This window comes from Zophobas morio, unplaced genomic scaffold (genome assembly GCF_036711695.1).
Source record: "Zophobas morio isolate AGI-343-1 ecotype UQ-CSIRO unplaced genomic scaffold, CSIRO_AGI_Zmor_V1 ptg000030l, whole genome shotgun sequence".
NCBI lineage: Eukaryota > Metazoa > Arthropoda > Insecta > Coleoptera > Tenebrionidae > Zophobas > Zophobas morio.
The window spans coordinates 4,828,147-4,899,746 of record NW_026972135.1 but is presented as its reverse complement, the minus strand read 5'-3'; the positions used below and the strand labels follow the sequence as shown (position 1 = coordinate 4,899,746).

The 71,600-nt window shown below is 32.2% G+C and overlaps 6 protein-coding genes and 1 long non-coding RNA gene across 7 annotated transcripts; 4 read left to right on the top strand and 3 right to left on the bottom strand.

Moving 5' to 3' along the window:
• Positions 1 to 3,192: 3,192 nt before the first annotated feature.
• Positions 3,193 to 3,775, top strand: LOC135138906 (uncharacterized). The gene is made up of 3 exons (XR_010282082.1): positions 3,193 to 3,418; positions 3,468 to 3,580; positions 3,638 to 3,775. It is a non-coding gene; the product is annotated as an uncharacterized LOC135138906 (long non-coding RNA).
• A 17,531-nt stretch (positions 3,776 to 21,306) lies between these two features.
• LOC135138413 (uncharacterized) lies at positions 21,307 to 23,913 on the bottom strand. Its single transcript, XM_064068384.1, has 3 exons — positions 22,060 to 23,913; positions 21,399 to 21,992; positions 21,307 to 21,327 (listed from the first exon to the last, which is right to left on the bottom strand). Exons 1-3 carry the CDS (start codon positions 23,911 to 23,913, stop codon positions 21,307 to 21,309), a joined length of 2,469 nt encoding a protein of 822 aa, XP_063924454.1.
• A 3,291-nt stretch (positions 23,914 to 27,204) lies between these two features.
• LOC135139001 (uncharacterized) lies at positions 27,205 to 28,159 on the top strand. Its single transcript, XM_064069063.1, has 4 exons — positions 27,205 to 27,292; positions 27,344 to 27,587; positions 27,645 to 27,778; positions 27,825 to 28,159. Exons 1-4 carry the CDS (start codon positions 27,226 to 27,228, stop codon positions 28,127 to 28,129), a joined length of 750 nt encoding a protein of 249 aa, XP_063925133.1. The 5' UTR covers positions 27,205 to 27,225; the 3' UTR covers positions 28,130 to 28,159.
• Positions 28,160 to 34,161: 6,002 nt separating this feature from the next.
• LOC135138727 (lipase member K-like) lies at positions 34,162 to 35,770 on the bottom strand. The gene is made up of 7 exons (XM_064068712.1): positions 35,622 to 35,770; positions 35,376 to 35,568; positions 35,219 to 35,330; positions 34,924 to 35,170; positions 34,722 to 34,868; positions 34,432 to 34,659; positions 34,162 to 34,385 (listed from the first exon to the last, which is right to left on the bottom strand). The coding sequence occupies exons 1-7, from the start codon at positions 35,730 to 35,732 to the stop codon at positions 34,203 to 34,205; spliced, it is 1,221 nt and encodes a 406-aa protein (XP_063924782.1). The 5' UTR covers positions 35,733 to 35,770; the 3' UTR covers positions 34,162 to 34,202.
• An 8,926-nt stretch (positions 35,771 to 44,696) lies between these two features.
• On the top strand, positions 44,697 to 45,787 carry LOC135138316 (uncharacterized). The gene is made up of 4 exons (XM_064068268.1): positions 44,697 to 44,821; positions 44,886 to 45,129; positions 45,188 to 45,324; positions 45,383 to 45,787. The coding sequence occupies exons 1-4, from the start codon at positions 44,755 to 44,757 to the stop codon at positions 45,685 to 45,687; spliced, it is 753 nt and encodes a 250-aa protein (XP_063924338.1). The 5' UTR covers positions 44,697 to 44,754; the 3' UTR covers positions 45,688 to 45,787.
• Positions 45,788 to 59,337: 13,550 nt separating this feature from the next.
• On the bottom strand, positions 59,338 to 60,114 carry LOC135138412 (NAD(P)(+)--arginine ADP-ribosyltransferase 2-like). The gene has a single exon (XM_064068383.1). It carries the CDS (start codon positions 60,112 to 60,114, stop codon positions 59,338 to 59,340), a length of 777 nt encoding a protein of 258 aa, XP_063924453.1.
• A 5,056-nt stretch (positions 60,115 to 65,170) lies between these two features.
• LOC135138314 (uncharacterized) lies at positions 65,171 to 67,029 on the top strand. Its single transcript, XM_064068265.1, has 4 exons — positions 65,171 to 65,270; positions 65,333 to 66,182; positions 66,227 to 66,428; positions 66,477 to 67,029. Exons 2-4 carry the CDS (start codon positions 65,351 to 65,353, stop codon positions 66,865 to 66,867), a joined length of 1,425 nt encoding a protein of 474 aa, XP_063924335.1. The 5' UTR covers positions 65,171 to 65,270; positions 65,333 to 65,350; the 3' UTR covers positions 66,868 to 67,029.
• Positions 67,030 to 71,600: the final 4,571 nt, after the last annotated feature.

The window sequence follows — 71,600 nt, the reverse complement described above, 5'->3', positions numbered from 1 at the left end:
GTCTGAGCTTGTATGATACTTCGGTCACGTGTGTCAAAAGATACATAAATTCAACTAAGGTACGAGACAAAAAATTATCACGGTGCAGAATTTTTGCCTAAATGTATTAAAAGAAAGTGAAGATACCTGGTTGATTGAGCAATTCCATTTTTAATTAATTTAATAAAACACTTTCACAGAAAACACTAAACTGAACGAAATTTATTGAAAATATGTAATTTTGTTAACAGACTTATTGTGACAAATTATTATCACGCTTAAAAGGGAAATAACTAACTAACTGAATGAAAACTAATTTAATACCCAATGTATTTTCCACCTACCTCTATGAGATTGTAGACGCGTTGCTTCATAGAATTGACCAAATGGATGAAGTAATTAACCTCCAAATTCTCCCAAGCCGTCAAGATACCATCTTTCGATTCATTAACTGTTGCGTACTGCTTCCCATCTTTATAAACGTCTCGTCCAAGAGAACTCCATACATTCTCAATAGGGTTGAGATGTAGGCTTTTCGCAGGCTATTATAGCAAAGCTATATTTTGTCGTTGAAACCACGTTTTCGATGAATTAGACACATGAATCGACGCATTATTTTGCTGAAAAATCACTTTGCTGTCTTGAAATAGGTTCAAAGGTGGTTTGAGGTGCACTTCCAACACATCTTGGTAATTCAGAGAGTCCATTCGATTTGATTAATGCTAAGTTATTATTTCCTAAGCTACTAAAGGCACCCCAGACCACCTCCTTGAACTCGTTTTGACAAATACTTTGCTTCTTTCCGTAAATCGTGCCAATAATATCTAAAACCATTAGAACCATCAAGATTAACTTTCTTTTCATCTGAAAAAACTATCTGGAACCATTCTTCATTTTTCGTCTGCATTTCTCGGGCCCATTCACGACGTTTTTGAATATGTTCTTTTGTTAACATTTGTTGTTTCTTATATTTGGCATATTTAACATTTTTGTCATTAGCCAGTACTCGCAAAACTGTTCTTTTGTGAACAGGAAGTCCTAGGGTCGTCTTCATCATTTGAGATGACATGTTATCCTTTATACCCGGAGTCACAATGGATCTTTTCGCACGTGCAGTGAGTTTTTCATTTTTTCCACAATTTTGTCGTCCATTTTCACTGTATTTCTTTCTTACAAACTTGGAGATTGTGGTCCGATCTCTTCCAATCTTTCATCCTATTTCCGCAAAATTCAAACCTTGGTCATAGTATGCCTCAATCTGTCCTTTTTCACGTTCTGTTAGATCGTTTTCTTTGTCCATGGCGAAAGACAATTATTGTAGCTCAGCCAATTATATTTCGACACTTTATCAGTTCTAACAAACAATTGCATATCGTGCATATCATACAAATAAACAACAATTACGCATACTACGTTTTTCTAATTGATTTTTATACAAAAAGTGATGCGTGATAATTTTTTGTCTCAAAATTTCTTGACACAATTGAGTTTTCACAGATCAGAAATTATTTGATGCAAAAATATAACTGAAAAAAGCATTTTTGTATACTAAATTAACTTCTACTGGGTGTTTTATTTAGTCAAAGGTCTAGATAATAAAAAATTCTTAAAAAATTGCACCGTGATAATTTTTTGTCTCGTACCTTATACCGTGGAGTTAATTTCTTATAAGTGGCTTCCTGTAGTTAAATATAGTAATTGATGGCAAATTATAAATTATCCAAAAATCCAGAATAAACTTGGATTTGTTTTGAATGTTTTGATTCACTAATTGCACTCCTAACCTCACAAATTGTGATCACCGTTGAGCACGTACCATTTGGTCTCGGTCCGTCTCCGTCTGCTTCTTAATTTTATATTATAATTTATCTATACCAGATTTTATGTTTAAGAAGCTCAATTCCAACAAAATTTGAATTTATGATAGTAAAATTAGTAAAGTCAAGGCATCTTTAACCTAAAATAGGCCACGAAACACACTGGGTAGTTCGTTTAAACCAAATTAACGAAGTCTTCCGAAAATTTAAAGGGATCCGATAAAAATATGTCAATTTTAACATGGTGTTAATTTATCGGGATCCGGAATACCAATCAATATACACATCCGACAAAAATCTTGATTTTTAACAACCTTTAAATTTTAACAGGTTTCATTCAGAATTGCCCCTGTAACGAGTGATTACTTCAAGAAGGTGATTACACAGACTACACAGACAAGCCACATACCCACTTTGAGCGAACGTGACCCTTACTGACGACTTACCTCAACCGTCACTTCATACGCGCGATTTTTAAACGCGAGGACTGCCACTTTACAACACAATCTCGGATAAAAGCCAACATAATGTTAAAAAAATACATCAGCAGAAGTCATATTATGTTTAACTTACTAAAACAATAAAGGCGTTCGTACGTACGTTCATAGTCAAAAAAAAAACATGAACAAGCTAAAAAATTTATGAGTGCTATTAATTAAATTTATACATTTTTTAAAAGTGAGTGAATGATTATATTGTATTGTATTGTGTATTCTGTCGCCGCAGGACTCACAGGAGTGCGTTGCACTTCACACGTCTTGGTCGGACCCATTTTGAGGTTATATGTGATTATGTTGTCAACCCAAAGCAAGGAGGTTTAAATGTATATATGTACTTATATTCAATATCTCTGACCCGAAGTGTCAAAATTCTAGTTTTTCTAGTTACATTCTCCTAAAAGTTTCCACTAAACAGGATAGCCACTACAGTATTTTGCAAATTTTTAAGCGGAATCAAGGTCATCCTTACCTAAACCGTCATTTTCCTGTCTTCAAGGGCAAAATAATTGAAATCGACTGTTTGGACTCTTGAATTAAAGACTATATTCGTTTGTCAGTGGTGGGGCAGTGGCTTGTCTGTGTAGTCTGTGGTGATTATACAATTTCAATCGAACTTCACAGGTAAGCTGTTAGTTTGATTGTACAATCTTTGTATACCTACATACCTATATCCTTCATCTGTTTTCAGATATTCTAAAGATTTGTATTGCTTATTAATTTATTAATTAATTTATTTATTTATCTATTCTTATATTTAAACTTATTTTTGAGATTTACAAAATTTTCACATCTATGAAAAACATAGCCGCAAACTAAATAATTCGCTTTCTTTTATGGCTACATTTTTCAGTTGAATAAACTAATTTGACATAACGACTTCTTTTATAATTATTTTGTTTATAGTTTTTGTCTGAAGTACCATTTTCGGATTTTTTAACATGCATGAAATTTATTTTATTCTATTCACACAAAATTTGAACTTTCGATAAATTATTTTGATAGTGTTCCAAATTTTAATTAGTTGACGACCACATAATTGCAAACTCGATCAGTCAATATTTTACGAAAATTTTTCAAGTATATTTTCGGGCAAACTGAGCTAAGCTTCAACTTTTACTTTAGGTGAGTCATCAACGAAATATATTTGGCGTTATATAACTATGAATTTCAGTACAAATTTTTTTCGTGAGGCCTTCACAACAATACGAAGAGAACTGCAGCAAAAACTGGCGTACGTCCTACTATCAAACTTTAAAAAAATACAAACAAAACACATAAACTAAGGTAAGTAAAAATATTTTAAAATTAACTTTATAAATTTGGTTTAACATTTCTGTACAGGTGTTTCCATAGTTTAAAAAAAAAATGGAACCAAAACTGCTGTTATTCATCACGAACTAATATTGGAACAATGTTTGAAAAATACTTCCGCTTCAAAAAGAGGTAAATTTCTCTACCAAAGTACTTATTTTTGTTTATCACATTTTGCACTATAGACTTTCCTGCCTGCCAAAACAACGAATTTAAAAACAGCAACTGGTGTTGTAATTTCGTATCACAACAAAATATATCTTAGACGGAATCAGGTTTCTAACCTCAAAATTTAACAAATGAGTTTAATACTGCTAACTGACCTGGACAATATCAACAGAAATGCGTTTTAAGGTAAATTTTATAACTTTAAAATTTCACAATATCACAAAATATTTAAAATTGCATTAAAACATACGCTAAATGAATTCTAAACTAGAGAATTTAGGCGAAATTCCTGCACTATCAGCAGAAACTCCATCTTTTATTAATTAATTAATGGTTTATTAACGGAAAACTCCAATTACATAAGAAAAGAAATATAAATAATTTTTAAATAACTTAACTTATAACTTAAACAAATACAAAATAGATAAAAAAAATAATAATAAATAGATAAACTGGTGAATATATTCCAGATATTAGCATGCATAAAAAAAAACAAACTTAATGTCGGTAATAAAAAGTAATTTTATTCTTGAATACCACTTTGGAAGAACTAAATAAACAAACTTCTTTGCGTTTGATATAACCATTAGCAGCCTCCATAATTCTTCTTAAAGGATGATTAGCAGAGAAATTAGTTGTCGCAGGAGGAATCCTAAAAATAGATAGGTTACGTGTAGATCGACTGTCAACTGCCGGGACGACGAAGGACAACTTAGCTAACAAATCTGGATTGTCAATATAGCCATTAATAATCCCATGAAGAACGCAAGCATCAGCAATCTGTCTTCGAACACTCAATGTTTGGATGTTAAATTTATTCATAATCCATTGGTAATCACCTTTATTGTGCCTACGGCCTAGCTAGAAAGATCCTTACAATTACGCCAAATGAGTCCCCATATTTGCAAAGATTTTTTGAAAATATACGAATAATGAGATTTGAAGGAAAGAGCAGAGTCAAATATTACCCCCAAATCTTTAATTTCTGAAATACGAGACACAGAATGATTATTTAATTGATAGTCGAACTCAATAAAAGATTTCGTATTATAAAATGAAATTATGTAACACTTTTTTAAATTTAAAGGTAGCCAATTTTTATCACACCAATCAATTAAAGACTCTAAATCAAGTTGAAGTTTTTCAGCATCCACAGAAAAACGTATGTTTTTAAAAAGTTTCAAATCATCAGCATAAAAAAGATAATTACAATGACGAAAACAACTAGTCAAATCATTGATGAATAATAGGAAAAGTATAGGACCACAGTGTGTACCTTGCGGTACACCAGAAGAAACATCAAAATGATCAGAAATGTATTTACCAATGCGGACCTGTTGTTTTCTATCCGTAAGAAAAGAGGTTAGCCAACTAATTGTCAAATCCGTAAACCCTAATTTTCGCAATTTCAAAATTAATAATCTATGGTTAACACGATCGAACGCTTTGGCGAAGTCTGTATAAATAGAATCAACTTGAGATCGACAGCTGATAGATTCATTAAGAAAAGAATAATATTCTAATAAATTAGACATTGTCGATCTGTTGCTGCGAAAACCATGTTGTTTAGAAGAGATTATTAATGAAGATGTCCACTGCAGTTGAGAAGATACAATACTGTCTAGAAGTTTGGGAATTACTGATTGATTGCAGACTCCTCTATAGTCATCAATACGCTGTCGCTGTCCAAATTTAAAGACCGGAATAATGTAACTGTTCTTCCATGCATGAGGGAAAATACCCAAATTCAAAGAAGTTTTAAACAAAATAAACAGTGGCAGCGAAAGAGTATAGTTGCAATTCTTTAAAACGACGCTAGGAATTCCATCAGGTCCACTATTGCAAGACAGATACAAAGCCGAAATATGTTCAAAAACAATTGAAAGAGTAACGCTTAAACCATTATCATTCACCTGCAAAGGCACTTCAAAATCGCATAAAAAATTTCTTGAATCATCTTTCACATAAACTGAAGAAAAATACTTCGCAAAAAGGTCAGCTATTTGTTTTCCTCCTTTAGCAACTTCTTGATTCAGACACATCTCATTAGGTATCATATCATTGTTTCTCTTGTCTCGAATGAACTTCCAAAAAAATTTTGGGTTGTTAGAAATACTCAAGTTAACTTTAGAAACGTAGGCCGAATACAGTTGTCTACTCAATTCTTTGCAACGAGATCTTAAATTTTTAAAGTGCAGGTAATCCTCCAACTTTCCAGATTTCTTATAATGGTAATGCGCAGACTTTTTCATAACACATAAATCTTTGAGTTCCTTGGTAAACCATTTTGGAAATGTTTGAGCACTATTTATTACTACCTTTAACGGAATATACAATTTGAAACCAGCAAATATAATGTCATAAAATACAGATACCATTTCGTCAATCGTAAGACCAGACCATATAGAATCCCAACGTACAGAAGCAAAAAAATTATTTAAAAGATTGTAATTATCTTTAGCAAAGTCAAAACATCGAGTCTCAGAATACACTGGAAAAGGAGAAGTAGATGGCACGCACCATTCATATGGAAAATGATGAACTGACGCAGGAAATATAGGATCAATGGCAATACTAATATCCAAACTAACAATATTGGAAAAAACCAGATCTAAAAAGACATTTCTACTATTAGGGATCTTGTTTAGTTGTTCTAAGTTCATAAAAGCAGTAGTGTAAGAAATTACATTATAATAATCACGAGAACCAGAAAGTGCATTGTTTTGAATGTTGCCTAAATTCCACCTAAGTTGGGGTAAATTAAAATCACCCACAATAATATAAGAAGACTCCGTAAATTTTTTCGAAAATTGATTCCAAATCACAACAATAATCCTCAAACACATTTAATGGACAAGCCGGAGGTATATATATCTTGTCATCGTAGTGGCTACAAATTGTCCATACATTCCGAAATCACTGCATAGAAAACAGTATGGTGCTACAGAAAATCATCTTAATCAGATTCATATTATTTAAATGACCAAACCGTTCACAGGTAACATCATTTAACAATATTAATGACACATTCACTTTGATTGAGATAGTTTTCCATCGCACAATTAATTCTAGTTCTAATATGAGTTTGATAATAACTTTATTATTTGCAAGCAGTGTAGTAAATGGTTGCTCTAATGTGTAATTTATTTCGTCTGTGTGTGTCTTTTTTTGTCAAGATCGCTCAACGGATGCAGCATTCATGTCTAACAAATGTCAGTGCTAGATTCGTTGTTCACGCATTCAAGACGCGTTTTTGTACTATTTGCATCTGTTCGGCGCCTCGAGCACAAAATATTTAAAAATTTTGAAATGTAAAGTGCCATGATACCTTTTAACAAAGTACTTGTGCTCAGAATTAGCAAAAAACGACATCAAGGCTGTTTTCCATTGTCGAATATTTGTATTACAATATGTATAGATCCACTGGGTTTACATTACAAAAATGAACATTTTGTACCAAGTCGTGGTTGTGGTTTAAATTTGGTCATAGTGTTTTAAGCATTTCACAACGATTTCCCAAAAACATACTCTTTTGACAAACTGACAAAGTTTGATTCAGAGAGGAAGCGGGAAATTTACTGTGACCAAATACTGAAGATGCTCAAGCATGGCAACTACGAAACTATCTTTCTTCTTGACAATTGGTACACAGGTGAAAAAACACTTAACAAAACCAAAGCACGTAATTGAAGCAGCTTTTCTTTTGGGAATAGTTGTTGATAGAAAGTGTAAAAATCTGAAATGGAGCAAAAATACCGAAGACGGACTGCAACCTTGTCGTATTTTCTTACTGTTTTGCGCGAAATAATAAAAATAGGTAAACTACCCCTAAAACGGGTGGGAGTAGGGTGGACAAATTGGCTACGTCCAAACCCCTGTTCAGGTAAACTGAACATAGTCTCCCCGTTGAAGTACTAACTTCAAGGATGACCTACTTATTGAGATAAATAATACATAATAATAAAGAAACAAAAATCTTAATTAAATGAATACATGTCAACTAAGATCATGCAACAGTAATTAAATTGAAATTAACAAGAGTCCAATAATAAAATGAAATATATACGCATGTATATCCCAATTGCGCATTTACATTGGTAATTGTTTAACTGGCGCACTACACTGGTAACGGGCTCAATTTCCGCACTGATCTTTGCACTATCCCGTTTCTGGTTCGCACTGACACAGTCCTTATTGTAAGAATAATTCTGATACCACTTAACCTTGGCATCTCGATAAGGGTCGAGAGTACGCAGAGGGCGCAGAGACGCGCATGACGGAAGATGATGACGCACTTATGTAGATTTCTTGACGTACCTACGTCGTACTTGTAACGCAATCACCCTTTATTTAAATAAAATATTGTAACGAAAGTTTTATTCTTTTACATTATTTAACCATCACGACCTGGATGTATGATTTCAACCCGACCGAGACACCAACACAACGGGGGCACGTTATCCTCGTGCACGATGACGATGTCGCCCACAGTGGCCGATCGGACGGAAGTTGCCCACTTCGATCGTTGTTGAAGCTCGACCAGATACTCCCTGGACCACCTTTTCCAGAAATGTTGTCGTAACTGCTGGATCTTTTCCCATTGACCCAGTCGATGAATGTTGATGCCGCTCACATCAGGTTCGGCAGGTGACGTAAGTACAGTACCGATCAGAAAGTGGCCAGGGGTAAGTGCGGATAGATTGTCGGGATTTGAGGATAATGGAGTTATAGGTCGTGAGTTAAGACACGCCTCGATCAATGTCAAATAGGTATACATTTCTTCATATGTGAACAATGACTGCCCTAACTCGTTTTAGATGGTATTTCATGGACTTAATGCCTGCTTCCCAAATTCCACCAACGTGTGGTGAGCGAGATGGGATAAAATGCCAACTAACATTATTACCCGCGCAATCATTAATAAATTTACGAAAGGCATCAGATTTAATAACATCGAAATGTATGACTCGTAATTCGCGATTGGCTCCCTTAAAATTTGTTGCGTTATCGGAATAAATATTTGAAGGCTTTCCTCTTCGAGACATAAATCTTTTGAAGGCTCCAATAAAGGCTAACGAAGTACAGTCGGTGACTAATTCTAGGTGAACTGCCTTGGTGGCAAAACAAGCAAACAAATATAAGCCTTTATAGACTTTTTGCCACGACCCCTCCCTTCTCGGATTAGAATTGGGTCGATGTAGTCGACCCCACAATTAAGGAATGGTCGTACTAGATTTACTCTATCTTCGCGTAAATTTCCCATTATTTCTTCGTAGGGAATTGGTTTCGAACGTCTGCAAAGTACACATTCGTGGAGAATCTTTCTAATTATTTCACATCCGCCGATAGGCCAATGTGTTTGTCTAATAACTGCTAAAGTCGCTTGCGGTCCAGCATGTAACGGACGCAAGTGTGTCTGTTGTACAATTAATTTTATAATATGGTACATTTTTGGGATAACCAAAGGAAATTTTTTATCAAACAAAACATTTGCATTGACGAGTCTACCACCCACTCGTATTAATAAATTATCGTCTAGAAAGGGGTTCAATTTGATTAAAGGACTAGATTTTGGTAAGGCATTACCTTTTATGAGACACTTAAATTCCTCAGGAAATGATTCCTGTTGGACTATTTTAATAATAACCTTGCGATTATTTTCAATTTCCTTTACAGTTAGTGCGCCATTTACCCTTTGTCCGTGTCTGACTCTGTTATAAAATCGTAAACAAAAGGCTACTACGTTAATTAATTTTGGAAATGATGAGTACCTTAATAATAAATCTGATGGTGATTGACCTTTATTGTATAGTACTGCCTGTGAACAGACGGTCTGACGTTGTTCTTCAACTTCAAAAATATTTGTTAGTACCTTAAGATCATTAGAATGTGTGACATTTTCACGTAATAACATTGGATATAAAGACGAGTGGATTTTTGGACCAACTAATAACTCGTCATTTAAGCTTTTATAATTACATAATCTAAATGATGTGTCAAACACAATACGTAATTGTGTCGTGGTATACTATCCTCAAAGATATTTGGCGTTTATGACTTCACACCAATTTGACTCCCATTATAATTCAATAGGCCGTCACAACCGGATGTCTTAAACCCGCTCACCGATACCTACCTGAAAAGACCTTTTCGACGTGCCAGGGACGGTCGAGACGCGAAGGACCGGACTCAGAGTAATTTTGTTTGTTAAAATTTTCAAATTTCAAAATTTCCTTACGGAACATGATTTATACTTTGAAGAAAATTACACAAAGACACAATTATTAGAAGTGTTACATACTCGAAAATTTGAGAAACAATATAAAATAGATGCTATGGCGCGAGATCGTGGATTTAGGGTGATTAGTAGACAGCGGATTTCTGTCGGGCTACGTCACGATTATAGGTGGGGACGCGCTGGATCGCCGGGACTCAGTAGCGGGTGATAGATAATCACTGAATTTGAATATCACTTATTCCATAAGTACAATTAACGATTTATTAATCAAACGGCTAAGTAAATGAGAACTGGAATTAACAGCAGAGTGCAACGAAGCAGCGGTATTCTAATCTCAAATAAACGAAGTGCAGCCCGTAACTGCAATGAATTCCCATCCCGTACGAGCCGTACCGAGTTTGGCCTTGTCTAGCCCGACCGAAATCCGCTCTCTACATCACACTTCCGCCGTACCATTGTATATTTAACCCCATCGAACTAATCTGGTCGCAAATGAAAAATAATATAAGAAGGAATAATACGGCACCAAAATTTAGTAGTGCAACAATTGACATAACTAGGGAAGAAGCTTCCAAAATAACTGCCGAAATGTGGGCCAATTGTGTACGACATTCCACAAAAGAAGAAGACCAGTACAGGGCACGGTTGATAACACCGTTAATTATTAATTTAGAAGAGTCGAGTGATGATGACAGTGACTATTTCGATCAATAAATAAGCAGTAGTAGTTAATAAGTAAATAGTTGTGCTGTAATAAAAAATGATTGAGTACAAAGTTACTTTGTTTTTACTTAAAATAAAAAACTCGAAAGGCGCAGTTGTCGGTAAATGCAAAACTCAGTCCTGCCCTGTGCTTTTACCAGAAAAGGTCTTTTCAGGTAGGTATCGGTGAGCGGGTTTAAGACATCCGGTTGTGACGGCCTATTGAATTATAATGGGAGTCAAATTGGTGTGAAGTCATAAACGCCAAATATCTTTGAGGATAGTATACTTTCTTTAAGAACACTGTGGTGTGGTAAATAATAACTACGTGGATTATTAATTTCGTCTTCAGGAACTTGTTCCGCATAACCTTGTTGTAAATAGTCTGTAATTACTGCTGAATAGGATAATTTAAAATTCTCGTCCTTTCGGAATTTACATTCTAAAGATTTAAAACGTTTTATGGCCCCTTCCCGAGAAGTGCCTAAGTTTGGGTTTTCCGCCTTGAACGGAAGTGGTACCGAATACCTTCCCATTTCTAAGCGTTTATGACCCTCCATAAATTTCTTTTCGCATAGGATTTCGTCGGTCGATTGAGGTTTTACGGAAGTATTAAATTCGTCTAATTCCCAGAACTTTCCAACCATCTGTTCAAGGACGGGTTGGGCATAATAACAAGAACCCTGTTTTACAACCCCCGGATTATCTCCATGAGCATTAACCACTACCCAACCGAATTTAGTTTCCTGTAGAATAAAGTCCTTATTCAAACATCTCCGATTAGGCTCTAAAATTTCGAAGAAGGCTTGAGCACCTAACAATAAATCTATCGTCCCTTTGACATGAAATGCGGGATCTGCTAATTTTATGTGGTGCGGAAACTCTAAATTAGCGATTGAAAATGACGTGGATGGTAAAAATTCCGAGATTTGTGGCAAAATAACACATGAAAGGTTCAAACCATAATGTCGGTAATTAGAATGAATTTTGATACTTGCTAATTGTGAGGCACTAGTATTACAACGGTTGACACCAGCGATTGACAAAACGATCAGTTGTGATTTAAGATTTAATAATTTTGACATTCGCTCTGAAATAAAATTTAATTCGGAGCCGCTATCTAACAGTGCCCGCACTTGATGTTTATTTCCCGATTTATCATAAATTTGTACCTGGGCTGTTGGAAGTACTTTACTAAAATAAACTTGTTGAGAATTTGCCTTAAGAACAACGGATTGATCTGATTCGACTTGATTATTGTTGCTGCTAGTATTTCGTATTTCGTTTGGCTCGGGATTGTCTACATGCAACAACGTATTGTGATGTCCTTTACAAATTTTACAGACATGCGATGATTTTCACTCCGCAACTTTATGACTATTCTGAAAACAATTAGAACATAGTTTTTTGGACCTCACGATCGTTAACCTATCTGTAACCATTAGGTTAATGAATTTTGCACAACAAAATAAATTATGAGGATCAGAACAATATGGGCACATTACTGATCTGTTTGAATTGGTATTTAAATTTGTTTTTTTTGTTTTTATTTGTTGATTTTGCTGCTACTCTGAACGTTAATTCTGGCGGTTTTACATTAACAGCGCTATTTTGAACGATAGGAATATCATATTTTTTTGCAGATTTGGCCGAATGTTTGGCTTCCAATGCTTTTAATTCGCAGACAACGATATGAAATTCTTTGTCAAAAATGATACATTGACCTGCGGTAGATGTCTGTTTTAAAATAATTTCCAATTCCTCAATTTGACTTTGAATGTCGAAAAATTCCTCATAAATTGACCTGGTTCTAGTCAAACATTTTTGTATTTTTGACAAACAAGCTGTACTTTCTTTAGATGACTTTAAATCGTTTATTAAGTTTTGAGCCATGGTTAATTTGCGTTTTAGCGCTCCCCGCTTAATATTTAAACCAGAAAGTCTTTCAGTAGTCATTGTTCATTAATGATTCAACGATAATCTACTTGACACTGATACGAAATAAAGGACTAATGAAAAAAGGAATGAACTGCACTTACTGGTTGTCGTCAGATGTCACGATGCTCAAAATTGCCTTGGACGTGAAGTTGCTGAAGAAGTCCTCTACAGTCTGGCGATGCTGTCGTCGTCAGATGTCACGATGCTCAAGATTGCCTTGGACGTGAAACTGCTGAAGAAGTCGTCTACGCTTTGTGGATGTCGTCGTCGGATGTCACGATGCTCAAGATTGCCTTGGACGTGAAGCTGTTGCAGAAGTTCTGGGGATGCTGTCGTCGTCGAATGTCACGATGCTCAAGATTGTCTTGGACGTGAAGCTTTTATCGACGATACAGTAGAGAACAATACCACTAATTCCGCGAGAAATCCGGCTCGAAGGACCAAAATGTTTTGAGCGAAATAAAAATCACCTTTTAGTTACACGGTTTATTTAATAACGCACAAAATTTTAAAAATTTGCCGGTCTCTCGGGTCGGCACGTCTTTACCCTCTCGATACTTCTCGACGACTCCCCGAGAGAGTGAAATAATAAAAATAGTTAAACTACCCTAAAACGGGTGGGACTAGGGTGGACGAATTGGCTACGCCCAAACCCCTGTTCAGGTAAACTGAACACTAGTCAACGCCTGAAGAAAGAAAAAACAACGACAGTTTATAGTTTATGTGTCTTTTTTTAAGTGTAAATTATATTGTATTATTTTCGAACTAGGAAATCATATATATATTTATTTATTTATATTATGAATTTATATTAATTTTTGTATTTTATTACTTATTACATATTATATTTTTTCAAACATTGAATAAAATAATAATTTACTCTAAGCTCTAAATTTTACTCTCCATATCCATATCCCTAAATGGTAACTAGACTTTTTTGAAATGCCTATTCATATCGCATAGATCATGTTAATAAAATATACTGAGAGTCATATGTTTACGATGTTGCGATATATACGTAACGTCTATGTCCATTTAATACGTTATATTGGCGTTTAAAATAAAACGTAACAGATACATCAAAATATAGAGAATCTAGCGACATACTAACACAACGTTATGATGATGTACCAGCGAGCACGTCTCTAGTCTGAAACAATGTGGATGTCACCAGTATGTTACAAGCATGGGTCACTGTTGATTACATTACATAGCACAGGGAAAGCAAATGTACGCAGTTTGGGATGTAACAGCTAACAAGATCGTAGACAGAGTTAAGTGGCATTAACATCGCTACGACGTAACTGTGTTTACTGGGATGTCGATGTTATTCTGCGCAATAAGCAACAAATCTGTTCAACGCAATAAGCAATTCATTACTTATTGTGTAAAGTTAGTAGTTAGCCCATCTAAGTATACCAAATTATCTACCTACATGTTACAACATTTATAGTTAGAGTGATATGGAAGAAATACACAAACTGTACTTACCAGAGTACCGCAATAAAAATACAACCGCGTCTGTGGTGTATGCGTGTACGTTGGTCAGTGGCTACATGAACAAGTTACGTGCGCGGCACAGGTGCGCGACCGATTAAAAATGTGACAGCACAGCTGTTCAGCTCTTCGAGTTTGCTTCGAGTTGTTCAGTCGAAAATGTCCATTTTGCTTATTTGAGACTATTAATTAATAAAACCATTTCCATCTGTCCACTTCCCAGTGCAAATTTTCGGAAATTGCTGGGTGTAAAATGTTTTTTCGGGGAAAAAAATTGGAGAAAATTTTAATGGGGCTTAAACGTTATCAAATCTTTTTAAATGTAAAAAAAACTTTAACGCAATGATACGTAAAGGTAATAGATACCTAATTACCTACATATCATAAATCACCGCTAATTTGTAGTTTTTATAATTATATCATGCTATTGACCCGTACCGTATAATAATATACGTGTAGAAGACATTATTTAATTAAAGTGCTCACAAACAAATCTGAACAAAAATGTACGTGCTAAAACTTGCAAAGGGGACATAGGACGTATTTTATAATTTAATTTCATGTAAGTAATATTACCTATAGATACCATGGAAAAACTTGATGAAATAAAATATGTTTATAAAATAACAAATATAAATGTATATAAAGAACATTAATAACACATTATATAGAGGTACTTTCAGCGACAAAAAAATTAAAGGAAATGACTATGAAACGACTTACTTTTGTGCTTTATATAAAACAGATAAGTTTTTAGAACTGAATGTACAAAAAAATACATAATATATATAAAACCTATAAATAATACATTTAAAAATCATTTAAAATATGTATAATTTAAAAATGATTTATGAAGTACGTATAGTATTTATACGAACACACAATTTAGACCATACTAATGTATATAATACGGTTAATATAGTATTGAGTGCTACTTGGGAATGCTATACGATTATTTATTGATTAACGGCGAATTAAAAAAAATCATCACAATTGAGATAGGGCGGGTGGGCGGGCAGACATTTTTCCTGTTTGTTTTAATATGTGTAGACTCCTTTTCACAACATCATTGCAAAATCCAGCTTTCCTTGCAAAAATTACCATTTTAACCATGTTTTAAGTTTCTTATTGTGAAAAGATGGCTACGTATGTTAAGAAAAAAAAGGCAAAATATAAGCCCCGCTCACCAGCCTTTTCTCGATTGTGATGATTTTTTTTTATTTGTTGTAGGCCGAGAAATTACCATGTGAAATATGTTCTTAAGTACCTAATCGTGTTATACAAAGAAAACTAATTGCATTAATTAAAAAAGAAAACCAAAAGAGATTTTCGATTTCTCAATTTTCCGGTATTTTAGTTTTACGACTTGACAATTTTGATTCTTCAGTTTTTCAATTTTATTTTTGGCGTTTCGATTGTTCGATTTTTCGATGCTGCAGTTTTGAGATTTTCGAATTTTTGATTTTTCAATTTTTCCATTTTCGACTTATCAGTTTTCAATATTTCTGTTTTGGCATTTTTGAATTTCTAGGTTCGATTTTAAATTTTCAATTTTTCGAATTTTTGATGTTTCAGTTTTTGGGTTCTTCGATTTTTCTGTTGAATTTATCAAATTTTTAAATTCTAGATTCTTGATTTTGTTTTTCCGTTTTTCGATTTTTCTATTTTCCAATTTCTCGATCTTCCGATTTTTTGACTTCTACGTTTTACATTTTACGGTTTTTCACTTTTTCAATTTTTGCAATTTTTTAATTTTAGATATTTCGATTTTTCTATTTCCCGATTTTTCAAATTTTCGATTTTTCGTTTTTTTTTAGAACTAAAATTTAAATTCTTTCGTTTTTGGGATTTTCGATTCCTTGATTTTCCGGTATTTCAGTTTTACGACTTGACAATTTTGATTCTTCAATTTTTTATTCTTGGCGTTTCTAAATTTTCGATTTTTTGATATTCCTATTTCTGGATTTCTCGACTTTTTGACGTTTTGGTTTCTCGGCGTCTTCATTTCCCGATTTTTTGAATTTTTAGTTTTTCGATTCTTCCTTTTTTCGACTTTTCAGCTTTCGATTGTTCGATTTTTCGATCCTTCAACTTTGGGATTTTCGATTTATCAGTTTATTACTTATTCAATATTTCTGTTTTGGGATTTATAAATTTCTTGTTTTTTTATTTTTCGATGTCTCAATTTTCCAGCATTTCAGTTTTACGAATATAAAATATTGTTTTTTCAATTTATTGTTTTTGCCGTTCTTACATTTTCTATTTCTCAGCTTCCGGTTTTAGATTTTTCGGTTTTTCAATTTTTCAATTTTTGAATTTCAGATTTTTCAATTTTTCTATTTCTCGAATTATTGACATTTTGATTATTCGATTGTTAAATTTCCGAATTTTTCAAATTTTCGATCTTAATCAATCTCTACATAAGAATAAAACAATCACCACAATTGAATTGGGGTGGGTGGGCGGGGTTTATATTTTGCTTTTTTTTCTTAATATACTTTATGTTCTTCATTTCTTGTAAAGAAATGAGTATTTTGCAGTTAAGCTCCGCCCCTTTGATTCACGTCGAATTAAAAAATCATCACAATCGAGATAGGGCGGGTGGGTGGGCTGACATTTTGCCTGTTTTTTTCAATATGTGTGGACTCCTTTTCACAACATGAAACTCAAAACATGTTTAAAATGGAAAATTGTATAAAAAAATATCGATTTTGGAATTAGACTCGGCTCCATAATTCCGAAACTCATATTTCCTTGCAACGATGTTTCAAGTTTCTTGTTGTGAAAAGATGGCTATGTATATTAAGAAAAAAAGGCAAAATATAAAGTTTAAATTTTTGCTAAAAGTCTTTTATAAGCAAGCAATATTTCCGCCCATCCACTCCTTCTCCATTCTAGTGACTACTCTTAACATTGTTCAGTCTTATTTTAGCAAGTACTAGCGCACACCCGCGCTGTTCTCATTTGAACGATTTTATTTATATTCACTTATTCAGTATAAGATCCACCTTTGATTCTGACCTTTTGAAAGAATTTGAAAAAATCTTTGTTTTCTTGGTGTTCTATTTTTCAAAATTTTGAAGAATCATAGGGACCCCCAAGATCCTTTCTTTAATATGTTAAAAAAATTTTAGCGTTGCTTGTCTTTTATTTTTTAAAGAATTTGGAAAAAATCTGGGACTCCCAGGATTGTTTTTAAAAAAGTTTGGAGGAATCTTGAGCCTCTCTGTATTTTTTTAATAGATGGAAATAATCTTCGGATCAATTGTTTCATTTTTTAAATAATTTTTTAAAATCTCGGAAAGCCTTGGTGTTTTGTTTTTAAAATGTGAAATAATCCTCGGAGCCTATTGTGTTTTGTTTTTGAAATAATTTGGAAAATTGTCGGGGTTTCCCAGAGTTTTGAGACTTTTTTAAAAAGTTTGGAAGAACCTCAGGAATTCCGGTATGGTTTTCTTTAACCATGTGAAAGAATTTTCGGTTCCCTTTGTGTTTTATTCTTCAAAGAATTTGTTTCTAGGTTTTTTGTCTTTTTTGAGTTTGAAAACCATCTTGGAAGCTCCTAGTGTTTTTTTTTGTCTGGATTCCTTCTGTTTTGTGTCTGAAATATTTGAAGAAATCCTGAAGTGTTTATTTTTAAAGATTTTGAAAGAATCTTACGGACCAAAATGTCCCTTTTTTCATATGTCAAAAAATTTTCGGCATCGGTTGCCTTTTATTTTTTAAAAAAATTGAAAAAAAATCGGAGACTTCTAGTGTCATTTTTGAACTAGTAGGAAAGAATTTTCAATACATAAAACACACACACAAATTGTAGGGGTCCATTGTGTTATTTTTGGACGAATTTAAAAAAATCTCGAAAATTCTTGCCGTTGTACTTCTAAAATGTGAAAAAATCTTCTTGGTCTTTTGTGTTTTGTTTTTGAAAGAACTTTAAAAATTCTTGAGGTTTTCCTGGTGTTCTTTTTTCAAAATTTTGAAGAATCTTGGGAATCCCAAATGTCCTTTCTCTTTAATATGTTAAAAAATCTTCAGCGTTGCTTGGCTTTTATTTTTTAAAGAATTTGAAAAATGATTGGGGACTAGTACCTTCTAAGATAAGACTGATTTTGGCAAATGGAATACCCTCTAAGAAAAGAGAGGGTGGGTGGGTGGGGTTAGTAGCTGCTTAGATAAGACTGGTTTTGGGAAATGACATCCCTGCTAAGAAAATACACGGGGCGGGTGGGTGGTATTGTTTTTAAAAAAGTTTGGAGGAGTCTTGGGTTCTCCCCTGTATTTTTTTTTAATACATAGAAATATTTTTGGAAACTGTGTTTCATTTTTTAAATAATTTTAAAAATCTCGGAAGAATCAACAAACTGACAACTGTCGTATCAAAGAAAAACTTCACTGTAATCTCTGTCGGAAAAAAGGGTACGCAAATAAAGTATGTATTTCCACATTACTTCAAAAAAATCGACAAACTGTCAAAAACGTCGACATCGGTTCAAATTCCTCTGTTGATGAAGAATTTCAAATAAATAATATTATCGACATCTTCAATAGTTCTTCGTCAGCTTATGAACCAAAAATGTTCATTACAGTTAAATTTGAGTGTGATACCGGCAGTCCAGTCAGCATCATTTCAAAGAAAATCTTCGATGCATTGAATCTTAAAGTGACTCTTCGAAGTACAAACATTCAATTTCGCTCCTATACAAAACAAATATTTAAACCTCTGGGTTACATACAAATACCTGTTACATATGAAAAGAGAGATTTATTTGTCGTTTTTGATTATGGTACAGCCATTATGGGAAGACGATGGATTCGAAACCTACAGATAAGTCTTCATGATTTTTATTCTATTTGTACTTGTCAACCATGAATGTCAGAAATTTTCAATCACTTCAGCGACGTTTTTCTACCAAAAGTTGGTGAAAATCCAAACTATCAATGCTCTTTATCTCTTCGAGATAATGCACAACCAATTTTTATAAATCCTTGCCGAGTTCCTTACGCTCTCCAAGAGAAAGTTGAACACGAATTAGATGACTTAGAAAATCAAGATATTATTAAGAAAACTGATCACTCCGAGTGGGGAACACCTTTGGTAATTGTGCCGAAGAAGAGTGGTGACATTAGACTGTGTGCTGATTACAAAGTAACTATCAACAATCAACTTCAAGATAATCGTTATCCTATTTCCAGAATAGAAGATATTTTCAATAAAATGAAAAATGGCAAATATTTCTGTACATTAGACGTCTTCAAAGCGTATTTGGGGTATTCCATACCAAATCGACCACTTTTTAACCCGACCCCTTTTGATATGCCTGAAAGTTTTTCTTCCTTTTCTATCCTATAAAAGACGTTTCTCAGAATTTTTTCAATTTTTTTTACCCGACTCAAAAAAAGTTATGAATTTTTGAAAAAAACCGCTCATTTTTTTTTGAACTGCTAGAACTTTTTCAAAAATTGACCGTTTGGGACCGTTTTTTTTTCAAAATTTTTGTTTTTAAATGTACTTTTCGGAAAAAAATACACCAAAATTTTTAAAGTTCATCTTATAAGAAATTTTTCAGTTTTTTGAGAAAAACCATCAAATTTTCGAAGTTCGCCATTTTTTATTTTTTATTTTTTTTTCTCATAAAAAACTTCAATCAATTCTCCAATTATCCCCACTAATCCCGGAGTGGGCCGATTCTTTTTTCTATTTTTTTTATTTAATTGAAAAAAAAATCTTTTCATTTTCAATAGTAAACAATTTTTTTTGCTTATTTGATGCCATAATGTTTCGATGAAATTATTTTGATAAATGTAGATAAGTATAATCAAAATAATTATCGCTTCTAAAACAATGAATCAGAAGAATGTTCATAAACTAGAGAAAATTGTTCTTTTTATTAATCAAATATAATGACAATAATCTTTAATTCAATACTAAAACGCACTGAAGATTTATAGGTTATGTTCTAACTCTCAATTTAAGACAACCGAATAGATTTATGGATTAGAACATACTTGCGTGTATCGAATAAACTGGCTATAGGTAAGTCTGTAATTGTCATACCCTAGTTTATCGATCCGATTGACGTATTAAGATTTGAATCTCAGTCATATTAATCGTAGATTAAGATTATAAATAAAAAATATATTACCTAAAAATCTTTTAATTTTATTTCTTTTCTAATATAAATAATATAAATGAAAAAAAAAATGTTTTTTTCTTTTGAAAATAAACAATTTTTTTTTCAATTAAATAAAAAAAATAGAAAAAAGAATCGGCCCACTCCGGGATTAGTGGGGATAATTGGAGAATTGATTGAAGTTTTTTATGAGAAAAAAAAATAAAAAATAAAAAATGGCGAACTTCGAAAATTTGATGGTTTTTCTCAAAAAACTGAAAAATTTCTTATAAGATGAACTTTAAAAATTTTGGTGTATTTTTTTCCGAAAAGTACATTTAAAAACAAAAATTTTGAAAAAAAAACGGTCCCAAACGGTCAATTTTTGAAAAAGTTCTAGCAGTTCAAAAAAAAATGAGCGGTTTTTTTCAAAAATTCATAACTTTTTTTGAGTCGGGTAAAAAAAATTGAAAAAATTCTGAGAAACGTCTTTTATAGGATAGAAAAGGAAGAAAAACTTTCAGGCATATCAAAAGGGGTCGGGTTAAAAAGTGGTCGATTTGGTATGGAATACCCCATATTTACATGTTCCTGTTGATGATGAAAGTGCACGAATACAAACAATTTCAACTCATCGAGGTACCTATTTAGCTAAACGACTCTTTTTGGTATCAAAACGGCTCCAAATCAAATTGTTCACGATTTAGAAGGTACCACAGCGTATTTTGATGATATAATGGTTCAAGGTTCTTCTATTGAAGAATGTAAATTTCGTTTAATTAAAGTTCTTGAACGATTACGTAAATATAATAATAATAATACATATATTTACGGAATTATATCCTTGTACAAGTCAAAAGAGATGAACAATACATACATACATACAGACATTATATATACATTGTACACTTTAGTCAATACATTACTTCGTCAAAAACAAAAAACAAAAAACAAATAAATTACAAATAATTTACCAGCTCAGGATGGACTTCACATTTGCTTTAAAACATTTAGGTGGTACATTAAAAAGGTCTAGACAGGGATACTCATTTAATAGTTTGCATAATCTGCTAATAGAAAAATGAACCCCATAATTTGTTCGATGATTTGAGACATAGAATAAGTCATTATGTCTTACCGAATAGCTTGGCACGTGTAGATAAAATTGTTCCAGTATACTGGGGCAGTCAATATGATTGTTTAATAGATTAAAGGCAAAGCATATATCAAGATATTTGTGTCGTCTTTCTATCGCAGGTATACCAAAATATTCTAAAAGTTTTACGTAATCGCTGTTGTTGTAATCTATGTTAGATTTGAATGCTAGGGTCTTTATTATTTTCATTTGTAAGCGTTCTAATCGCTTTTTAGCAGTCTTATAATTAGGTGTCCATATGACTGACCCATAATCAAGCAACGATCGTATGAAACTAACATATAATATAATGATTGGTCGCGTATTAGAGAACTCTTTAGTAATTCTGGTTATGAAACCTAGACGCTTATTACATTTATTGACAACATCATCCACATGCTGTGAATAACTTAGAGACCTGTCAAAATATACACCTAAATCACAGAAAACATCGACATGCTCCAATTTATTACCTTCAATGATATAGTCAAACAGCATGCGCATTTTTTTGCATGAAAACCTTAAGATTTTACATTTGCTTATGTTAATTTCTAAACCGTTTATTTTACACCAGGCAACAAATCCATCCAGCTCTTTCTGTAGTAAGGCGCAGTCAGTATCTGTCCTGATAACGCGAAACAGTTTTAGATCGTCCGCGTATAACAGAAATCCATCCCGTCTTATCTATAAACTCTTTAAGATCATTTATATATATATTGAAAAGTAAAGGTCCCAAATGAGACCCTTGTGGGACGCCTGAGGTTACTTTAATATTTTGTGAAAAAAATCCCTTTACCTTGACAATTTGTTCTCGTTCTAATAAGTATGAGGCTATCCATGATAAGAGAGGATCCCTGATACCAGCTGCGTGCAGTTTAGATACTAGTATATTGATATTGACTCTGTCAAACGCTTTGGTTAGGTCTGTGTAGATAGTGTCTACTTCGTTACCATCTTCTAACGCAGTACTTACGAAGTTAACAAATTTGTATAAGTTGGAGCTGGTAGATTTACCCTTACAGAAGCCATGCTGTTCCTCCATTATAAAATTTTTTGTAATTTTCTGCAATTTATCACAAATAATAGCTTCAAATAATTTTGGTATAGCTGAAATAATAGAAACACCCCTGTAATTCTTGACATCTGATTTAGAGTTACCCTTGTGTATTGGAACTACATAAGACTGTTTCCAGACTTTGGGAAATTGTGATAATTGTATAGTTTTATTAAATATCACATAAAGGGGATACGCTAACGATTCTGCACACGCTTTCAAAAAAACTACGGGGATTTTATCAGGCCCGGCACTGGTCTTATCATTTAAAGTGCGGATTTTATTTACAATATCTTCAACCGTAATAACAAAATTGCTAACATCTAATAAATAACCCTGGGGTTCTCGTACATAGTCAGAAGTAGCAGAGAGATTAGAATAATTTGACTGAAAGAACGTTGCAAATAAGTTAGCAATGTCCTGACCTTCTGCCGCTTGAACGTCCTCGAGATGAAGTAAAGAAGGCATAGTATGTCTATCATTCTTGGTTTCGTTTACAAAGTGCCAGAAACTTTTACTATCATTTACCACATCATTTTCAACTTTTTTAATGTAAAGCTCTCTGTCGTTTAGAACCGATTTTTTACATGCTTTGCGTAAATTTACAAAAATATTATAATCGGACTGTAGGTTGGAAATTTTAAATTTCTTGTAGGCAAATTTCTTTTGTTTGATTAAACATTTTGATTGATCACTAATCCATTTGGGCCAACTAATTTTATGTGGAAGTTTACTTGCAACGTAACAGTCAATAAGTCTATAAAGAAAATCATAGAACAACTCAACAGTTTGATTGATACAACTCTGTTCATTCAAAATGGACCAATTATAGCTAAACAAATTGTCGATAATTCTATCGTACTGGGCATTTCTAAAATCTAAACAAATATTCAATGGATCATTAAGAGTGTCATCACCTAGAATATCAAAGTGAATGGATAAGGCCGGATGGAACACATCCGGATTGATCAAGGGCTCACATTGTTGAACGAGTGTGGTGGACCAGTTTGAAAAAACCAAGTCCAAAACTGTACCTTTATCATTCTTAATGTTATTAAGTTGTGAAAGACTGCAATATGAAAATCCGTCGCAGACACTCTGCTCCACGTCTTTACTAACTCCAAGCGGCACAAAGCCATCACCATCAGGAGCGACACACCATTCTAGACCTGGTAGATTGTAATCACCCACAATACAAACTATGTCCTCGTTGTAATCGGACGTCAAATGTTCGACAAATGAAGCGTGTTCTTCATACACTGCTGTGTTCGAGTCCGGTGGTATGTAGACAGCTCCTAACAGCATTTTATTTGACCCATTTATGTAAATTACTACCCATATTTCTTCACGAGTTGAGTACAAGTCGTAGTCAATAACTTCTGACTGAAAGGTGTTCAAAACTGCAATCAGAACTCCTCCTCCTCTGCTCTTGCTACTGGTTGATGTAGACCGGATAATCTGCATCTGAATCGAGAAATATTTCAATTTTTCAAGAAGACAATTCAATATTTGGGTCATGTCATTTTAGAAAAAGGACTCGAAAAAGCGGTCATAAAAGCACCAAGGCCGAACTCTTTAGAAGAACTTCAACGTTTTCTTGGAATGGTGATGTATTATACAAAATTTATTCCCAGTGCACCCAGCATGTTATATCTATTAAACCGCCTGTTAAGAAAAGACACAAATTTTATAAATGATCTATCGCATGTGAAACAGTGTTCAAAAAAGCTAAAGCTGAGATAGCCAGTGAAGGAGTTCTTATATCTAGAGAGCGGATTTCTAGGTTTAACGCTTTTTGTGAAAAATGTAAGCACTTAAAAACTTTACAATACAATTTGGAGTCATTTGACACATTTTTTTTTATGCTTATTTTCTTTTTTTTTCAATTTTATGCATATTAAAACTTATATGCTTATTTAATGCTTTTTTCGACGAATATGAGTTTTAATGCATATTTTGTTCAAATGCCGGCCTTGTCGGGATGACAAATACTTGTTAGTTAGCCGTATGGTCGTATGCATTTTACCTGGACTTGACCATTGAAGTAAACTTACTCAACACCCTTTCTGTGAATAGGTTCCGATCGTTTGGGTAATAAAATTTAATTATAGGATTGGAAAAATACTTCATAGATTTTATAACTTTAAATCCTTACTTCCGTTGATAATGAATTAGAGCTTTTAACCAGATGTCCTTATTCGGCATTTTGTGGCAAGACCGTTGAAGATTCTAGAAAAAAGGATTATTGTACCCAACTACTTACCTTAAAATTTTTCTAATGGAAACTTTTAAGTAAATGAACCGTTTATTTCACAACCATCAGTCTATCGCATCTGTCGTAGTACAGTGTTATACGTGGTTCTCCCTTGTTGAGTTCTTTTTGGTAATATTACTAATATTTTAAAAGAATGCCGAAAGTAAAATCTACGCCGGATGAGTGGATAAGGGATTTTCCAGAATTAAAATTAGAAAACAACAAAATATTCTGCAGAGCTTGTGTGAAAACCGTAAGCCCACAAAATTTTTTTTATCTATTTTCCTTTGTTAATCCTGTATATGTACGTTGTTTTAGATTCAAAATGATAAAAAATATAACGTGACGCAACATGTCAGAACGACTCTTCATGTAGAAAGGAAGAAAATGTTTGAAGTTTCTAAAATTAAACAGCAGACCATACATGAATCTGTTGCATCTACTTCCACAAAAGATGAGCAGTTTCAGTTTAATTTCGATTTATGCAAAATGATGATCCAGTCCAATATACCTTTAAAAAAATTGGAGAAAGTCCCTCTTCAAGAATTCCTTGAAAAACACTGCAATCGACATATTCCGGTTGAAAGTACTCTCCGAAAAAATTATGTAGGCCCAGTGTTTCAGTAAGTTTACAACGAAATTAAACATCGCATTAGAGATAATTATTTATGGTTCGCTGTCGATGAAACAACCGATAGTTGTGGAAGATACGTGGCAAATATAATTGTTGGAATCTTAAATGAAAATTTCCCTAGTCGAGGGTATGTAGTAAGTTTGAAAATGTTAGATAAAACAAGTGGCAATACGATTACCAGATTTGTAAATGACAGTCTTACGTCACTATTTTTGCCAAATAAAATTTTATTGATGATCTCGGATGGAGTTCGTTATATGTTGAAAGCAGGGAATAATCTAAAAATATTGTACCCCAATTTAATTCACTCTACTTGCATTGTCCACGGTTTAAACAGAGTGGCTGAAGGAATACGTTTGCAGTTTCCTACTGTTAATAAATTAGTGGCAAATGGTAAAAAGATTTTTGTTAAAGCCCCACTAAGAGTGCAACACTTTAAGGAAAAATTTCCAAACATACCACTGCCGCCAGAGCCGATTATAACGAGGTGGGGAACATGGTTACAGGCCACATTTTATTATGACAAATATATCAAAGAATTTGAGGAAGTAGTTACGGAGTTTAGCGAAGGTTCTTCTCAATCGATTAAAGATTGCATAAATATTTTGGAAAACAAAGATTTGCGACAAGATCTAGCTCTTGTAAGAAGCAATTATCAATTCGTATGTGAGGTAATAGCAAAGTTAGAAAAACCCAACATGTTGTTGGTAGATGCCATAAGCTTAGTGAAAGAATTTAAACAACAAGCAAACGCAGTAAGGGGTGATATTGGTACTAGAGTATCTCAAAAACTTGACGAAGTGTTAAATAAAAATGCAGGTTTCGGTGTTATTTCCGACGTTGCTCGTGTTTTACAAGACCAGAAGGTGGAAAATTTGGAGTTAGATTCAACATTAGTTGCAAGATTCAAATTTGCGCCAACAACGAGTGTGGATGTTGAACGCACATTCTCCAATTTTAAACACATTTTAAATGATCGGCGAAAAAATTTTACAGTGGACAACTTGGAACATATTACAATCATAAATTGTTTTATAGAAAATTGAAATACGCGTGTAAAATATTAAGTCTAGGATTATTGTAATAATATTTTATCCAAAGTTCTAAGAAGTGTTCTTTGATTTGTAATATGATTATGTTTTTAATGCTTTTTTGCTTAAAATAAAACTTTTTTAATGAAAGTGTTGCGCTTATTTAAGCGCTTATTCTTAATTTTTTTGTGCTTATAAATCCGCTCTCTAATGATGAATGAACCCGGTGATTTACACGCAAAACTTTGTAAGTTCTGGACAGACACCTTCTGAACTCTTTTTAGGAAGAATTGTACGAACCAAGTTAGATTTTATGAGACCCACTGAATCAGCAAAAAAGGAAAACAAATCGAGTTTCGAGAACCATTTTCAAGTGGGCGATAGAATTCGATCCAGAAATTATTCCAGACATGGATTATGGAAATATGGAATAATTACAAAATGTATTAGTAATCTACACTATTTAGTAGAACTAGATGATGGTTATCATCATTACAATCAACTTCGTTCTTGTAATGTGGAGAAGAAAATGAATATCAACACTGGACGATTGTCGTCTCTGGGGTGTATAATATCTTGCCTATGCAAAAACTGTCAGACGTAAACAGATAAAATGAACACCCTATATACCGTCTGTACTTTTTTGCATAATGAATATAAAACAAAATCGTTATACACGGATGCAGATAACGTACAAATCCAAAATATTCGCATTGTGTATTATTGACAAATTAGTATGCCGCGACAAATTATACATATGCAAATCAGTAAACGATAAATATCTAAACGTATAAATATAAAACCTAAAATCATATCCCACACGTCGCATTAAACCAGTAACCACCCAAGAAAGCAAAATGAAAACCAACCTAGCAATTTTTTTCGTTCTGACGCTAATCAAAGACCACCAATTTTTGAAATTACGTAAGTTGTACGAACTGCTATTTCTCCTAATCCAACTAAATACATTTTCAGCTTCCGGTTTCCAAAAATGCGACATACGAAAACCCGATTGCGACCGGTGTTTATCCAAAGCTATTCAGGGTGCCATCGAACAATTAAAGCAACCAATTAACGACTATGGTTTGCCCCAAATGGAACCGTTTATAGCGCCTAAATCTGTGGGTTGCGAACTCGGAAACGAAGCTGACGGCATACGACAAAAATATTACAATTATAAAATTTCGGGTTTGACTAAAATCGTAAAAACTGATGCAAAGTAAGTTTCTGTGTCCATTTTTTTTGTTTTAAGAAAGTGTGAAACGAACACTTACAGATTAGACTATAGCCGACGTACTTTAACATTAACCCTCCTTTATGATAATGTCACTTTTGACTTTGATTACCAGATGGTTGGGAGGATAATTGTGTTGTATATTAATACCACAACCACAGCGACTTCTACGATGAGTAAGTAACACTTCAAACCATATAAAATCTACTAAATTTGTTTCAGTTAAACCCACATTTAAATTAAAATTCACTTTGGAGGAATACGAGAAAGACAACGAAAAGTATTTGAAAGTCGAAGACACTGTATTAAGGATGGACGCAAAATCGGGAACGGTACTCTTCAGAAACTTGTTCAAAAATCAGCGGCTTAATGAAGATATAAATATCGCGATTGAAGAAAGCTGGGAAGAAAATTTGGAGTACTGGCAACGAAAATTCCCGAAAATATTTTCGGATCCGTTTGAAAACATATTTAACAATCTGTTGGAACGAGTGCCAGTCAGAGAATTAGTGGATGGTTTAGAGTAAACTTGTCTGTTCTTTTTTCTTTTTTTTTTGTGGGGGTTTATTTCCACGAAAATTAATAAAAACATAAAATAATCATAATAAAAATAATTATTTGTGGAGATGGTGCACATACAAAAACACTGAAACCTATTCCGAGAACGTTTTGCTAGTGTATTTTCCGATTTGGCAAAAACAAAAAAATCATCCACTCTATGGTCGCAATATTCGATGATAAAGGCGAGTTTAAATATAAAAAAAGGCATAGATATAGAAAAATTTTCAATACTAAGAGCGTTTTTGAAGAAACAAGCGGAAGATTACAAGTCAAAGAAATCAAGAGTTTTAACAAATGACCAAATAGAAGATTTTTTAAGCCATGCTCCAAATGAAAAATATTTATTTACGAAAGTAAATTTACAACTTAAATTAATGAAATGATTGCACTATATAAAATGTCCTTTAGGTTGTTGTATCTTCGGAATGAGTGGCGCATGCCGTTGTCAGGAATATACACAGTATTGAAAATGTTAAATCAGGTTTACTTGTAACGATTCCTCATACGAAAAGTAAAAAGCCAAGATTATTTACCGTTATGGGAGAAGAATATTTTAATATTTACCAGAAATATATAGCTCTTTGAGCACAAAATTTTCATGATAGTCGATTTTTCATTAAATACCTAAATGGAAAGTGTCAACGACAAGTAGTTGGGATTCACAAGATTATCGATGTTCCACGAGAAGTAGCTATATTTTTAAAATTGGAAAATCTCAATGAATATAGCGGACATTGCTTACGTCGCACGTCTGCCACTCTCCTTGTAGATGCTAGAGGTGACATTATATCCCGCAAGGCACACGGAGTGTGGAAATCGAATAGTATAGCGGAGGGAGTGAGACACAAAAAAGGAGTGGAGTGATTCTCCAAAAACCACCGAAACTCCATAATCCTCAAATCCTCAAAACACCAAAATCCTCAAATCCTCAGAACACCATAATCTTCAAATCCTCAAAACACTATAATTCTCAAATACTCAAAACACCATAATCCTCAGATCCTTAGAACTCGATAATTCTCAAATTCTCAGAACAGCGAAATACTCATATCCTCAGAACAACATAATTCTCAAATCCTCAAAACATCATAATCCTAAAGTCCTTAGAACAGCATAATCTTCAACCTCTTCCTTTTCGTCACTTTCGTCCTGTTCCTCATTTCGTTCTTTTCCTCCTTCTCGTCTCTATCGTCCTTTTTGTTCTTTTTATTTTTTTGTCCTTTTTATTCTTTTTATCCTTTCTATCTTTTCTGTCTTGTCTATCCTTTCTATCATTTCCAACCTTTCTCTCATTACTGTTCTTTCTGTCCTCGGTGCTGTTCATCCTTTTCTTCCTTTTCGTTCTGTTCCTCCTTTTTGTCCTTTTCGTCCTTTTCGTCCTTTTTCGTCCTTTGTCTCCTTTTGGTCTTTTTTCGTCCTTTTCGTCCTATTTCGTGCTTTTCGTCATTCTGGTCTTTTTTCGTCCTTTCCGTCCTTTTTCGTCGCTATAATCATATTTCGTCCTTTTCGTCCTTTTACATCCTTTTTCGTCCTTATTATCCTTTTTGTCCTAAGCGTACTTTTTCGTCCATTTCGTTCTTATTATCCTTTATCGTCCTATTCGTTCTTTTTCTTCCTTGTCATCCTTTTTCGTCCTTTTCGTCCTTTTTCGTTCTTATTATCCTTTTTCGTTCTATTCGTCCTTTTCCTTCCTTATCGTGATTTTTCGTCCTTTTTCGTCCTTTTTCGTCCTTAATATCCTTTTTCGTCCTCTTCGTCCTTTTTCGTCCTCTTCGTCCTTATTATCCTTTGTCGTCCTTTTTCGTCCTTTTCGTCCTTTTTGCTCCTTTTTCGTCCTTTTCCTCCTTCTTCAGCCTTTTCGTCCTTTTTCATCCTTATTATTCTTTTTCGTCCGTTTTGTCTTTTTTCGTCCTTGTTCGTCCTTTTTCGTCCTTTTCGTCCCTTTTTTGTTCTTTTCGGCCTTTTTCGTCCTTATTATCCTTTTTCGTCCTTATGGTCCTTTTCCGTCCTTACAATCCTTTTTCGTCTTTTTCGTAATTTTTCGTCCTTTTCGTCCTTTTCATCCTTTTTTGTACTTCTCGACATTTTTCGTCCTTTTCGTCCTTTTTCGTCCTTTTTCGTTCTTTTGTCATCCTTTTTCGTCCTTCTTGTCCTTTTTCGTCTTCTTTCGTCCTTCTCGTCCTATTTCATCCTGTTTCGTCCATTTCTGTCCTTTTCGTCCTATTCGTCCTCTTTCGTCCTATTCGTCCTCTTTCGTCCTCTTTCGTCCTTTTTCGTCCTTATTATCCTTTTTCGTCCTTTTTCGTCCTCTTCGTCCTTTTTCGTCCTTATTATCCTTTTTCGTCCTCTTCGTCCTTTTTCGTCCTTATTACCCTCCGTCGTCCTTTTTCGTCCTTTTCGTCCTTTTTGCTCCTTTTTCGTCGTTTTCCTCCTTCGGCCTTTTCGTCCTTTTTCATCCTTATTATTCTTTTTCGTCATTTTCGTCTTTTTTCGTCCTTGTTCGTCCTTTTTCGTCCTTTTTCATCCTTTTCGTCCTTTTCGTCCTTTTTCGTCCCTATTATCCTTTTTCGTCCTTTTCGTAATTTTTCGTCCTTCTCGTCCTTTTCATCTTTTTCGTACTTCTCGACATTTTTCGTCCTTTTCGTCCTTTTTCGTCCTTTTTCGTTCTTTTGTCGTCCTTCTCGTCCTGATTCACATTGTTTCGTCCATTTCCGTCCTTTTCGTCCTAATCGTCCTCTTTCGTCCTTTTTCGTTCTTTCGTTCTTATTATCCCTTTTTGTCCTTTTTTCTCCTTATTATCCTTTTTCGTTCTTTTCCTTTCTTTTCGTCCTTTTTCGTCCTCATTATCCTTTTTCTTCCTTGTCTTGATTTTTCGTCCTTTTTCGGCCTTTCCGTTTTTTTTTCGTCCTTTTCGCCCTTTTTCGTCCTTGTTCGCCCTTTTTCGTCCTTGTTCACCCTTTTTCATCCTTTTCGTCCCTTTTTGGTCCTTTTCGTCCTTTTTCGTCCTTTTAGTCCCTTTCCGTCCTTTTCGTCCTTTTCCGTCCTTATTACCCTTTTTCGTCCTTTATCGTCCTCTTCGTGCTTTTTCGTCCTTCTCGTCCTTTTTCGTCCTTTGCCTCTTTTTTCGTCGTTTTTCGTCCTTTCCGTCCTTTTCGTCTTTTTTCGTTCTTCTCGTGCTTTTCGTCTATTTTCGTCTTTTTCGCCCTTTTCGTCCTTTTTCGTCTTTTTTTGTCCTTATTATCCTTTTTCGTCCTTTTCTTTTCTTTTCGTTCTTTTTCGTCCTTTTTCGTCCTCATTATCCTTTTTCTTCCTTGTCTTGATTTTTCGTCTTTTTTCGTCCTTTTCGTCCTTTTTTGGCCTTTCCGTCCTTTTTCGTCCTTGGTATTCTTTTTCGTCCTTTTCGTCCTTTTAGTCCTTTTCCGTCCTTATAATCCTATTTCGTCCTCTTCGTCCTTTTTCGTCCTCTTCGTCCTTTTTCGTCCTTATTATCCTTTTTCGCCCTTATTATTCTTTTTCGTCTTTCTCTTCCTTTTTCGTCTTTTTTGGTCCTTTTCGTCCTTTCCGTCTTTTTTAGTCTTTATTATCCTTTCTCGTCATATTTCGTCTTTTTCGTCCTTTTTCGTCCTTATTCGTCCTTGTTCGTCCTTTTCGTCTTTTTTCGTCCTTCTCGTCCTTTTTCGTCCTTCTCGTCCTTTTTCGTCCTTTTCGTCTTTTTTCGTCGTGTTTCGTCCTTTCCGTCGTTTTCGTCCTTTTTCGTCCTTCTCGTGCTTTTCTTCCATTTTCGTCCTTTTCACCCTTTTCGTCCATTTTCGTCCTTTTTCGTCCTTATCACGTCCTTGTCGTCCTCTTTAGTCCTCATTATCGTTTTTCATCCCATTTGTGCTTTTCGTCCTTTTTCGTCCTTTTCGTCCTGTTCGTCCTTCGTCCTATTCATCCTTTTCGTTGTTGTACTTTTCGTCCTTCGCCTTTTTCTTTCTTCGTGGGTTTCGTCCTTCGTCATTTTCGTCCGTCATACTTTTCGTCCTTCATCCTTCGTCTTTTCCGTCCTTTTCATCCTTCGTCCTTTTTGTCCTTCGTCCTTCATCCTTGTCGTCTTTCGTCCTGTTCGTTCTTTCCGTCCTTCATCCTTTTCGTCCTTCGTCTTTTTCGTCCTTTTCGTCCTTCGAGGAGATGAGTATTCTGATATTTCGAGGTTTGGGAATTATGGTGTTCTGAATATTTGAGGATTTTGTTGTTTTGAGTATTTGAGGATTTTTGTGTTCTGAGGATTTGAAGATTATGGTGTTCTGAGGATTTGAGAATTATGGTGTTCTGTGGATTTAAGGATTATGGAGTTCTGAGGATTTGAGGATTATGGAGTTCTGAGGATTTGAGAATAATGATGTTTTGAAGATTTGATGATTCTCGTGTTTTGAGGATTTGAGTTTCTGATGTTTTGAGGCTTTGAGGATTCTGATGTTTTGATGATTTGAGGATTCTGATGTTTTGATGATTTGAGGATTATAGTGTTCTAAGGATTTGAGGATTATGGTGTTCTGAGGATTTAAGGATTATGAAGTTCTGAGGATTTGAGAATTATGGTGTTCTGAGGATTTGAGGATACTGATGTTTTGAGGTTTTGAGGATTCTGAAGTTTTGACGATTTGAGGATTCTGATGTTTTGAGGATTTAAGGATTATGGAGTTCTGAGTATTTGAGGATAATGATGTTTTGAGAATTTGAAGATTATGCTGTTCTAAGGATTTGAGGATGATGGTGTTGATAAGAGGATGAAAGTGTAAGGGGATGAAAGGATGAAAGGATAAAATGATGAGAGGACGAGAGGACCGGAAGGAGAGAAAGGTTGGAAAGGAGAGAAAGGATGGAAAGGATAGACAGGATAGAATAGATAGAAAGGATTAAAAGAATAAAAAGATAAAAAGATATAAAGGACAACATACATTTAAAATGAACTTGAAATTCTGGTATAGGTTTTTACTGTACTACCCATGAACAATACTGATTCGAGTAATGAAAGTGGAATGTAATTACATTCATGTTTATAAATTAAAAAAAAAACTTAATTTTTTTATTATTGACAATTTTGCAATTGATCTGCGATGAAGTAGGAGTTAATAAATTGTAATTATTAAAAAAATATATAAAGATAATCAATAAGAAGTCTTTTCTTCCAATAAGGTATGTTTGAAATCAAATCGTGCCTCAAACAATGCGTGTGACAACGAGTGTGACCTGTCTCAGTTAATGTGTCGCGTCCAAGTCATCGCTCCAGTTTAAAAACATTGAACTCAGAGACAAAGACAGCTGTCAGACACTTCATTACAAAAATTATTTCAAACCGTACCCTACAACCTCTGCCGCTGTTTGACTTTAAAATATTCAGTAATACAAAAAATTGAAAATTTTAAATAAGTACACTTTTGTGCAAGTAACAAAGAAAGTTTTCTTGACAGAAATTGAAAAATACTAGTGCAGTAAAAGTTACATTGTTAGAATCAGTATTGTTTGGTTATACGACAATTAAAACCCTAATACAGAATTTTAAATATTTATTTAAATATGATGTGATAAAAAAAAATGCAATTTAAATTTTCTGTAAAATCTGTGTTATGCGTGTGCAGTCACAGTTTTCTAAAAATCACAATATGATAATTTTTGCTTTCACACAATAATAAAAATGTTTTATTTATTTTTTTAACTACGTATTTTCTTTACGAATAAATAAGTGAATATTTATCAATACAATATCAGGACTAAGTGTATTTTTGGCATACATTGTTTGTAAAATCATAAATAGGTATGCGTTTTTCCGTAAGGTTCAAGGTTGGATCGTTTCAGATTCAGAGCATTCATACATACACACATACATTCTTTTCATTTATATGTAGGAGTATAATATAACGGGAGTTCATTTAAAAAATTCATCATGTTAACTTTGACATTTTATTGTGAAAAGTACCGGCGCAGAACTTTAAAGTAAAAGATGCATAAAACAAATATTTATTTCTATTTCCATCCTTATATCTGCATCAAGCAAAGTTATTTCTTGGAGTGCAATTTATCCAGTACTCGAAAGAGATCCTTGTAAAATAACTCCTCGATGTCTTCAGAAAAAAAGTAATCATTATGACCAAACTTCAACTTCTCGGTGTTAGTTCCACTTGGTACCCGAAAATATTCTTTTTCGCTGCTTCCAAGTTCCTCAAAAACTCTTTTCACAGCCTGGAAACAAACATTTTTAACCAGAAAGAACAAAGAATCACACTACTTTTTCCTTGATGAAGATGTCACAATTACCATAAAACATGTACACAGGAAGCTTACAGTTAGTCAGATTATACAAAGGGGGCTGCTCTTGATTATATTTTATAATATTTCCTCTTCTTCCATAGTCATACTTTTGGAATTTTCGAGAGTGGAACATTTGAGCATATTGTAGAACTTGCATGAGTGACACTGGAACGGGAAGAATCGAAACCATTGACAAAAGATCATCCTATAATGAAACAGTAAGTGTAAAAGCAAAAGTTCTCTATCTGTAAAGAAAAAGAAAATTACCGGTGACAACTGAGACGAGCTGCCAGACGTCAAAGTAATAATGAGCTTACAAATGTATGGGAAAAAAGTACAAAGAAACTGATAAAACTTTGCTGTATATTCGACTGGATAGTTTATCACTGGGATTCTCAATACGTTGACGATTTTCTGCACAACAAAGAAGAAGTTGCTACTAGAAGAAAATTAAAGTGGAGAAACTTACACTAAGTACAGGTGATAATTGGAAAAGTATTTTCATATAGAAAACGGGTTCGAAATATACAATGGGAGACAGAGCGACCACACCTCTCAGAATTTTTTGGGCTTCTTCTGGATACTCAGCAGCGTACATAAAAGCCAAAGTAGCCCCTCTAGAATGACCAATGTAAATAATAGAACCTGATTTACTAGTTGCTGTAGCAACTGTACTTAAAATTGCTGAGATTCCTTTAGTTGCAACAGTATCAAGGCTGAAACCATCAGTTAGAAATGTTATTTAATTATTTGAATTGACATACCTGTTGGCCCAAAATTTAAAATCTGACATTTTGTACTTAACATGGGTGGTGTAACCGCTATCTCTTTGATTGACCAACCATACGTCATAACCAGCATTGACCAAAACGAAAGCTATAATACTGTGAGTGAGGAATTAACCGAAGCAACGCACTATACCAAGAGATCTGTTTCCCCTCCATGTCCATACTTCCGAATTAACCTGAATACCATGTTCTAAGACGATGGGTTGTTTTTTCTTTCTATCGTCGTGAATTTTTGGCGGTATACGAAAAGCCAGCGATTTATAACCATCGTCTGTTACTATTTCATGTGTTTCGAATTTGTAACCATTCAGTTGAATCATTTCAGGCTAAAAGTTTTTGTTAAAATCTTTAGACTTCTAGTTTTTGTTGTTGCTATTACGGTAGAAGCGACGACGTTCTGTTTTAGGTAACAATTCGGGCTAAAATCTTTCACAGGGTAATAGATCAAACGTGAACAAGCGTTATTTTTTTTTATGTATGATAAGCCCATTACTGGAAATGTAAAACATCGTTATAAATAAAAAATTGAAGAACATTGTTTTACATGAACAAAGTTCTGTATGCTTTCAAATATTAACACTGATAAAGAAGTTTTAAACATAGAGCAGGTGCACTAATGGCACGTGATAAAATGGCAATATGGAAATAATGATGGGTGCTTAGTTGTTGTTGTTAATGTACAGTAAGATAAGGCTCTCTATCCATAAAATTATTTGCGATAAAATAAGCAACAGTCGCGTTTTTTTTTATATTGATTTCTATTTCAAATACCAGAAGAATCCTAAGACTCCTTTATGTGATAAAAACAGCTTGTATAATTTTCGGAAAGCCAACTTTTTTGGGTTGTATACATCCCTTACACAGATGAATTAGTCTAGTTTAATAGCTATTAAGACAACTAGTGTTTTATAGACAGTTTAAAAATCAAGATCGTAGTTAAAGTCCGAGCCACCGAAGGGAGCGAAGATTTTATAGAGCGAGATTTTTAAACTATAAAACACGTATTGGCTTCAAGATTTTTTCAAGCACTAAGAGTAATTCATCAACTCCTTTTTGATCAATTCATTACTACAAATTTTGACAAATCATTTGTGAAGCTTCATAGTATCATAGTAAGATTACTGTATATTGTAACTATGACAAGTAAACAAATTTTGAAAAAAACAATTTTCATCGTCAAAATGTGCGAAAACGTTCCGGAAGAAATTGCGAAAAAGGGAAAAGAATTGCGCAGCAATTTGTTACCCTTAAAGTCAAAAAATGCATACGAGAATGTATATGTTTCGTTCCAAGACTGGAAAAATAAAAACCGCATCAAGGAAGTAACCGAAGATGTTATCTTTTTTGGACATGAGAGTGAGTACATATTTAGTAAAATTCATAAAACCAAATTATTTAACAATTACAGTCGCAAAACTTGTCACCTTGTTCTTTATGGCCAGAATATTCAATGTTAAAGGCCACTCTAAAAGCAAAAGAAAACATAGATATTGAAAAATTTGGTGCTGTTATTTCGTATATAAAAAAATTACATGTTGGTTATCGTGGCAAAAAATCCAACGTTCTGACACCAGAAGAAATCAAAACTTTCTTGCAAGAAGCTGATGACGGAGAATATTTATTCGAGAAGGTAAGAATTACTTAATAAGAAGTATTTTTTATACATATGAAATCGTGTAGGTTGCGTTAATCTTTGGAATTGCCGGAGCTTGCAGAGAGGCCGAATTGTGTGCTATGAGATTTGACGATATACAAGATTGTGGTAATGTTCTGAATATTGTTATACCTGACAGTAAAACCCACAAAGAAAGAAGATTCAGTGTAGATAATGAAGGCTTTGGTGTTAATACCATTGATTTGTATAGACGTTATGTTGCTTTACGACCCACAAATTCACCATTGAGGCTTTTTTTACACTATTATAAAGGTAAATGTACTCGCCAAAATGTAGGAATTAACACCTTTGGAAAAATTCCCAGAAAAATTGCAACTTTCCTTAAACTGGCAAATCCAACTAAATACACAAGTCATTCTTTTCTTTATATTTTTTAATAAATGTAGCCCATCTGCTAAAAAGTAGATTTTTTCGCACATTAACTGGGTTTAGGACATAATTTTTTGTTTCGCATTTTCTTCCAGCTTTTATTCCAAAGATTTTCCACATAGCTTGATTCGCCGATCCCATATCTGAGGTTACAGAATGAATTGCACTGATTTTCTTAAAAACGTCTTTAAGAACATCAGCTGGAACTGCCCCATTCACACTGTCTCCAGTAAAATAGTATGAAGCGATTTGTTTCCAGCGAGTAGTAAGATCTCCCGCAAGAATTACCAACGCTTTTGTCGCTACTCCCTCATGTTTTGGTAAAGTAATTCCCCCAATATACGTCCCACTATATACACAATAATCAATCCCAGCTTTTATATCCATTTCGTCCAATGCCACCATACAATCCCTTCCAAAATCCTGATTAAGCGATTCACATTTAATTTTCAAAAATCCTATAATTTCATCCAAAACTCCAGATTTAAACTCTAAATTTTGTAAATGAAAATTCAATGTTCGAATAGCTGGAAATGGTAGTTTCATTTTTCTTAGTAAGTTATATCCACTGCTCCCACATCCAAATTTAAGCTTCAAAGATTTAGTGATTGTTTGCTCGGATCATTTTTTGAATTTTTTCCCTTTTAGAGCCTCAATTAAATCTCTGCAGATTAATAACTAGAGAGCAGATTTCTAGGTTTAATGCTTTTTGTGAAAAATGTAAGCACTTCAAAACTTTTTTATATCTGTAACTATGATACAATTTGGAGTCATTTGACACATTTTTTTATGCTTATTTGTTTTTTTTCAATTTTATGCATATTAAAACTTGTATGCTTATTTAATGCTTTTTTCGACGAATATGAGTTTTAATGCATATTTTGTTCAAATGCCGGCCTTGTCGGGATGACAAATACTTGTTAGTTAGCCGTATCGTATCGTATGCATTTTACCTGGACTTGACCATTGAAGTACACTTACTCAAGACCCTTTCTGTGAATAGGTTCCGGTCGTTTGGGTAATAAAATTTTATTATAGGATTGGAAAAATACTCCATAGATTTTATGACTTTAAATTTTTAGTTCCGTTGATAATAAATTAAAGCTTTTAACCAGATGTTCTTTTTCGGCAGGATTATTGTACCCAACTACCTACCTTAAAATTTTTCTAATGGAAACTTTTAAGTAAATGAACCGTTTATTTCACAACCATCAGTCTATCGCATCTGTCGTAGTACAGTGTTATATGTGGTTTTCCCTTGTTACATGTTGAGTTCTTTTTGGTAATATTACTAATATTTTAAAAGAATGCCGAAAGTAAAATCGACGCCGGATGAGTGGATAAGGGATTTTCCAGAATTAAAATTAGAAAACAACAAACTATTCTGCAGAGCTTGTGTGAAAACCGTAAGCCCACTCATTTTTTTGTATCTATTTTCCTTTGTCAATCCTGTATATGTACGTTGTTTTAGATTCAAAGTGATAAAAAATATAACGTGACGCAACATGTCAGAACGACTCTTCATGTAGAAAGGAAGAAAATGTTTGAAGTTTCTAAAATTAAACAGAAGACCTTACATGAATCTGTTGCATCTACTTCCACAAAAGATGAGCAGTTTCAGTTTAATTTCGATTTATGTAAAATGATGATCCAGTCCAATATACCTTTAAAAAAATTGGAGAAAAGCCCTCTTCAAGAATTCCTTGAAAAACACTGCAATCGACATATTCCGGTTGAAAGTAATCTCCGAAAAAATTATGTAGGCCCAGTGTTTCAGCAAGTTTACAACGAAATTAAACATCGCATTGAAGATAATTATTTATGGTTCGCTGTCGATGAAACAACCGATAGTTGTGGAAGATACGTGGCAAGTTTAATTGTTGGAATCTTAAATGAAAATTTACCTAGTCGAGGGTATGTAGTAAGTTTGAAAATGTTAGATAAAACAAATGGCAATACGATTACCAGATTTGTAAATGACAGTCTTACGTCACTATTTTTGCCAAATAAAATTTTATTGATGATTTCGGATGCAGCTCGTTATATGTTGAAAGCAGGGAATAATCTAAAAATATTGTACCCCAATTTAATTCACTCTACTTGCATTGCCCACGGTTTAAACAGAGTGGCTGAAGGAATACGTTTGCAGTTTCCTACTGTTAATAAATTAGTTACAAATGGTAAATAGATTTTTGTTAAAGCCCCACTAAGAGTGCAACATTTTAAGGAAAAATGTCCAAACATACCATTGCCCCCAGAGCCGATTATAACGAGGTGGGGAACATGGTTACAGGCCACATTTTATTATGACAAATACGAGTATATCAAAGAATTTGAGGAAGTAGTTACGGAGTTTAGCGAAGATTCTTCTCAATCGATTAAAAATTGCATTTTCAAGATGGCGACCGTGACGGGGCAGCTCAAAAGTAACTCGAACGCTACAAAAATGTGCAAAAAGTGTGGCAATATTCCAACGCAAGGCCTAAAATGTGTACAGTGCAATGCAGTTTTTCATCCAGGGTGCATTAAATATCTTAAAGATGTTGTGGAAATTGCTCCTGGTGAGGTTATGTGCTGTGGTTCCAAGGTGACTCCGACGACATTGCCAGAGAAGAAAATGACCAACAGCATCTCCCAAAAAGAAGTTGCTGTTTCAATTAATGACCCCGACAACGAATTGGATGATGAATCCTTTAGTTCTGCAATTGAGAATTCTGACACCGCAAAGGTAGAAAATAAGTATCTAAAAAAACTGATGAAGGAGAAAGACTTGCACATAAAAAGTTTATGTGCCAACTTGGACATACTCCACAAGCAAATAACCTTGCTAAATAACATCATAATTAAGCAGGAGGGAGGAATTTCCAATAATCATAATCCAGAAACGACATCACAAGAAATTAATGAAATTGTCAAAAACAGTAAGCTGCTCCCGCTCAAAAGCACCAACGATAAACAACAGAAAAAAACGCAAGACTCGCCATCTAATCAAGCCAATACACCAAATCAAGGAGATAAAGATAAGAAAGCAAAGAAGACATTTCGTGGTTATAGCGAACTCCAGGAGCCAGTTCAGGACGATAACGAAAACCTGGACAATAATAAGACACTGCAGAATGAAGACGATAACTGGAATAAAGTCAAAAGCAAAAAAAGACATCGCAGAGAATCCAACAAACCGATAATTGGATGCTCGGTGGATAATAGTACCCTCAAAGCAGTCCCACGAAGAAGCTTCATCCACGTGTATCGACTAAATCCTTCAACGACTACAAAGGATATCAAAGATCACCTCTGCATATCAAATATATGCACTTTCGGAGTTGAAAAGCTGCAGTCAAGATATCCGGACCTATATTCAAGCTTCAAAGTGACCATTGATCATAAAGACCAAGACGTAGCTATGAAACCTGAAACCTGGCCTCCTGGCAGCTGTGTCAATCGTTTTTTTCATCGGATACTAAAGAAGACCGCGTTGCCTTAGAGGTACAAGGCTATTTGAACATTCTGTAAATCAACATCCAATCACTGAGGGCTAAACTAGCGGAATTTGAGGCAGCAGTAGCAGACGATGACTTACCTTTTGTGAACATTGGTTGATGGCAGTAGAAGCTGACCAAATACGTGTCAATAATTTTGTAACTGAGTCTTATTTTTCCAGAAACTCAACGAAACATGGGGGCACAATGATTATGAGGAACGCTGAGGTTTCTTGCACTCGTCTCCAAAATCTCGAACAACTCTCAATTGAGAAACATGGTGAGATATCTGGAATTTATATGAATAACCTAGAAATTTATGTGATAAATGTCTATAGATCACCCTCTGGAGATCTGAACAAATTTTTGAGTACTTTAGTAAAAGTTTTTGGTATAATTAACACATTAAAGAACAACATAATATTGACTGGTGACTTTAATGTAAAATTTGACAAAGAAGACCCCTTAAAAGATTGCTTATTAGATTTTATGAGAACTTACGGGCTTTTTCACTTAGTCGAATTTCCAACTAGAAATAACAACTGTCTGGATAACGTTTTTACAAATCTAGATCACGCACTTTTTCAAATTAGTCCATGAAATTTACACCTATCAGATCTTAGAGGCATCAAAATTAAAGTGTTAATTTCGTCTACTAAAAACAAACAAAAAAAACAGCTTATTAAACATAGGCCAATTACTGCTTTTGGTAAATTCAAATTGTACGAGTCGGTGTCCAATATCAACTGGGACTTCATTAAGCTATGCAGTAATAATTCAGTTGACGACTTGTTCACAAAATTTGTAAATCTAATAGAAGGTCATGTAGGGCAAGCCTTCCCTCTAAAAGTACTCAAGCGTCAACCTAACAACAACAAAACTGTAAAGTGGTTTGATAGTGAATTAATTCAAATGCGGGAATCATTACAACATTTATGTGAAATAAATAATCTAATTGGGAGTGAACAAACCAAGTCAGCAAAAAAACTCGTTTAGGAAAGAATATCGTGACAAAATAAATGAAAAGAAAATGCTTTGTAACGAAAAATTCATCTCTACTGCAAGTAATAAAGTCAAGGCTATGTGGAAAATTATCAACGAAACTCACAATAAACGTGTTAATAGTCAAAAATTAAGCTGTGATATGACCTGTGACGATTTTAACAACGATTTTATAAATGAAATTTCAAAATTGGGAACGCAAAGCAATAATGACTGTGATATTGAACTCTGTGATATAGCAAGTAAGTCTACTCACTCCTTGATTAATAGCCCTAGTTTCAGTTTTAAAGAAGTGTCACACATAAAAGTGAGAGAAGCTATAGATAACCTGAAAAATAGTAATTCTTCTGATATCTTTAGTCTTAATGTGAAAATTGTCAAAAGTATAAAGGACTTGCTGATACCTCCACTTGCAAAACTTATTAACTTTTGCATAAAATATTGCGTCTTTCCCAAATGTCTTAAAACAGCGGTCACTGTACCAGTATACAAAAAGGGTGATACTAATAATCCATCTAATTATCGACCTATCTCATTACTTCCCATATTTGGCAAAATATTAGAGAAAATTCTATTTGAACAACTTTGTACTTATCTTGAATCACATGCTTTACTTTCTGAGTCACAATATAGTTTTAGGAGAAACCGTTCCACTGGTAATGCTGTTCAGGAGTTAGTTAATTTTATATCTCAGTGCTTTGAAGATCGTAAAATTGCAGTTGCGTCTTTTCTGGACCTGTCCAAAGCATTCGACTGCGTCTCGCATAAACTTCTCCTCAAAAAACTGACAGCCTACAACTTGGTACCCTCTAGCATTCAACTTATTAGATCGTATCTGGAAGATAGACACCAGGTTGTCAAATATAAGGAACAATTATCCGATTGTCTTCCTGTCAGAAAAGGTGTGCCACAAGGGTCCATGCTGGGGCCCCTCTTATTCATTATTTTTATTAACGACCTATCTTCTAGTATAGACTCAAAAATTATCTTGTATGCAGACGATACAACCCTAATAAACCAAGCAACATCGACGGAGACTATCTGCGTCAAAAGGGAGGAGACGCAATCGAGGGCTGAGGATTGGTTCAGACAAAACGACCTCGGCTTGAACGCAAAAAAAACTACCACTATGTTATTTTCTTTAAAAAATAGCGATGTTCCACACGATTTCACCACTTCAGCACAATTCCTTGGGATATATTTGGATGCAAAACTAACCTGGAAAGTTCACGGCGACGAGCTGGCCAATAGAATTAGCAAAAACTTATTTGTGTTAAGGAGTCTTAAAAATAAAGTATCAAATCAAGTGCTCAGAACAGCATATTTTGCCTTATGTGAATCGCATCTAAGATACTGTATCCTAACATGGGGTCATGCCAGCATCTGTAATCGCATATTTAAGCTCCAAAGAAGAGCAATAAGAATTCTTGCTGGCATAGGTTATAGGGATGATTGCCGCTCATATTTTACATCCTTAAGAATATTAACCCTACCGTCAATATATATATTAAATTCACTGCTACATCTTAAACTTAACATGAATAATCATATGAGACACAAAGATATTCACTCGTATAATACACGTCACAACGCTGCACTTCTTCCAAATTTTGTAAGGTTAAAAAGAAACCAGTCATTCAATTACTACTCTGTCAAATTTTACAATAAATTATCAGAAAGTACTCAAAATCTTGGTATAAAGCAATTTAAGAGACAAATATCAGATTATCTCATCAAAAATGCATTTTACAATTATTATGAATTCCTCAATGTTACCTCAGTAATTGTGCCCCCATCCAATGTTTTGACTTGATTTTAAACTTATAAAAATCCATATGTATGTAATGTGCCTTGTATTGAATTTGTGACTTGTACAACGACTTTTGTTATATGTACTAATAAACATTATTATTATTATTATTATTATTATTAAATATTTTGGAAAACAAAGATTTGCGACAAGATCTAGCTTTTCTAAGAAGCAATTATCAATTTGTATGTGAGGTAATAGAAAAGTTAGAAAAACCCAACATGTTGTTGTTAGATGCCGTAAACTTAGTGAAAGAATTTAAACAACAAGCAAACGCAGTAAGGGGTGATATTGGTACTAGAGTATCTCAAAAACTTGACGAAGTGTTAAATAAAAATGCAGGTTTCGGTGTTCTTTCCGACATTGTTCGTGTTTTACAAGGCCAGAAGGTGGAAAATTTGGAGTTAGATTCAACATTAGTTGCAAAATTCAAATTTGCGCCAACAACGAGTGTTGATGTTGAACACACATTCTCCAATTTTAAACACATTTTAAATGATCGGCGAAAAAATTTTACAGTGACAACTTGGAACATATTACGATCATAAATTGTTTTAAAGAAAACTGAAATACGTGTGTAAAATATAAAGTCTAGCATTATTGTAATAATATTTTATCCAAAGTTCTAATTTTTTTGTGCTTATAAATCCGCTCTCTATTAATAACAATCCCATTATGTTAGGAAATGTTTTCAGAAATTTTGAGAGGAGGGTTTTACGATGAATTGACGCAGAGGGGCAACATTTTCAACATTTTTTGTAATATTAAACCCGTTTTTAGTATAAATTAAAAAAAAATAGCCTTATTTACTCTCCTCATTTACTACATTGGACAAAGTGAGGTTAGATTGGACGACCGATGACACAAATTTATTTCTAAAAACGCAACAGTGGCAACTGGATGAATTTTCTAAATGAACACCCCTTATATAAGTATGTAAATCACTTTCTATAAGTTTCTATAAGTTTCTGCATGATCTTTAAATAAAATAAAATCGTTGAGCCAAGTAGGGATGCAAACAAATTTAAAATTCAAATTATTCCGTCTGTGTTACTAACAATGCAGCGACAAAATATGCATATGCAAATGAACAACTGACACATATAAAGACCTAATAAATACAAAACTCAAAACCATACTCTACACACTACTTATAACAACCAGCCAAGAAAGAACAATGAAAACTAATCTAGCATTTCTTTTCCTTTTGATGCTCATCAAAAGCCACCACTTTTTGAAATTACGTAAGTTGTGCAAAGTGCAATTTCTCCTAATCTAAATAACTGAATACCTTAATTTATTTTTCAGCTTCCGGTTTTCACAAATGCGACACACGAGAGTCCGATTTCGACCGCTGTTTGTCCCAAGCTATTCAGGGTGCCATCGAACAGTTAAAAGAACCAATTGACGACTATGGTTTGCCCCAAATGGAACCGTTTACAGCGCCTGAATCGGCACGTTGCGAACTGGGGAACGAAACTGACGGCATACGACAAAAATATTACAATTATAAAATTTCGGGATTGACGAAAATCGTAAAAACAGACGCAAAGTAAGAATTGGATTTTTTTTTTTTTTGTTTTAAGAAAGTGTAAAATAAATACTTGCAGGTTAGACTACGGCAAACGTACTTTGACGTTAACCCTTTTTTATAACAAAAATGTTACTTTTGCGTTTGATTACCAGATGGTTGGGAGAATAATTGTATTGTATGTTAATAGCACGACTACAGCCACTTCCACAATAAGTAAGTAAAGTACCTACCCTTCGAACTAGCTGTATAAAATCTAGTAAATTAATTTCAGTAAAACCTACGTTTAAACTTACATTCATGCTGGAGGAATACAATAAAAACGACGAAAAGTATCTCAAAGTAGTTGATACTGTCTTCAGAATGGAGGGAAAAACGGGAGCGGTAGTTTTCAAAAACTTGTTCAACAACACGCGGCTTAATGAAGATATAAATATCGCGATTTCGGAAAACTGGGAAGATAGTCTTGAGTACTGGCAGAAATCATTTCCGAAAGTGTTTTCAATTCCGTTTGAAAACATATTTAACAAGCTGCTGGAACAAGTGCCAGTTACAGAATTAATCGACGGTTTAGAGTAACTAATAATAAATATGGTTTTATTATTATTATTCATATTTTTCATTAAAAAGGTTATTATACCAAACTACAACAAATATATAGCATTTTATAAAAAAATTATATTAAAATAGAATTATTTCCACACAACCGAACAACTGAAAAATCGAAAAATCAAAAATTGTAATAGTCAAAATCGAAAAACCGAAATCCCAAAACATCAACAAATCGAAAAATTAAAATATCGGAAAATTGAAAAAAAAAAATAAAAATCGGGGAACTGAAAAATCTAAAAATTATATTAAGAAAAACTGAAAAACGAAAAAGTAAAAATAGGGAAATCTAGAAATGAAAAATCCAACATTATAAAAATCGAAATATTGATAAATAGTTAAACTTTATAAAACTGAAATGACGAAAAATTAGGAAATCGAAGAATGGAAAAATCGGGCAGTCGAGAAATCGGGAAATTAAGAAATCGAAATGGCCAAAATCTAAAAATCTAATAACTTAAAAATTGAAAAATATAAAAATTTTAAAAACCGAACAATCTGAAACCGAGAGGTCGAAATATATAAAAATCGAGCCATTGAAACTTGCAAAAGCTGAAAAATTTTAAATTCAAAAATCCAAAAAATCAAAGAACTGAAAATCAAAAATTGAGAAATCGAAAAATCTATAATTTTAAAAAATGAAAAATTGAAAAGTCGAGATATCGAAACGTAAAAAAAATCAAGAAATTGGAAAGTTGAAAATCTAAAATTTAAAAATCGTAATTGTAAACTATGAAACCTGAAAAATTGAAACAGTCAAAAACCGAAATATCGAGAAATCGAGAAATTGATAAATTAAAAAATTTTGAAGTCAAAAAATCAAGCAAAACATCAAAAAATCGAAAATTTAAAATATCCGAAAATTGAAAAAAATTTAAAAATCAAAAAATTATTTTATGAAAAGTTGAAAAGCGAAAAAGTAAAAACTCGTGAAATCGAAAATTCAAAATTTGGAAAATCGAAATATTGAAAAATTACAGGAATCGAGAAAACGTTCAAGTCGAAAATATGAAAAACTGAGGAACTGAAAAATTCAAAACCTAAAATTTAAAAATCAAAAAATTATTTATGAAAAAATGAAAAATTGAAATATTGAAAAATCAATTTATCCAAAGAACTATCGAAAAATTGAAACATCAGAAGATCGATAAATCGGGAAATTGAGAAACCAAAGAATTTTAAAAATCGAGATGAGAAGGGGAAAAATCAAACAAACCATCAAAAAATTGAAAAATTAAAATATGGGAAAACTGAAAAAAAAATTTAAAAATCCAAAATTTGAAAAACCGAAATATCGGAGAACTGAAAAATCGAAAAATCCAGAAATCGTAAATTCAAAATTAGAAAAATGGAAATATTGAAAAATCGGAAAATTGAAAAATTGCAAAACTGAAATGACGAAAAATTGGGAAATTCAGAATTGAAAAATCGAAACATCGAAAAACTCGAGAGATTGAGGGAAAATTGAAGAATTGAAAAATTAAAACGAAAATCGATAAGTAAATCGAAAAATTGAAAACCCAAAATATCTGAAGTCGAGAGGTCGAAAAATCGAAAAACTGATACATTTGAAATAGATACAATCGGAAAATTGAAAAAGAAAAATTGAAGTTCAAAAATCAAAAACCTGAAAAATAGAAATGTGGAGAATTGAAAAATCGAAAAATCGGGAAATCGAAAAATGTACAATTAAAAATTGAAAAATTAAAATATCCAGTAGGTAATCGAGAATACTTTCAAGTCGAAAATTCGAAAAACTGAAGAACTGAAAAATTCAAAACCTAAAATTTAAAAATCAAAAAATTGTTTATGAAAAAATGAAAAATTGAAATATTGAAAAATCAATTTATCAAGAAATGGCACTATCGAAAAATTGAAACATCAGAAGAGAAATTTTAAAAATCGAGATGAGAAGGCGAAAAATCAAACAAAGCATCAAAAAATCGAAAAATTAAAATATGGGAAAACTGAAAAAAAAGTTCAAAAAATCCAAAATTTGAAAAACCGAAATATCGGAGAACTGATAAATGGAAAAAACGAGAAATCGAAAACTGAAACATCAAAACACTGCAAATTAAAAATTGAAAACTGGAGATATGAAGAACTGAAAGATCGAAATATGGAGAAATTGAAAGATTTATTATAATTTCAAAAAATGAAAAATTGAAAAATCGAGAAATCGAAACAAAAAATCGAAAAATTGAAATTTAAAAAAATCTAAAATTTAAGAAGTCGTAATTAAAAAATCAGAAATCTGAAAAATTAAAAAATTAAAAAATTGAAAAATCGAAATAATGCTAAATCGGAATATCGACAATTTGAGAAATTGAGAAGTCAAAAAATTTTAAAAACCAAACAACTGAAGTCGAAAAATCAAGCAAAGCATCAAAAAATGCAAAAATTGAAAAATTCAAAAATCAAAAAATTAGATTATAAAAAATTTAATTATGAAAAATAAATTTATTGAGAAATCGAACTATCGAAAAATTGAAACATCGGATAAAACGGGAAACTGAGAAATCAAAAAATTTTAAAAATCGAACTGAGAATTTAAAAAATCAAACAAGGCATCAAAAAATCGAAAAATTAAAATACATAGAAGTTAATTAAAAAAAAAATTAATTTAAAAATCGTAAAATTGAAAAACAGAAATATCGGAGACCTGAAAAACGGAAAAATCGAGAAATCTAAAAATCCAAATTTTAAGAAAATTAAAATAAGTATACAGGAATCAAGAAAACGAAAAGTTAAAAAATCGAAAAACTGAAGATTCGAGATCTCGAAACATAAAATCGAAACACTGAAAAATTCAAAAATCTAAAATAAAAAAAAATAAAAAAAATCATTGTATGAAAATTTGAAAACTGAAAAAGTGAGAAATCGAAAAATCGGAAAATTAAAATACTGAAAAATCGGAAAATTACTAAACTGAAATGACCAAAAACTGTGAAATCGAAGAATTGAAAAATCGAGACATCGAAAAAGTCGAAAAATCGAAAAATCGAAAAGTCGGGAAGTTGAACAATCGGAAAATTAGGAAATCGAAAAATCTGAAAATTTTAAAAATAGAAAAATTGAAAAACGAAATATCTGAACCCGAATGGTGGAAAAATCAAAAGATCAAGAAACTGAAACATCAAAACACTGAAAAATTTTAAATTTAAAAATCCAAAATTTGAAAAACAGACATATCGAAAATCGAAAGACGGAGAAATGGAAAAATTTATAATTTCAAAAAATTTGAAAAATTGAAAAATCGAAGTATCTAGAAATCGAACAATCGAAAAACTGAAATACTGGAATATTGATAAATCGAGACATAGAGAAATCAGAAAATCTAAAGTTAAAAATATCGTAAAATTGAAAAAAAAAAATTAAATTGAAAAAAATTGAAAAATTTAAAATTTAAAAATCACAAACCCCATATTATGAAAAATTGAAAATCGATAAAGTAAAAAGTCTAGAAATCGAGAAATCGAAAAATCAAAATACTGAAAAATCGGAAAATTGAAAAATTACAAAACTGAAACGATGAAAAATTGGGAAATCGGAAAATTGAAAAATCGAAAGCTCGAAAAGCTCGAAAAATCACGTCCACACAAGTCCAAAAATAAAAAAAAAGCGAAATCCAAACAACAAAAGATCGAGAAGTCGAAAAATCGCAAAATTAAGAAATCCAATTAGGCCAAAATCTAAAAATTAAAAAGTTGAACATTGAAAAATTTAAAATTAAAAAAATCGATAAATATAAAAAAAAATAAAAATCGAAAAATTGACAAATAGAAATATCGAAGACCTGACTGAAATCAGTGACTATGTATTTTTAACATCTATACTCACTGCTAATATCGAAAAATCTCGTAATCAAAAAATCTAAAATTTTAAAAAATGAAAAGCTGAAAAATGTACAAATTAAAAAGTTATAATTGAAAAATCGAAAAACTGAGGAACTGGAAAACTGAAAAAACGGAAACATTGAAAAATCAAAAAATCAATTAATATAGAAATTGAAAATTCTAAAAATTGAAAATTTGCGAGTGTAAAAATTGAAAAATCGTAAAACTCAAACATCTAAATTTTAAATTCACAAAAAATTCTTGCATAAAGTCTTGGATCAAAATTTTAGGAATTTTCGGTTTGATAGTATTTTTTTTTAATCTAAAAAATTGAGACAATTCATTGGACGATTGTGGAAAGCTGCTAATAGGTTTATCGAAAAAATGGAGGTCCAAAGTTTCTTCAAAATTTGACGTCTACAAGAAAATGCCTTTAGGTAATTTTCGAAAATCGTCGAAAAAATGTCGAAATTTTCCTATTAAAAAATTTTTGGAAAAGTTATCTAAAAATGCACAAAAAATTCAGGGAAATAAATCTCGACATACTGATTCGAAGAATGTGGAAATATTAAATATTTAATTTAAAATAAATTTTTATTTAATCCTAAAAGTTGCCATATTTCATTTATAAAATTTTGATAAAGGGGAAATATTGAAAATTTGAGCTTTAAAAAAGTTGCTCAAAAAAAAACAGGGATATAGATCTCAACGTACTGATTCGAAAAATATAGCGTGTTTATGGCCCTGAGCCAAATTTTAGAAATTTTCAATTTGGAAGTAATTTTTTTAATCTAAAAAATTATTACAATTAATTGGACTATTTTAGAAAATAATGGTAAGAGTTTTATCGAAGAAATGTCTTTGGATGTAAAACGGGTCGAAATTTTTATAAGAGGAAATATTGAAAATTTGGACTATTTCATCATATTTTTTGTTCTTTTTATTTCAATACCATAGGTGCTATAAATTAAATAAAAAATATTAATTTTATTTTACAATCATAATCTTTTGGCCTTGATGGCACGAATCATTCAAAAATTGCTAAACAACGATTGATAACTCATTTACATTAATTAATTATTCAAACAAGCTTCGATGTTCAATATTTTTATTAAAGTTGGGAAAATAATATTTCATCAAATCATTTCCTGACCGACTTCAAATTCTTCTAAAATTTCTTTTGTATGAACCACGGGCATAATTGTCGATTTTGGCCCTCGAGAAATTAAAAGTCCTCTTTCGTCGGGCTTTAAACATTCCCTCGTGCCATAATTTTCCTCATTATACCCTTAATACATAAATAACCATAAGCTATTTTTTTAATTCTCTACAATGTTGTATTTAAAGCTTTCCTACAGCATTCAAGCTGTTTCACAATGTTCTTTCGCAAAATTCAAATGAGCCAGTTTTTTCGGAATGTTATTATTACTGACAGCAACCCCTTTACTCTTATAATTTCCACAATATGGAAGATCCTTTTCAAAAGACTCTACCGTCTTCAAATAAACTTCGTCTTGTTCACCCGGAACGATTTTCGTCACTTCGAAAACACTCCACGGAAAAACCAACAGTTCTTCCTCCTCCGGAAACACAGACAATTTCTTAATACCACAAGCTGCCAAAGGACTGTCTTGGAAAGTCATCAGAGTTCCACCGCAATCCCCCAATCCTTCGGCCTCTTTTACGTTATTATATTTGCACGACATAAACTGTCTAGGAAAAATGTGATCACCCACTTTGAGATTGCTCACCTTGTGCATTACTCCTCGATAATACGTTTGTATTGTCACAGGAGGGTCATTGTCGATGTCGTGGATCGAACGAGCCAACAAAGCATAGAAACTTTTGTAAGGGAAGTTATTCCATGAACTATCACCATCCAGTTTTCTGCATTTTTCGTTAAAATCTGCGTAAAGACCTGACTCAATGGTGTAGGCGATGATGGCGATTTGGCACTCGGCTCGAAGTTTGGGCATCTGGTTCTTTTTAAATATTTCTGTAGCTTCTTTCCATACTTCGTCAAAAATTGTGTTAAAGGCAAGTTCTTCTTTCAACAGTTGCAGGATGTTGGAAAAGTCTGTTGATATTAATTCTTTTACGTGTTTGTGGATGAAGAAACTTGAGAAAGATTCATCGGCTTCGAGTTTCTGGAAACTTTCTTCCGGAGCGGTAAAACGGACGGTTCTTGTTGACGACATTTTTAGGTTGTGTTGTGTGTACGGTGTGTAAAATAATACTGCTGTGTAGGACGGTTTTATTGTAGGTCTTATCACGACAATGTTAACAAGTCAAGTAGGAAAATTTTGTTAAAGTTTACTCGAACTGTGAGTAAGTTTAACACGTTTCTTGGGTGATTCATCTTCACGTGAATTGTTTGTTGACAGAGAGTGAGGAAATCCACATTTATAAAAAAAAGTAAATTGTTTTAAGAAATTTCCATAAATCTCTTTTATTATGACAATTTCAATATTAGCCAAGATTTTATGGTGGGAATATATGCAATTAAATAAACGGTATTATCGCAACTACCCAGAAAATTTCAACGAACATAAACATGTTCAGTTTGAACATTTTTTTAACCCTAAAGTCTGACGTACTTCTTTGGACAATTCTGGAAAAATGGTACAAATGATACCGCAATCAGTTCTAGAGGTCGATATCTATAAAAAAATCTTAGGTTATTTTGGAACATTGTCGAAAAAAGGTTGAAATTTTCTTGAGCTATTATGAAAAAATTGTCCAAAAATCCATACAAAATTCTAAGATATAGAGAATATTCTATTTTTGAAATGTCTAATAATAATAATACAGAATATTAATCGGGAATATTTATCAAAACTACCTGTTTATTTTGAAAACACATTTTGATATAGTATATACAGTTTCTTACCACTTTATAAAGATATGGTATTGGATTTAAAAAACCTAGCCATTAATAAAAAATGTCAAAAAATCCTCTTTGAAATATACAAAATATTATGACTCTATAATTGTGGTTTATCAATGAACTCGCAGATTTTAAAATTAATTATACGGGGTGACTCAAAAAAATTAATGAATGAGGCAATTTATTCTATTGACTTAAATCAAGAACGACTCACTCCATTTTCTCAAAATTTTGGGAATACAGCATTATTATTATTAGTATTTCAATTTCCCGATTTCAAAATTTTTCAATTTTTGGTTTTTTTAATTTTTCGTTTCCTCAAATTTTCAAGTTCTTAATTTTTATTTCTCATTTTCCCCCTATTTTCTAATTTTAATTTTTTCGGTTTTTCATTTCCTCTAATTTTTCAATGTATCTCTTTCGCTCATTCAATATTTAAAATTTTTGAATCTTGGATTTTTAACTTATGGATTTCTCAATTATCCGACGTTCCGGTTTCTTTAACTTTCTATATTTTGATTCTACAATATTTCGTTTTCTCGGTGTCCCACTTTTCGATCTTTCGATTTTTCAATTTTTCGTTTCTTCAATTTTTCAAGTTCTTGATTTCCAATTTTTAGATTTTTCAAAGTTTTTATTTTATAGTTTTTCGTAGTTCTATTTTTGATTTTTCAATTTTTTAATTTTAAAATTTTGCAATTTTTCCATTTTTTTGATTTAGAAAGTTGAAAAATCGAAAAATCACTAACCGAAAAGTCCAAAAATAAAAAAAAGGGAAATCCAAACAATAAACGACCGAGAAGTCGGAAAATCGCAAAATTAAGAAATCCAATTAAGCCAAAATCTAAAAATCGAAAAGTTGAACATTGAAAAATTTATTTTATAAAAAATTTCTATTAAAATAGAATTATTTCTACACAATTTACCTCGAAAAATTGAAACATCAGAATATCGAAAATCGAAAAATCGAAAAATCAAAAATTTTAATAGTCAAAATCGAAAAACCGAAATCCCAAAATATCGGAAAATTGAAAAAAAAAAAATAAAATCGGGGAACTGAAAAATCTAAAAATTATATTAAGAAAAACTGAAAAACGAAAAAGTAAAAATAGGGAAGTCTAGAAATGAAAAATCGACAATCCGAATCGAACAATCTGAAATGGAGAGGTCGAAAAATATAAAAATCGAACCATTGAAACATGCAAAAGCTGAAAAATTTTAAATTCAAAAATTCAAAAAATCAAAGAACTGAAAATCAAAAATTGAGAAATCGAAAAATCTATAAGTTTAAAAAATGAAAAATTGAAAAATCGAGATATCGAAACGTAAAAAAATCAAGAAATTGGAAACTATGAAACCTGAAAAATTGAAAAATCAAAACAGTCAAAAATCGAAATATCAAGAAATCGAGAAATTGATAAATTAAAAACTTTTGAAGTCAAAAAATCAAGCAAAACATCAAAAAATCGAAAATTTAAAATATCCGAAAATTGAAAAAGCTGTAAAAATCAAAAAATTATTTTATGAAAAGTTGAAAAGCGAAAAAGTAAAAACTCGTGAAATCGAAAACTCAAAATTTGAAAAATCGAAATATTGAAAAATTACAAAACTAAAATGTCCAAAAATTTAAAAATTGATAAATCTAACATTAAAAAAAATTGAAAAATAAAAATATCCAGGAATCGAGAAAACGTTCAAGTCGAAAATATGAAAAACTCAAGAACTGAAAAATTCAAAACCTAAAATTTAATAATCAAAAAATTATTTATGAAAAAATGAAAAATTGAAATATTGAAAAATCAATTTATCCAAAGAACTATCGAAAAATTGAGACATCAGAAGATCGATAAATCGGGAAATTGAGAAACCAAAAAATTTTAAAAATTGAGATGAGAAGGGGAAAAATCAAACGAACCATCAAAAAATTGAAAAATTAAAATATGGGAAAACTGAAAAAAAAATTTTGAAAATCCAAAATTTGAAAAACCGAAATATCGGAGAACTGAGAAATCGAAAAATCGAGAAATCGAAAATTCAAAATTAGAAAAATGGAAATATTGAAAAATCGGAAATTGAAAAATTGCAAAACTGAAATGACGAAGAATTGGGAAATTGAGAATTGAAAAATCTAAACATCGAAAAACTCGAGAGATCGGGGAAAAATTGAAAAACCAAAATATCTGAAGCCGAGAGGTCGAAAAATCGAAAAACTGATACATTTGAAATAGATACAAAAATTGTAAAAACCGAACATGTCGAAAAATCAAGCAAAACATCACAAAATCGAAAAGTGAAAAAATCGGAACATTGAAAAAAAATTAAACTTCAAAAATCAAAAAGCTGAAAAATAGAAATGTGGAGAACTGAAAAATCGAAAAATCGAGAAATCGAAAAATGTATAATTAAAAATTGAAAAATTTAAATATCCAGTAATCGAGAACACTTTCAACTCGAAAATTCGATGAACTGGAGAACTGAAAAATTCAAAACCTAAAATTTAAAAATCAAAAAATTATTTATGAAAAAATGAAAAATTGAAATATTCAAAAATCAATTTATCCAGAACGAACTATCGGAAAACTGAATTAGAAGATCGATAAATCGGGAAATTGAGAAACTAAGAAGTTTTAAAAATCGAGATGAGAAGGCGAAAAATCAAACTATCAAAAAACCGAAAAATTAAAATATGGGAAAACTGAAAAAAAAATTCAAAAAATCAAAAATTTGAAAAACCGAAACATCGGAGAACTGATAAATGTACAAATTGAAAGATTTATAATTTCAAAAAATGAAAAATTGAAAATCGAGAAATCAAAACAAAAAATCGAAAAATTGAAATTTTAAAAAATCTGAAATTTAAGAAGACGTAATTAAAAAATCAGAAATCTGAAAAATTTAAAAATTAAAAAAATGAAAAATCGAAATAATGCTAACTCGGAATATCGACAATTTGATAAATTGAGAGGTAAAAAAATTTTAAAAACCGAACTGAAGTCGAAAAATCAAGCAAAGCATAAAAAAATCCAAAAATTGAAAAATTCAAAAACTTAAAATTCAAAAATCAAAAAATTAGATTATAAAAAATTGAATTATGAAAAATAAATTTATGGAGAAATCGAACTATCGAAAAATTGAAACATCAGAATATCGATAAATCGGGAAACTGAAAATTAAGAAATAGAAATAGGCAAGAATCTAAAGATCATAAAGTTAAAAAATGAAAAATTCAAAAACCTAAAATTCAAAAATCAAAAAATAACATTACAAAAAATTGAAAACCGAAAAAGTGAGAAATCGAAAAGTCAAAATACTGAAAAATCGGAAAGATGGAGAAATCGAAAGGTCAAGAAGTTAAACCATTGGAAAATTAAAAAATCAAAATAGGCCAAAATCGAAAAATCGGAAAATTGAGAAAAACAATTCAATTTAAAAAATCGAAAAACTTAAAATTTAAAAATCACAAAACCCATATTATGAAAAATTGAAAATCGATAAAGTAAAGTTTAGAAATAGAGAAATCGAAAAATCAAAATACTAAAAAATCGAAAAATTGAAAAATTACAAAACTGAAATTACGAAAAATTGGGAAATCGAAGAATTGAAAAATCGCAACCTCGAAAAGCTCGTAAAATCACAAAACCGAAAAATCCAAAAATAAAAAAAGGGAAATCCAAACAACAAACGACCGAGAAGTCGAAAAATCGCAAAATTAAGAAATCCAATTAAGCCAAAATCTAAAAATCGAAAAGTTGAACATTGAAAAATTTAAAATAAAGAAAAATCGATAAGTAAATCGATATGTAAAAAAAATGAAAATCGAAAAATTGACAAATAGAAATATCGAAGAACTGAAATCGAAAAATCTCGTAATCGAAAAACCTAAAATTTAAGAAAATGAAAAGCTGAAAAATGTACAAATTAAAAAGTTGTAATTGAAAAATCGAAAAACTGAGGAACTGAAAAACTGAGAAAACGAAAACATTGAAAAATCAAAAAATCAATTAATATAGAAATTGGAAATTCTAAAAATTGAAAATTTGTGAGTGTAAAAATTGAAAAATCCTAAAACTGAAACATCGAAATTTTAAATTCACAGAAAATTATTGTATATAGTCTTGGATCAAAATTTTATTTAGGAATTTTCGGTTTGATAGTATATATAATTTATTGAGAAATTGAACTATAGAAATATTGAAACATCAGAATATCGATAAATCGGGAAACTGAGAAATCAAGAAATTTTAAAAATCGAACTGAGAATTTAAAAAATCAAACAAACCATCAAAAAATCGAAAAATTAAAATATATAGAAGCTAATTAAAAAAAAATTAAATTTAAAAATCGTGAAATCGAAAAACAGAAATATCGGAGAACTGAAAACCGGAAAAATCGAGAAATCTAAAAATCTAAATTTTAAGAAAATTAATATAAGTATCAAGAAAACGAAAAGTTAAAAAATCGAAAAACTGAAGATTCGAGATTTCGAAACAAAAAATCGAAACACTGAAAAATTCAAAAAGCTAAAATTCGAAAATCAAAAAATCATGGTATGAAAATTTGAAAACTGAAAAAGTAAAAAATCGACAAATCGTAAATTCAAAATTAGGAAAATCACTATACTGAAAAATCGGTAAATTGAAAAATTACTAAACTGAATGAACAACTGGAAAATCGAAGAATTAAAAAATCGAAAGATCTAGAAATTGAAAAGTCGGGAAGTCGAAAAATCGGAAAATTAAGAAATCGAAATAGGCAAGAATCTAAAAATCATAAAGTTAAAAATTGAAAAATTCAAAAACCTAAAATTCAAAAATCAAAAAATTATATTACAAAAAATTGAAAACCGAAAAAGTAAGAAATCGAAAAGTCAAAATACTGAAAAATCGGAAAGATGGAGAAATCGAAAGGTCAAGAAGTTGAACCATCGGAAAATTAAAAAATCAAAATAGGCCAAAATCGAAAAATCGGAAAATTGAGAAAAACAATTCAATTTAAAAAATCGAAAAACTTAAAATTTAAAAATCACAAAACCCATATTATCAAAAAATTGAAAATCGATAAAGTAAAGTCTAGAAATCGAGAAATCCAAAAATCAAAATACTGAAAAATCGAAAAATTGAAAAATTACAAAACTGAAATGACGAAAAATTGAAGAATTGAAAAATCGCAACCTCGAAAAGCTCGAAAAATCACAAAACCGAAAAGTCCAAAAATAAAAAAAGGGAAATCCAAACAACAAACGATCGAGAAGTCAAAAACTCCCAAAATTAAGAAATCCAATTAGGCCAAAATCTAAAAATCGAAAAGTTGAACATTGAAACATTTAAAATAAAGAAAAATCGATAAGTAAATCGAAATGTAAAAAAATTGAAAATCGAAAAATTGACAAATAGAAATATCGAAGAACTAAAATCGAAAAATCTCGTAATCGAAAAACCTAAAATTTAAAAAAATGAAAAGCTGAAAAATGTACAAATTAAAAAGTTGTAATTGAAAAATCGAAAAACTGAGGAACTGAATAACTGAAAAAACGAAAACATTGAAAAATCAAAAAATCTATTAATATAGAAATTGGAAATTCTAAAACTTGAAAATTTGTGAGTGTAAAAATTGAAAAATCGTAAAACTCGCGATAATTCATTGGACGTTTGTGGAAAGCCGCTAATAGGTTTATCGAAAAAATGGAAGTCCAAGGTTTCTTCTAAATTTGACGTCTACCAGAAAAAGCCTTTAGGTAATTTTCGAAAATCGTAGTAAAAATGTCGAAATTTTCCTATTAAAAAATTTTTGAAATAGGTTTCTAAAAATGCACAAAAAATTCAGGGAAATAAATCTCGACATACTGATTCCAAAGATGTGAAAATACTAAATATTCAATTTAAAATTCAATTTTTTTTTAATCCTAAAAGTTGCCATATTTCAAAGGGGGATTCTGGAAAAATGGTGGGAGGTTTTATAGAAGTGAGGGAAGTAACTTCTGGAGGTCGAAATCTACAAGAACATGTCTTTGGACAATTTTCTAAAATCGTTGGAAAAGGGTTAAAATTTTCATAAAGGGGAAATATTGAAAATCTGAGCTTTAAAATGGTTGCTCAAAAAAACAGGGGTATAGATTTCAACGTACTGATTCGAAAAATATAGCGTGTTTATGGCCCTGAGCCAAATTTTAGGAATTTTCGGTTTGGAAGTCATTTTTTTTTTAAATCTTAAAAATTGTTACAATTAATTGGACTATTTTAGCCAAATGGTAAGAGTTTTATCGAAGAAATGGCGCTGAAATTTTTTTCTGAGGTCATAATTCACAAAAAAATGTAATTTTTGAAAATCGTCGAAAAATATTGAAAATTTGGACTATTTCAGCATGAATCATATTTTTTTCGTTTTATTTCAATACCATAAGTTGCTATAAAATAAATAAAGAAGATGTATTCTATTTTACAATCATAATCTTGTTTATTAACACACAAATGCGGGCATAAATTGATCTTTATGGCACAAGTCAATCAAACATTGCTAAGCAAGGATTGATTATTCATTTATATTAATTAATTGTTATTCAAACAAGCCTGGATATTCAACACTTTTATTAAAGTTGGGAAAGTAATATTTCATCAAATCATTTCCTGGCCGACTTCAAATTCTTCTAAAATTTCTTTTGTATGTACCTCGGGCATAATTGTCGATTTTGGCCCTCGGGAAATTAAAAGCCCTCCTTCGTCGGTCTTGAAACATTGCCTCGTGCCATAATCTCCCTAATTATGCCCTTTATACATAAATAACTATTAGCAGTTTTTTAATTCTCTACAATGTTTGTATTTAAAGTTTTGCTGCACCATTCAAGCTGTTTCACATTGTTCTTTCGCAAAATTCAAATGAGCCAGTTTTTTTGGAATGTTATTAATTATTACTGACAGCAACCCCTTTACTCTTATAATTTCCACAATATGGAAGATCCATTTCAAAAGACTCGACGGTCTTCAAATAAACTTCGTCTTGTTTACCCGGAACGATATTCGTCACTTCGAAAACATTCCACGGAAAAACCAACAGTTCTTCCTCCTCCGGAAACATCGACAAGTTCTTAATACCGCAAGCAGCCCTGGGACTTCCTTGATAAATTAATAGAGTTCCCTTAGGTCCGAGAAAATTATCAGCCACGGCTTTCTTAGGTGTGCACGACATAAACTGTTTCGAAAAAATGTGCTGACCCATTTTCAGACTTCTCACCTTTTGCTTCATTCCGCGATAATATATTTCTGTTGTCACAGGAGGAACGTTATCAATGTCGTGGATCGAACGAGCTAACAAAGCATAGAGGCTTTTGTAGGGAAACTTCTCCCATGACTTATCACTATCCATTTTTCTGCATCTTTCATTAAAATCTTTATAAAGATTTGAATTTGAGGTGTAGGCAATGATGGCGATATGACATTCCTTTGGAAGTTCGGTTTTTACTGATTTTTCGTATACTGCTTCAGCTTGTGTCATTTCGTCGTTAAGGAGTGTGTTAGTAGAACGTTCTTTCTTCAGAAGATCCAAGATGGTGGAATAATCGGCCGAGATTAGTCCTTTTACGTATTTGTGAGCGAAATAACTTGAGAAGGTTTCTCCGGGTTTGACGCTCTTGAAAGCTTCTTCTGGATCTACGAAACGGAGGGTTGTTCTTGACGACATTTTTAAGGTTGTGTTATCTGTACAGTAAAATAATACTGATGTGTAGGAAGGTACGGTACGCTGTATTTATTACAGTTCTTATCACAGGAATGTTAACAAACCAAAGAGGAAAATTTTATTTTTAATATTTACTCAAACTATGAATAAGTTAACGTGTTTCCTGGGTGTTTCATTTTCACGTGAGTTGTTTGTTAACAGAGAGTGGGGAAATCCACATTTATAAAAATTGTTTTAAGAAAATTTCATAAATTTCTTTTATCATGAGAATCATGACATTCTAACATCAGCCAAGATTTTACACTACAAATATACGCAACGATAATAATAATTTAAATAAAGATGAACAAAATTGAAATTTTTGCAGATTTTAGAGGTCCTAAAGCTGTCGTAGCTTTTGCTAGATTTTAAAGATTGTGCAGTTTAATCAGAATTAATTAGTTATACAAGTCTAATTATTCTAAAAATATACCGAAAGTTTTCATTTCCTGAAGATTTTAAGATTCAGAAGATTTTAGGAATTTCAAGACTCAAACGATCCTAGCGATCTCAAAGAACTCAAAAAATGATACCGAATAATCTAAACATTCCACAAATCGTCGAGATTATGAAGATGTGTAAAGATCTCAAACGGCCCCAAAAATATCTTAAATTATTATAGCGGACTGATAAAAAATTGACGAATCCTGAATGAAATCCTAAATGTGCTGAAAATTGTAAACATTACAAAGATTTTGAATCTTAAAGACTCTAAAAATTACAAGGTCTTAAAAAAACGAGAAATACTAATGATTCTCATCATTATCATAAATATTCCAATCATTAGTAAATTTCAAAAATTGTAAAGATTATTAAAATTCTAAATATTGCAAAATTTGTGAAAACCTTAAAGATCTTGAAAATAATAATCATCCTAGACATCCTAAGCATTATACAAATTTTCTTAAAACCTTTGAAGATTCTAAAATCGACCCTAAGAAATTCATAAAAATTCTAAAACATATTTAAGGTCCGAAAAACATGAAAGATCGCAACATACTAGAATTTGTACAGATCCGGAGTATCCTAGAGACTTCAAGGATTCTAAAGATTTTAAAGATTCCAAATGTCTAAAGATTCTAGAGATTCTACAGCTGGTACAGACCCAAAAGTACTAAGAGATTCATGCAAGAGATTCCAGAATTTCTAGAGATTCTAAAAAAGTACTAAGAGATGCAAGCAAGAGATTCATGCAAGAGATTCCAGAATTTCTAGAGATTCTAAAGATACTACAAATCTAGCGATTTTAGAGATTCTATATATTTTAGGAACCATAAAGCTTCTAGGCAGCACCATAACTTTCTAAATTTTCAAAGATTTCGATATTCTAAAAGATTCTACTTATTCTGAAGATGCAAAAATGCTAGAAATTCGTAAAAATTTCAAACTTCTACTAAATACTGACACTAGAAATCCGAAAGAACCCGAAGAATTCAACCAGAGCAAGATTCCAAAAATTCCATAATTTCCGAACCTTACGTTATCATTTTCAGATTCCTAATATTTCAACGACTTCAGCATTCCGAAAATTCCAAAGATACTGGAGATTCTGAAGATTCTAGAAATTCCAGAGATTCTGGAGATTCTGGAGAATCTAGAGATTGTGGAGTTTCTTTAGATTCTGGGAATTCTGGAAATTATAGAAATTCTAGAGATTCCAGAGATTTCATGGATTTTAAAGAATCCAAAGATTATAAATATTTTAAACATGAAGATTCTAGAGCTTCTAGATATTCTAAAGATTCCAGATATTCTATAGATTCTAGAGATTTTACTATTTTGAAGATACTAGAGATTCTAGAGTTTCTAGAAATCCTATACATTCGAAGGTTTCTAGAAATTATAGATATACCATAGATTTTAAAATTTTAAAAAATTTCAAATATTCCAAAAGGTTTTGAAGATTCTTAAAATTCTAAAGGTTTCAAAGAGCTAAAGAAGTTTCTGAAAATTCTGAAGATTCAGAAAATACTAAAAATTGTGAAGATTCTAGAGTTTTTACTATATTTTGGTGATTCTAGAGATTCTAGGAATTCTAGGGTTTCTAGAAATTCTGAGGGTATCATAGATTTTAAAATTTTCAAAAATTCCAAATATTCAAAAAGATCCTGAGATTCTGAGGATCAGAAAATACTAAAGATTGTGCAGATTTTAGACATTCTAGAGATTTTACTATTTTGGAGATTGTAGAGAAATTTCCAAAATTCCAAATATTTCAGAAGATTCTGAAGATTTTCGAAATTCTAAAGATTCCAAAGATTCTAAAGATTCTAAAGATTATAAAGATTCGAAAGATTATAAAGATTCTAAAGATTCTAAAGATTCTAAAGATTCTAAAGATTCTGAAGATTTTGAAGATTCTGAAGATTCTGAAGTTTCTGAAGATTCTGAAGTTTCTGAAGATTCTGAAGATTCTGAAGATTCTGAAGATTCTGAAGATTCTGAAGATTCTGAAGATTCTGAAGATTCTGAAGATTCTGAAGATTCTGAAGATTCTGAAGATTCTGAAGATTCTGAAGATCCTGAAGATTCTGAAGATTCTGAAGATTCTGAAGATTCTAGATTCTGAAGATTCTGAAGATTCTGAAGATTCTGAAGATTCTGAAGATTCTGAAGATTCTGAAGATTCTGAAGATTCTGAAGATTCTGAAGATTCTGAAGATTCTGAAGATTCTGAAGATTCTGAAGATTCTGAAGATTCTGAAGATTCTGAAGATTCTGAAGATTCTGAAGATTCTAAAGATTCTAAAGATTCTAAAAATTTTAAAGATTCTAAAGGTTCTAGAGATTCTAGAAATTCTAAAGAGAGCTTCTAGAAGTTGTAGAGATTCTAGAGATTCTAGAGGTTCTAGAAATTCTAGCGATCTTAGAGTTTCTAGAGATTGTACAATGTAGACATTTTAGAGATCCTAGAAATCCTAGAGATTCTGGAAATCGTAGAGGTCCTACGGCTCATAGAGGTCCTAGAAGTCCTAGAGACACTAGATACCTTGATATCCTAGAGACTCAAAGGATCCTAGAGTTCCTAAATATCCTAGAGATCCTAAAGATCCTAAAGATACTAAAGATATTAGAAATCCTAAAGGTCCTAGACTTTCTAAAGATCTTAGATATCCTAAAGATCCTAGAAATTCTTAAAATTCTAAATAGCTTTAAAATTCTGAAAATTTCTAAAATTCTACATATTATTCCAAAGATTCCAAAAATATCGAAGATTCTAAAGATTCTATGTATTCTATAGATTATAAAGATCGTAAATATTCCAAATATTTTGAATATTTATAAGATTGCGAAGATTGCGACAATTCCAAATACTTTGAACATTCCAAAGGTTGTGAAGTTCCAAAAGATCCTGAAGATTCGGAAGGTTCAGAAAATAGTGAAAATTGTGCATGCTAGCTAGAATATCTAATTCTAGAGATTTTAGAGATTTTACGATTTTGGAGATTCTAGAGATTCTAGAAATTCTAGAGGTACCATAGATTTTAAAATTTTCAAGGATTCCAAATATTCCAAAAGATTCTAATCACTCCGAAGATGCTAAAAATGCTACAAATCCCAAAAATGGAAAGATTGTCAAATGGCAAACATCAGAGCGATAGTAAAGAATCGAAAAAACCCGAAGAAATGAACAAATTCCAAAATTAAGATTCCAAAAATTCCAAAATTTATCTCATCATTTTGAGATGTCTGAAGGCTTGTAAAATTCCTAGTAATTCAACGACTCCAGCATCCAAGAATGTTTAAAAATCCGGAAAATTCTAAACGTTCCAAAGATTCTAGAGATCCTAAAGATACTACAGATCTAACACATTTTGAAGTTTTCGAGGTTCTTAATCATCTTAAAAATCTTAAGATATTAAAGATCCTAATGATCCTAAAAACCTAAAGACGCCAAAGATCCCAAAGATTCCAAAGATTCCGAATACTCCAAAGATACTGATGATTCTATAGTTTATAAAGATTTTGAAAATTCTGAAGATTCTGAGGGTTCATAAGATTCCGAAGATAATTCCAGAGACCAGAGACTCAAGCAAGTGTAGTGAGTCAAGGGACTCAACTGATTCAAAAGATTCAAAAAATTCAAGAGTTTCAAGATTTTCAAGCAATTCAAGAGATTCTAGAAAGCCAAGAGATTTCGAATTTCAGAAATTCCAGCGAATCCATAGATGGCAAAAAATCCAAATTACAGAGAATCCAGAGATTACAGAAATTCTAGAGATTCTGGAGTTTTTAGAGATTCTAAGTGCTTCAAGGATTTTAGGGATTCCAAACATCCCAAAGATTTTAAAGTTTGTAAAGATCCTAAAGATTTTGAAGATTCTGAACATTCCGAAGATTCTGGAAATTCCTGTTTAAGATTGATTGACTGATTGTTTAGAGATTCTAGAGATTCTAGACATTCCAGAAACCCCTCAAGTGTTCCAAAAATTCCAAAGATTCTAGAGATCCGATATATTCTAGAGAGTATAAACCTTCTAGAGATTCCAGGAATTATAAAATTTTCAAAAATTTTAAAAGATTCTAACAGTGCAAATCCTATGAATTAAAAAATCATAGAGCTTAGAATGTTTCCAAAGGTTCAGAAATTTTTGAAATCTTTGAAGTCAGAAATATTTCCAAAATTTAAAATATTTCAGTTATCTAAAAATCTAATCTCAGAAATCAAGAAATCTGATTTACTTCAATAACTACAATAACATTAGGCAATTAAATAAGAAGTTCAACAATTTTAGGAGTCCTCACTGTCTTAAAATTGGTAGGTATAAATTTATATTGTAATAATGTAATTAAACGCACTTTCTTGGAGATTCATTAAAACAAATGTATTAAATTTGGAAAAGCCAGCAATTAATTCCACAATGAAATTAAGTGAACACATAATTTTGAAATTTTCAACCGAAAAACGACACGCCACTGAAACGCAGAAATCTCAATTTAATCCTGGTATCGCCATCTATGAGTGGGTAGACGTAACACGCAGAGACACCTACATCGAAGATAACTCATGTATATTTCCATGCGCAAACACAAACAGTGCACATTCTGATTTCTTATCACATCACAGCCAGTCAGTAAACAATTAACATTCCTTCAACGCAACAACAAAATTTAATTCGGTAAGAAAATAACCACAACCATTTTATCAACCAATAACCTTGCCATTTCTACGATTTTATAGCACTAACCCAACATAAAAATGTTCACTGATCCTGATTGGTTAACGTCATCACCCAAATGGACCGACGACCACAAACCCATCCTTCTGGACAACCCCATCGACCCAACCCCCACCGTCACCCTCTCGCAGCTAATCGAAAAAAGCTCCCAATTCCCCGTGGACTTCCCCGTCGAATCAATCCGGTGCTGCCAACTCAAAAAAATCACAACTAAAGAAACCCTAGAAAAGAACATCAACTCAGCGTACCCCGTAATGCACGAGCATGCGCTTTACTTGTGCTCTGTTTTCCTCCTCCACCAACGAAAATTCGGCCAAAGGTGCGATTTCTACAAGAACATGACCCTCCTCCAGTTCATTGATAGGTTGCTGGGGAAAAGAGCGGCCATGTTTGTGGGACGCGTCGACCACTACATGCTCCTGAATGGTAAAACGGGTACGGGAAACTGGGAAAAAATTGGGACTCCGAGTGAATCGCCTCCTCTTATTTTGGAGGACTGCTTGAGCTACGACGAAATTAAACTGTCGGCTTTGTTATCGGTGTCGTCGTTTAGTTATTTTGTCAATGATGGGGATAGGAATAACGGGGGGAGGTTCGAGGAGGAGAGAGACAAAGTGGAGGACAATGGGGTGATCGTGGGGGTGATTGGAGCACGTTTGGAGAAGTCCCGGGTTATGGAATATCGAGAGGTAGTTAAAACGAAGGACCAGAATACTAGCTGGTTGGGTTATGGAACTTCAGAAGTACCAACGCTCCAGGGGGAATTTATGAAGTTCTATGGGACTTTGAGTGATACTTATGAACAGTTTTTGGAGATGAAGGGGACAAATCCCCGTAGATATATTCATTTAGGTGAGTTAAATGTCAGTAGAATATAAATTATTATTTCCTTCAAGGTAGAGAAAAATATTTCGATAAACTGGTCTTCCAAAGACGATTATCCCTCTCCATTGACACCCTCCTGATCGAAGCCAACCACCGCGCCAAGACCGAAAACAAAATGGCGTACATCCACGTGGTGGGTTTAGGGTTAGGAGTGTGGAAACTTTCTTCGCAACAAGACCAACTCTTCATGGACACTTTCGCCGAACGACTGGAGTAACAAAAGTCAACCAAACAATCAATCAATTCAACGACCTGTTTCAGATTGTTGTCCGACACCTTAACCAACATCAGCGACGTTCGTTTTGCCTACATCCCCCATAAATCCGCCAAAAACTACAAACACGGTGACCAAATTAGACAGATTAAGTTGCACATGGTCAATCGAAATCCGCAAGAGAAATTGACAGGTAGCGACGAAGGCAAATTGTTGGTGGTTTCGTACCCATGGGATGGCAACGCTTTGCCTGGCAATGAGTTTTGGGGTGGGAGTTTGAGTGGTAGTGGCGACCCTGCGGCTGCTTGCTCGTCGCAGGTGGCAGAACTGCACAATTGGCACATAAATTCCAAAGTTAGTGCTAGTAATTTGAGGGTTGCTACCTTTAAGGGGTTGGTGACTTTAAAGGAGTATCAAGAGTTGCACAAAAATGATTAGAGTTTCTTGTTGTTGAATAAATTGTTGAGGTTGTGTTTGTTTTGGGAATGAATTTTCTGTGTTATTGAAGTGCTATCGATGAGCTAGAGGAGGTGACGAAATGTTATAAAAGTGTATATGAATATGAATAATAAGTGATTAATAAAGAATTTTAGTGTTTTATTATGTTTAGAACCATTTGTTACGTATTTTGTACATTATAGGCGGCTTGTGCTCTGCCTCTAGAATCTGAGGAACTTATGGAATGTCTAGATTCTCTGGACTCTCTAAGATCTCCGGAATTTTTAGAAGCTTTATAATAACTAAAATATATAGAATCGCTACAATCACTAGAGTTCTAGAATCTAGTGAGATATACTAAAAATTCTAATCTAGTTTCTCTAGAATTACTGGAATTTATGGATCACCTCAATGATATCTTGAATCTCTAGAATCCCCAAATTCTTTGGAAGTTCTAGAAATTTTAGCACAAAAATACGTAGAATCCCTTGAGTCAGCAGGTTTTTAGTACCTCTAGAATCTTTGGAATTTCTAAAATCTGTGGAGACTCTGGATGCTTTTGAATCTTTTCAAGCTCTTGAACTTTTCGTACCTTCAGAATCTCTAGAATCTCTAGATCCCTGCAGAAGCTTTATAATCCCCAAAATATTTAGAATCTCTAGAATCATTAGATTTACTTAATTTTTAGGATATTTTCTGTAATTGGGCCTCGGCCTGTTGAAAAATTGATTAATAAAATAAAATAAGTAAAAAATTTAGAATACCGAAAGCCTACATAAACTGTAGAGGCCGTAGATTTCTAGAATCTTTAGTATCCCTAGAATCTCGAGAGTATTTAGTATTTGTTGAATGTCTAGAATCTACGGAAACTATGGAATCTCGGAAATCTCTTGAATTTCCGGAATTTCTTGAGTCCATGGAATGGCTAAGAATCTTTAAAATCTCGAGTCTCTAAAATCTCTGGAATCTCTAGAATCTAGAGAGTCCCTAGAAGTTTAATTATCCCTAAAATATACACACAGAATCTCTGTGGAATCTCTGAAATCTTTCAAATTTCTTTAATCTCTGGGATCTTTGGAATCTGTGCAATCTGTGGAATTTCTTGAAGCTCCTGAATATTTAGAATCTCGAGAACCTTTAGAAACTTTATAATTCTTAAAATATACAGGATCTTTGGAATTATTACATTTCTAGATTTTTTTTGAATCTCGGGAAACTCTGAAATTTTTAGAATATCTGGTTTCACTGGAATGTCTTGAATCTCTAGAATCTCTAGAATCTCCGAAATTTCTAAGAGTTTTATAATAACATTAATAAATAAAATATCTAGACCCGATTTATAGAAAGCGATGTTAAAGTTAATTCGCGATTAACTTTTAACTGAGGTTCGTTGCCAGGCAACGTACATATTTTAACCAATCACGGGCTCATATTCCACATTTTAATTCTGTGTTAAACTAATCGAGGATTAAATATTTAACTCGCTGTTCTATAAACAGGCCCCTAGAATCACTAGTTTCTAGAACCTGGTGAGAGATACTAAAGATTCTAATCTTTAGTGTATCTAGTGTCTCTCGAATCTATTCAATTTCTGCAATCTATGGAATATCTTGAAAATATAAAAACTCTAGAATTTCTAGAATTTCTAGAATTCCTAGGTTTTCGGGAACTTCTAGAAGCTTTATAATTCCTAACATACCTAGAAACTTTTGAATCAGTAGATTTCTACTATTTACCTCTAGAATCCCTAGAACCTGTAGAATCTCCGCAATTTCATGAAATTCCTGAATTTCTTCAACCCCTTGAAATTTTCGAATCTCCAGAATTTCTATATCTAATCTCTAGAGTCGTTAATATTACTAGAATTCCTAAAATCTTTAGAAGCTTTGTAATCCCTAAATATATATATAATGTCTAGAATAATTAGATTTCTAGAAATTTTAGGATCTTTAATATGTCTAAATTCTCTGGAATCGTTGGAATTTCTAAATTTTCTAGAATCCTTAGAATTTCTAAAAAAACTCTAGGTTCTCCGAAATCTTTATAATCTCTAAAGTTTATAGAACCTATGGAATCAATAGATTCTAGAATTTTTAGAATCTCTAGAAAATATAGAACGTCTAGAAGCTCCGCAATTTCTGGAATCGCTGGAATCTCTGAAGCCTCTTGAAATTCTTAAATCTCTAGAATCTTTAAAATATCTAAAATTTCTGGAATTCCTGAAATCTTTGAAATCTTCTGAATCTCTCGTATCATTAAAATCGCTAGAATTTTTAAAATCTCGAGAATTTCTAAAATCTCTGGAATCTTTAGTCTATAGAGTCTGTAGAAGTTTTATAATCCCTCAAATATATAGAATCTCTATAGTATCTGCTGAATTTCGAGGATCTGTAGAAATATTGGAATTCAATTTCCAGAATCTTTAGAATTATTGTATTTCTAGAATCTTTAGTATTTCTAAAATCTCTAGAATGATTTGAATTTCTTTGAATCTCGGGAACCTTCGAAACCTTTGGAACGTGTCGATTCTCTGGAATCTATTAAATCTCTTAAATTTCTATAATCTCTCCGGAAATTCTAGGAGATTTATAAAATTACAAACTAAAATATATAGAATCTCTAGAATCACTAGAATTCTAGAACATAGTGTGAGATACTAAAGATTTTAATATTTAGTGCATTTCTAGTGTATCTGGAATCAATTGAATTTCTGCAATCTCTAGAATCTCAAAGTTTTCCGGAATCTCTAGAAGTTTTATAATCCCTAATATACGTAGAATTTCTTGAGGCAGTAGATTTCTAGAATTTTTAGTACCTCTAGAATCTCTGGGATTTTTTAAGTCTATAATATCTATAGAATTTCTCAAATCTGTGGAATCTCTTCAACCGCTTGAATTTTTCGAATCTCTTGAATCTTTATAAACTATATATATTTATAATCTCTAGAATCGTTAGTATCACTAGAATTCCTAAAACCTTTAGAAGCTATGTAATCCCTAAAATATATATAACGTCTAGAATCATTAAATTTCTAGAATCTTTGGGATCTTTAATCTGTCGAAAATATCTGACTTCTTTGGAATGCCTGGATTCTCTAGAATTCCTGAAATTTCTAGAAAGTCTAGGTTCCCTGAAATCTCTAGTAACTTTATAATCTCTACAATATATAGAAACTGTGGAATCAGTAGATTCTAGAATTTTTATTGTCTCTTAGAAACTCGAGGATCTTTAAGACCTATAGAATGTCTAGAATCTCCGGAATCTCCGAAATCTTTTGAAATTCTTGAATCTCTAGAATATTTAGAATTTCTAGAATCTCTAGATGCTCTATAATTTCCGGGAACTCTAGAAACTTTATAATCCCTACAATATATAGAATCTCTAGAATCACTAGATTTCTATAATCCTTAAAATATCTACAATCTCTAGAATTTCTGAAATTTTTAGAATCTTTTGAATTTCTTAAAATATATGGAGTCTCTATAGTATCTCTAGAAACTTTAGAACCTTTCGAACTTCCAAAATCTCTGAAATTTCTTTAATCCCTGGAATCTCTTGAATTTTTCGAATTCCTAGACTCTCGAGACTCTCTAGAATCTGTAAAAGGATTATGATCTCTATGATCTTCTGGATTTCAACGAATTCTGGAATGATGGAGCCTTTTATACTTTTGAAACCTGTGTTTATACGGTTTTTAGGAATTTCTTAAAGTGATGACTTTAAGATGCTTAGGATCTTTTTGCGTCTTTAGAATAATTAATGTTTTTTGAGATGCTAAAAATGTTTAGAGCTTTTAGGATTTTAGAATATTTGAGCTTTGGAATCTTCGAATCTATTAATATACTTACTTAGAATTTTTAAAACCGGTGAAATGTTTATAATCCTTTTATCTGTTAATGTTTAGGGCCTTTGTGATCTTTTACATCTTTGAGATCTTTATGTTTGTAAGATCTTTAGGGTGATTGATGTCGTCACTATCTTTATAATCTCTATCTTCAAGCTATTTTAAGATATTTAGAATCTTCAAAATTTTTGAATTTCACAAATGTTTGGAATCGTTGCAGTAATTAGAATGTTTAGGATTTCTACTTTTTTAAGAGTTTCTAATTTTTAGAATATTTAAGACTTTTATTTAGGAATCTTCATTCTTTAAAGCCTCTAGATAGCTGCTTACGGTATTGTCATGTTGTCGGCTTTTCCAGTGGAGGAGGAAATACTGGTTTTTTAAAGTGGAGGAGATTATTCTGGGTTCAAATATAGATCACGTTATTTTCGAGAGTATTTTGTTAAGGATTTACCGTGTTCGGGGAAATTTGTCAAAATCAGTCTACAATATTTGAAAAAGCAATTTCAATGTTTTGCTACGTAAATACTATTTTAAACTTGTAATGAGATTGATGAATATGGTAATCGCTAATTAGTATTCATCATTACATAAACATGATGTCATGTCAGTTTTTTTCACGATGTTGAAACATCTTTCTTTGTTTGTTGTTTAATAATGTACCCATGTTGTTAATGATATTTATTAAGGTTATCATAAAACAATTAAAATTATTATCTTAGAATTTGGCAAACGAAAAATGGTAAAAATTTACTTATTCATTGTCCACACAAATTAGTAGCTTTATATCAAAAAGTTAGAACCGTTCGTGCAAGAATATAAACAATTTTTCAAAATTTTGGGAAGATTGCACCATTTTTTTATTTTAACGTAAAATATGAACAGTTTA

Bases quoted from the DNA above. Each gene is read 5' to 3' on its own strand.
- LOC135138727 (XM_064068712.1), bottom strand. From the start codon at position 35,732: ATGGGCTTATCATACATAAAAAAAAATAACGCTTGTTCACGTTTGATC. The intron at 35,331-35,375 runs GTATAGTGCGTT...ACAGTATTATAG, and splicing joins GAGGGGAAACAGATCTCTTG to CTTTCGTTTTGGTCAATGCT. The intron at 35,171-35,218 runs GTATGTCAATTC...TGATGGTTTCAG, and splicing joins TTTAAATTTTGGGCCAACAG to CCTTGATACTGTTGCAACTA.
- LOC135139001 (XM_064069063.1), top strand. From the start codon at position 27,226: ATGAAAACCAACCTAGCAATTTTTTTCGTTCTGACGCTAATCAAAGAC. The intron at 27,293-27,343 runs GTAAGTTGTACG...ATACATTTTCAG, and splicing joins CCACCAATTTTTGAAATTAC to CTTCCGGTTTCCAAAAATGC. The intron at 27,588-27,644 runs GTAAGTTTCTGT...GAACACTTACAG, and splicing joins ATCGTAAAAACTGATGCAAA to ATTAGACTATAGCCGACGTA.
- LOC135138413 (XM_064068384.1), bottom strand. From the start codon at position 23,913: ATGCAGATTATCCGGTCTACATCAACCAGTAGCAAGAGCAGAGGAGGA. The intron at 21,993-22,059 runs GTTATACGCGGA...GCCTTACTACAG, and splicing joins ATAAGACGGGATGGATTTCT to AAAGAGCTGGATGGATTTGT. The intron at 21,328-21,398 runs GTAAGACATAAT...TTCTATTAGCAG, and splicing joins TACACGTGCCAAGCTATTCG to ATTATGCAAACTATTAAATG.
- LOC135138316 (XM_064068268.1), top strand. From the start codon at position 44,755: ATGAAAACTAATCTAGCATTTCTTTTCCTTTTGATGCTCATCAAAAGC. The intron at 44,822-44,885 runs GTAAGTTGTGCA...TTTATTTTTCAG, and splicing joins CCACCACTTTTTGAAATTAC to CTTCCGGTTTTCACAAATGC. The intron at 45,325-45,382 runs GTAAGTAAAGTA...AATTAATTTCAG, and splicing joins TACAGCCACTTCCACAATAA to TAAAACCTACGTTTAAACTT.
- LOC135138314 (XM_064068265.1), top strand. From the start codon at position 65,351: ATGTTCACTGATCCTGATTGGTTAACGTCATCACCCAAATGGACCGAC. The intron at 66,183-66,226 runs GTGAGTTAAATG...ATTTCCTTCAAG, and splicing joins CCGTAGATATATTCATTTAG to GTAGAGAAAAATATTTCGAT. The intron at 66,429-66,476 runs GTAACAAAAGTC...GACCTGTTTCAG, and splicing joins ACTTTCGCCGAACGACTGGA to ATTGTTGTCCGACACCTTAA.
- LOC135138412 (XM_064068383.1), bottom strand. From the start codon at position 60,114: ATGTCGTCAAGAACAACCCTCCGTTTCGTAGATCCAGAAGAAGCTTTC.